The sequence below is a fragment of the Dreissena polymorpha genome, chromosome 4 (assembly GCF_020536995.1).
Source record: "Dreissena polymorpha isolate Duluth1 chromosome 4, UMN_Dpol_1.0, whole genome shotgun sequence".
NCBI classification, from domain to species: domain Eukaryota; kingdom Metazoa; phylum Mollusca; class Bivalvia; order Myida; family Dreissenidae; genus Dreissena; species Dreissena polymorpha.
The window spans coordinates 50,956,892-51,028,980 of NC_068358.1; the positions used below are offsets into that span (position 1 = coordinate 50,956,892).

Genomic DNA, 72,089 nt, shown 5'->3' on the forward strand with positions numbered 1-72,089 from the left:
TTTATTATAACGCCTGATAAGCCATGTGGCTTTCGCGTTCGGAGCTTTGATTTATAACGGGCGTTCAGGCGTAAAACGATTACCCTAAATAATTACAATCGGTCAAAATACTGGAATATTGTTACAAGCTATGTAGAAAAAGAAGAAAACAACTATTAAAACGTGTTCATGAGCTCTTTCCGCACAAATTGTTGCGCTTTGAGATGCTCAAGATGAGTTTTTGTACATTTTTTTTCTTATTTTCATCTGAAAACGTATTTTTTTTCTTAAAAACTCACGATGCTCCTTAAATTCGTGAAACAAACGCATTTATTCCGTGAAATTTGCCAAAACGCATCATATCTCACTAAAACAAATGATGATTTTCTGTAAATACAGCTTCTTTGTGACAATGCCTGGTTTTGCGTTTAGGTCATAATACACCAAATAGTTTCCCTATATAATTCAATGTAAAAGCGACAACTTTGAGCGAAAATAAATGCAACATTTTGCACATAGAGACCCCCATAACCATACCTTTTCTTAAAGGCCATTCTAAGCGAAATCGATTTATGCAATAAAAAAGATATGTCATGTACAATGCAAGAAAGAACTTGACACAAATCAAAATCGACTGTTTTTGCAACTTTTTTTTCGGCCGTTTCTTAGTGGAATGTAACCTTTTCTAGTGCAATGGTTTACTATAGTCTTCAAGTGTATCATATTTCAGGGATTCAGTAGTGAACACCTATTCATGCCCTACCATTATCTCCGCAAGATAACACCTGCATAATGGTAAAAAGTGTAAAACATGCCTTCCTGTCAACTATGATATTTTTGTAGAGAGTACAGCCCTACATGAAGCGATCATTTAGTGTATTGTAACCTTAAAGAAAACCATCTCATACCATGATATCTTATATCAGTCTTAATTCATTACTATAAAATTGATATGGTTTTTTTATGTTAAGAAACCAACATACATACACACGTCGAAGCAATTCCTAACGTCACTCAAAAAAAATATGTTCAATTGTTAACATTTGTGAAGTGCGTGGAATGATTCCATTTGAGTAAATGGACAATAAATTAGTTCCCAAGAGTTGCATTAAAACTCGCAAGTTTTTGCACGGTTTATCGTACATTTAAAAGTCATATTTCTTAAATTAATGCATGCGATCTTAAATATCCAATCAAATATACGTTGAATGCGTTTGTTAGGTTTTATCTATTTTATAGACAAAATGGAGGGCTGAGCCTTTCGCAGAGTTGTATGTGAGAGCAAGGAACAACAACTCTGCGTGGAGATTGGTAAAATGCATTTAGGATGTTTTGTCCGAATTTCTCCCTTTGTCCGAATTTATACGGATTGACCCTAGCGGTTGAGTGCAGAAGCTCAGAGTCTGTAAGAAAAGACAACAGTTGTTTATATACTACAGTGTACATAGACGGTGGAGGACAACACGATACTGGTTGTGGGAACGATAACCTGTTGTTCAACTCTATAGATCTGGTAGAGGTTCGTCTACATTGTCGGTGAAGATATACAACAACAACAACATGGCCGCAAAAAACTGTTGGCGTCAAATGAATCACTCTCAATAGCCTAAATAGCCTTTTTATTACATAATTAACAGATCAGGAAAACACTCGTATTTCCTTTGTAATGTGTATACCAAAGAAAATCCACTTAAGCCCAAGTCTCACTTTTGCCGGGAGAGCCCCGGTCCATCCCGGTTTGCTAACGCCGGTCGACCGGTGAGGACGAGGATGATTCGTAGAATTTTTTTTGACGCAGTCCCCGGTTGAAGCCGGTCATCAGCACAGCAGAGTCCCGATCAACCCGGACTGGCTACGGTTTATCCCGGTGAAGCCCCGGCAGAGCCCCGGTTGTCGCCGGTAGTGCCCCGGTGAAAGCCGGCAGCGTCCCGGCATAGCCCCGGTTGTCGCCGGTAGTGCCCCGGTTGAGCCCCGGTGAAAGCCGACAGCGTCCCGGCAGAGCCTCGGCACTAACCGTGTCAATACCGGCATCAGACCCCGGCAGAGCTACGGCAACGCCCCGGTTACACCCCGGTCGTCGCCGGTAATGCCACGGCGGAGCCCCGGTGAATGCCGGTGGCGTTCCGGCAGAGCGCCGGTTTTCTTATATACCGTAGCTATACCGGGACTCTAACGGCATTCAGCGGGGCGTTGCCGTAGCTCGGTCGGTGTCTGTATGGGCCCCGGTGGAGCTACGGTGCCGTCCCGGTTGTTCCCGGTGCTGCGCCGGTCGTTGCCGGTCCTTCCCGGTGACTCCCGGTTCATCCCGGAGGTATTAAACATTTTAAAGCTCTCCCGGTAGAGCCCAGGTTTTCAAATGACAATTGGGCATAAATTACCCAGGTCTGCCTGATACTGTACGACAATATTTTTAATAAATCTGGAAAAAGCTTTATGGAATGCCCATGACATAACAACAATCCAATACATCAAAATACATGAGAAGGCCATTGCTGCATTTACAGCAAAATACACAGTGATTTGTTCATGTAAATTATTTTTTGGTGTGTTATTATATGTGTTTTTATTAAACGAATAAATAAAAGGCTTGAACAATTTAATGCACCAAAGACGTTTTATAGCATTAACATATATCACACGACAGAACTCATATTGTATCACCCATTACTTACGTTAACAGAAAAGTTAACGACAAAAAGCATCCGCAGTGTCGCTGCAGAGAAAATTTTCTTTTAATACTTTCGGGCCATAGTAGCTCGATGTCAATGTTTTATTTTATTTTTTTTTATTTTTTTATTTTGTTGTTTTTAGTTACCCGTTGTTTATTATAATTCATACATAAAAAGCTGCAGTTTTAGCGGGAAATATTCTGACTTTTGTCGTTTGATGTTTTAATAATGACGCCATGAGCACGCGCGCTTAATATTTGTAAAAAATGTTTTTTGCTGTTTGTGTTGCATTTTGTGTTTAAAATATATGGCATCTTATATAACTGCCTGATAAAACGTTATATGATATATAAAGAGAATAACAGGTTACTGCCTGATCTTTTTGTAATATATCAGGAAAGGGTTAGAATAATGTAACGGCGAGGCTTGCCGAGCCATTATTTTATTTCTGCCGAGCCTGATATGTTACAAAAAGATCAGGAAGTAACCGGTTTTTCTGTTTATCATACCTCTACGTCCCCGATTTTAAAGAAATTATGAAGAAATCGCTAAAAAGCAGCAGTTTTAGCGGGAAAGAATATGACTTTTGTCGTTTGACGTGTTAACAATGACGTCATGAGCACGCGCGCTTAATATTTGTAAACAATGTTTTTTGCTGTTTGTGTTTAAAATATATTACATTTTGGTATCAAACTGTTTGTTTTGTTGAATATGATTCGATTTTACTAAAAATGATTACTTTATAGTTGATTCCGAGTAGTATGACCATCCTCCACACATGACTGATATAAGAACTTCTTGTTGACCATGATATAAAAAATATATATCAGGCAACGTTATATCTGGCAGATATCAATGCGGTGGTATGATACAATTGTTATATCAGTTCAACAGGAAGTTCTTATATCAGTCGATGATAGGAGGTAAGTCATATTACTCGGAATCAATTATAAAGTTATCATGTTTGTCAAACGACAAAAGTCATATCATTTCCCGCTAAATATGCACCTTAACGAGTTTTTCATTTTTCTTTAAAATTCTTTAAAATTTGGGGACGTAGAGGTATGATAAACAGAAAAATAGGTTACTAAAAGCCTCGCCGTTATATTATTCTAAGCCTTACTTGATATATTACACACATATCAAGCCGTAAACAGTTTTTCTTTATATATTTGGAATTAAACCTTCATTCACGAGAAACACAAATAATCCAATCAAAAGCGCTATCAAATTGAATGTGTACGCGATGAAGTTGAACAGAAATCCGCCTGTTAACATTCCATTCCATTCATCTTACCATGCAGCCTTTGTTCGGTCTGAAAAAAAACGAACCTTGGATTTTAGTTATACTGAATGAGATGCAGAATGAACTTTATTGAAGAAGTTCATTCCTGTTGATACGTTTTTTTTTAATTTGTCTTCAGTGACACTAATGGGTGATTAGCTGAAGTCATTTTACACCTTTTCAATTAATTATCGATACATTAAGTGATTTATAGTTCTCTACCTCTATTATCGCCCAATATGGCATACGCAAGCACCAGTTTTTTTATCGGTATTCTTTTCTTTATAGGAAGAAAACTTTTCTTCTTCTCCATTAAGAATTCTTATTGTCATTTTTTTTTATATCAAATATCTTTTAGGACGATGAATAGGGAACTTGCCTCATTGTGTAGATCACATGCATAGGAGTTATGTAATTGTGGCTTCTTTTTTATTCGTATGTTTTTGATTTAAAGGGTGATTGTGAACATTTATTATTGTGTGTTGTATAGAACCTATTTTTCCATAGGATTTACATTTTGTGTGCACTCGTCGAATAGAATGCGCCATAAAATAGAAGATTTGTCAGATCCATTTATAAATCTATACTTGGTCAATAGTTACAATAGTCTAAAAATCTTAACAACCATAACCAGGTATAGGTGAGCTTAATTAGCATATGTTATACCTAGGCATTGTTTCCTTAATTTGCGTTTAATTGTGTTAGTGTTTATTTTGCACGAGTTTATCGAGGCCGTAACGGTATACGCATTAGTTACGCTTCAATCGAATTTAATTGCTTCCATTCTGGAATTTAATATATACAGCGCAACGTTTATTATTAATACATTTATGCGAAACGGTCAATACCTGGTTATTATTAATTAACTTTATAATATTAGACTAGAATGTGTTCAATTTGTTCGCCCCATACAAATTGAGCCTCGCCAATAAAGCTCGAAACTCGCCTTATACGAGAAAATGGCGGCCAATATGGAAAAAACACGGCCAATACGGGAAAAGGTCGGCCAATACGAGATTCAGCCAATCAGAAACCAGGAAAAAAAAACTCGGCGTTATATGAGAATCTATTTGGACGCCATTTTGAAGTTGTATGCTTAGTTTTGGTGCAAAAGTTTAAATCTTTACTCAAAGCACTCAGCCCCTAATATATTCAGCTCCCTTTTTCGATAATAACAATAGTGCAGTGTAACCACAACAGTAAGACTCAATATTTAAGCATATGTACATAAATAACAACTTTGAATAGTTTCAAGCTACAATTAGCGCCGAAAGCAAAACTAATTCGAAATCATAGAGGATTTACACATTACAAATGCAATTACTAATGGCAATAAGTAAGTTTTCAACTCTTATTGTCTTTCTAAGTTTTATTAAAAACCACGTTATTGGATCCAGTGTGGCTGGAATGTTATTCAGGAAAATTTTGCATAATTTTGCGACCTGTCGAATTGTGTATCGAAAATAAAATTCAAGCTTTTCTTGCTGAATAATAGTATAAAGTTAATTAATAAAATTGTCATTAATTAGTTGAATTCATATTGAATTCAGACAGCTATATTGTCCTTCGGCCTGCGGCCTCAGGCCAATACGGCTGTCTTCAGCTCAATGACAAAGACCATACGAATTAAACTAATTAATAACATTATAATATTGGTGAGCAATCCATACACAGTTTGAACAAAACTCTGGTGAATGCAACATGAACATACTGAATAAATGTTTTCTTCGATGCAGAGGGTAACTTTGATTGGAGTTTGGTTATGCCGGTTTATGATATATTTTCGTTCTCCTAACAAATGCGAATAAAAATAACATAACATTTATAATCAAGCGTAACTGATATGTTTATGTATACGCATTTATTCCGCATAATTCATAATTTTACATGAAACTAAAGCAGAACAATATAACATATTTTCTCTAAGCCACGTAGCTCTTAAAAGTAATGTTAGCGCGAAATAGCTTCTAAAGAAAAATAAACATGTTTTTGTCTTTCATTTACCAGCATATCCCTTTTTTTAATTTGCTTGTTATAACAGTGATAAAACACATACCTCCGTATGACTTTTTGATTGAGAAAATCGACAGCGCCATCATTCAAAAATTGATATAGATGCCGTAACTTTTTTACACTTACATTAAATAATGCAAGGCGCATTTACTATATGTGTTTATATTTTATGTATATATAACTTAAGTCCTGTGAGTATATAATCATAGTGTCAATACCGCAGTGCAAACAATTTCAACACTAACAGTGTCGTGAAAAATTAAGCAACATTATCAGAAAATATGCTATGGCCATTAAGAACAAAACCAGCCCACTACTCAACTACCGCAGTGAAGAAATATGAGTCGCGTTCTGAGAAAACTGGGCTTAATGCATGTGCGTAAAGTGTTGTCCCAGATTAGCCTGTGCAGTCCGCTTTAAGGGTATTTTTAGTTGCAAGGTAGTACCTCTTCGCCGAAAATCAAGTTTAGGCGGACTGCACAGGCTAATCTGGGACGACACTTTACGCACATGCATTAAGCCCAGTTTTCTCAGAATAAGGCTTATATATGCACGGAACATTCTCTCTTCAGTAACGCAATAATGTTAAAGCATTTCGCAGATTGACTGTAAAAACATACTTTAAAATAAAATCATTTAAATATAACATGTTTGCATCAACGAAATTATTGGTACATAAGCATTGCTCACAGCTCTGACTTTTTTATATAATTTTTATTATGTATTGTCACACGTTATGCAGCAAAAGTTGAAAAATAATTTAGCTTATATTTTAGTTATTAACGATAATGACATCATAATACCGACATCACAATAAAACAACAATTATCAGCTAATCATGATAACGTATAATAATTGTGAGTTTCACAATTTATAAAAACCGCCATAAAATACTACAGAAAATTCAATATAATGATAATTTTATCGCTGTTGTCAGAACCACCAGTACAGTTTTATTGATATAAACCATTTCGGCTTAGGTTCATACTCTTGTATAGTACTGTAAGTGCTATAATTACAGTTTCTAAATTCAATAACTTAGGCACCGAGTGACACATTTCTGTCATTTATACGAACAGTTCTCATATTCATTTACTTCACCGTATCGTGCAAAAATCCTTGTCAAATAACAAATATATAGTGTGCATTGGAGCCACTTTTCTCTTTCAACAGTGCTATTTATAAGGCTTCAAGTTCATTTAATAGAGTATGTGTATAAAAATAGAAGCAATAAACATTAACACAGTAATTATCTATTTAACATGCAAGGTTGAGCTATGTTCTCGAGATCAATTAAATGTATTTTTGAAATGTACTTATTGAGCTATACATTTCGATGCATCATACAAAACGTACATACCAAAAATACATGCTTTCTCTTATAGTGAGGTCTTGTTTGATCTTTTAGGTTGTGTTTTCAGTCTTTTGTTTGCTACATTCGGCCATTTTCTAAACTAAAGTTCTTTAAAGAAATAATGTTAAACATATATTTGCAATATATTTCCCCGATTAAAACTCCTTATTTATGTGGGAAATAAATAAATCATGTATTGTATAAAACGCGGAAAGAAAAAGTTTGGCCAATCTTCCTGTCTTTTTTTAGGCAATATTAATGGAAATAATTAATATCATTACGAATGATTTACAACAGCTGTGACACTTACATTATCGGAAAAGTAATAAAGATAGTCCTTACTGTAAAGGTTACACATTCAAAAGTATATTCCTTCTTTGTTCTATATAAAATATGCATGTTTGATGTCGAATGGTCAAGCTACATGACCAAACTATAATAGAATATGTTACTACAGGTACACATTATTATAACGATAATGCCTTTATTTTTGAAAGAACACCATTAAAATAAATCAAATATTATGTAACTGAAACAAATATTTACCTTAGAAATATCACACCTGTTCTTTACGCCATTTTCGTATTTTGGTTTAGGATGAATACATACGGTAAAATATATTAGGTTCTACATTTCTAAAGAAAAGTAGTTCAGAATGTGCTGTTTTTCTTATAGCGTTCATATATAGTTTTCATGGGATAACAAATAAATTACATGCAACCCAAATTACTGATTATTATCAAAGGGACAGCATGTTACCTAACTCTCGAGACTTCTGGTTTGCGTATCTGTAACCTCTAACTTTATTGCTAGAGCAAGGGATATAAACTGCCAAAGAAAGACCTTTATGGTTGTAAAAAAAAAACACATTTGATAGTTGAATGAGTCATTAATTCCTCATCTTATCAGGCATCCAAACGTTGCATACAACAATAATGATGATTTTGTTTTTTCGGAATAAGTTGACGTGTTTATTGTTTTTTAGTCTCCAGTTCTTTATTTAATTTAATTATTAACAACGATCTTAAACGAATCTTAAATAACTGATTAAACCCTGTGTAAATTCGCTATAGGGTGATGTGGCTCCAGCAAATGGCGTTGTCTTATCTTTCAGTTCATAATATTTTTATCAAGTTCAAGAACCAATGTTGTGGCGCAGGTGGATAATCTCGAAAACATGACAGCTTTTAATCGGAATGCTTTTATTTTTGTAGTAATATGGAATCTGTGTTTAACAAACGACTGTTAAATAAAATTGGTTTTAGTCTAATATATACATGTATTACGATTCATCGTTTGAGATTTGGTCGCGTAGCGACCAGCTTATGTTGTGACTCAAAATTTCAAGTCGGTTCAGCTTATCTACGGAGAACCTACTACCCGCCACATCCGCGCGAGAAAGAGTTGTATAATTTATGCAACAGGTTTGAGTTCTTCAACTATATTCATTCACAAATGGAAACACATTATATGAATATCGTGTTAAATGTAATAGTTTCGAACGCAGCTTATATAGAAAAGAATCAATAAACAATGATTGTATTATACATTTCGCGGAAGAGATTGTTTATGAATGATTTAGATTATTTATGAATGATTAAAATAGTCCACTTTCTGCTACGTCTTCATGACGTAGTATTTTTGCTCAGCCCATTCATAATCTGATGCTATTAATAGATGCGGCTGCTGATAAACAAGGGGGAGTCCAATTGCACGGATGATAACAACGCAATAGTATAAGGTCAGGTTTGTTAATCTGAGGCTATTAATAAATTCAGGAAAACAATGCAATTGTATAAGGTTACGCTTGTTTATATTCTCAATTTATAAAACGTTGAACATGAGTTCAACAATAACATCAGGGATACGATAGACAACAACAAAAATGCTTCATTATCGCTAAAACCGAATATAACAAACAATTAAATATAACACGAATTATCTGTTTCGTAACTTCGTTCATGCTTCTACAGCTGGGATTTCTGGTAAACGTTCTAAAGACTTTTGTTCTCAGCAGATAGCGGCGATCTTTTGTATTTACGGGTAGATAGATAGATTAATTTCGGTATCATGGTGCAAACACAATTAACAAACATGTTGCATTCATTAAATAATACATAAAAATACAAACATGAGTATTAACCATGTCACGCAACACAGTACCAAGGATAGCACAAAAAAGAGAGCGAACTCTTATTTCCATTGTGGTTCTTGTGGATGGTGGCATAAAATAGAGAGACATAAATTGTTGCTTAATAATATATCACAGATTTAAACTGAGCATTAATAATATTTGAATCGGTGGACATTATTGTAGGAATATCACAGTTAAAAATGAGCACATACAACATGAAGGTAATAAATGACTTAAGTAATTATTTTTTTATATCAAATACAAATTTATCACATATAATTACTAAATTTAACATCACAAACTGACTAGTGAAATGTAATTAAAAAGCGGAATGTATTAACAATTTTTTTTTACACATGATACCGATTACTTAGTAAAAGAATATTATAAAATCTGACTTAACTAGTGTTTTTTGACAGCAACCTTGAACCTATGGGACTCAGATATACTAGTAATAGAAGGAGGTAACCCATTCCATAGTTTACAACCCACAAACGCAAAGGATTTGTTACCGAAACCTTTAACCTTCGGAATAGTGAAAGAACCTTTTTCACGGAACCGTGTATTGTGACCATGTGTTTCCTTAACCGGAATGAAACGCTCACCCATATAATCCGGGGCTGTACCAGCAACAATCTTAAATACTTGAGTCAGAATAATATGATCGACTCGTTTGGATACTGGGAGCCAATTTAATAATTTAAATTGCCCATGACCAATGTGTGACCGTGGGTCTAGATTCAAAACAAACCTTACCAACTAATTAACTAAGTTACCTGCAACTTGTTCATCCATGATTTTTTCAAACCATAGTACCAAAAGGAGCAGGCATAGTCAAAATTACATTAAATAAGTGATATAACCAAAAGTTTCTTAGTATGTTGAGTGAGATATTCACGTTTCCTAAATAAAATTTTTACCTAGAGTTTGCCTTTTTAATGACTGAAGAAGCCACTGAATCATAAACTTTGATCCAATGGTACACCAAGATAATTAACAGAAGAGGTTGGCTCAATAACCTGGCCATTACATGATACATTTAGATAAGGATTTAATCGCAGTTTGGGCTTAGAGCCAAAATGAACGGAATCAGTTTTACCTTAAGTGTAATGACAATTTATTGTCAATGAGCCCTTTACTAACGACCTCAATTTCCTCATTCAGGGCATTTCAACAACATATTTATTTTTACCGGTAACCAAAATGCCAGAATCATCAGCATACAATAAAATTTTGTTTTTTTTACAACTGCTGACATGTCATTTACATAGAGTAAAAACAAAAGGGGTCCTAAAATACGGGTGCTTACAACGCAATAGTAGAAGGTTAAGCTTGTTTATATTCACAGTTCTCAATTTATAAAACGTTGGACATGAGTTCACCAATTACTACAGGTATACTATAGACAACCTCAAAAATGCTTAATAATCGCTAAAACCGAAAACGACTAAATAGAACAAAAAATATCTTTTTAAGATGTAGTCGGCATAAACGCTGACTTTGAAATAAAGTTTGCAATTTTCTTTTCTAAATAAATAAATCAAATGAAAACAAAAGTTTAACTATTGTGTGGGTTTTTTTTTCACTTATAAGTTGCATATTCACCGCATGAAATTTGTGTTGTCAGTGTCAAACCACACATTAGTGTAAAAAGATGAAAAATATGCTACGGGAATGCACATCATATGTTTCTTTACATGCCTTTTTATGAGTATATTTCTTCACTATCGAAATATATCGTATGTTAATGTTTTATTTAAACGCAGTTTTCTTTCGACACATTAAAATCACACGTTCAGAGCCGCGTCATGCGAAAATGGGTCTTATGCGTTTCGACCAGCGTTTCTTAAACTCATCATGTGCATTTGCGCAGTCTGGTCAGAGGCTATGCTGTTCGCTATAATCACTCAATATGTTATGGTCTCATTATGTATCTCCTGACCAGACTGAGAGATGAGCAGGCTGAGTGGGCTATATATATATGTGTAGAAATATAACAAGATATATACATTTCCAGAAAGGAAATTCATTTCTGCGTTGAATAAGACAGGGTTCATGAAATTCGCTGCAAAATTGATTAAGTAATGGCTGTTCAAAACGATACACCCCGTTTTCGGGTGATTTTGAGTTGCATACCTTGTAATATATATTTGATAGTGAAATATTTTTTTTTTCAGAAAACTTGATATTTCATTATAATATGATAATTTATCATTCAAAATGATGTTTTCACTAATAAATATCATAGCCACACGCTAACCACCTGTGTGTTTGCCATAGTCTGCTGTGTGTCTGTCATGGTATGTTGTGTGTTTGTCATGGCATGCTGTGTGTTTGACATGATGTGCTGTGTGTTTGTGATGATAAGCTGTGTGTTTGTGAAGGTATGCTGTGAGTTTTATTGAAAGGATGTGTGTTTAAATAATTTAATATGTGCTTATAATAGCTTGCCATAGTATGGTGTGTGTGTATGTGATGGCATGCTGTGTGTTTGTGATGGTATGCTGTGTGTTTGTGATGGTATGCGGTGTTTTGTTATGGTATGCTAGGTTTTTTTCATGGTATGCTGCGTTTTCGTCGAGGTATGCTGTGTGTTTATCATGGCATGCTGTGTGTTTGTTGTACTAGCCTGCGGGTTTATCTAACATGATGTCTTTTTTATTCGCTATGATGTAAGTTGGCGTTATTTTCATTTGGAACACTCGGTTCTTGTCGAAGAACTAATGATTACCATAACAAACACTCATCAAACCATCACAAACACACAGCATACTATGGCAAGCACACAGCATACTATAAACACATGTCATATGATTTAAACCCACATCATTTCAATGAAACCTTCGATTTATCAATAGTCAACAGGAGACAGACGAGTCGTTCCATACCGATCTATCTTTTTTCCTAATCTTATGTTGAAAAAATGCGTATCACGATAAAACGAGTAAGAACATGTATTTGTTCTTCATTACAAATTCATCGTTATGACAATAATATGTGATAACATGCAAAATTATAGGTATTTGCTTATTTAGAAAATTAGTATACAACACTGTAGATTAGAACTAGTAACAAGAGCACCGCATAACGGGTACCAACGCTCGGCGGCGAAAGCTTGTCAGAAAAAAATATAATTTTATTTTTTAGAGGTCACAGTGACCTTGACCTTTGACCTCGTGACTCAAAATTGGGTGTGGCGTGTAGAACTCATCAAGGTGCATCTACATATGAAGTTTCAACGTTGTAGCTGGAAGCACTTTGATTTTAGAGCCTATGTTAAAGTTTTATATTAGAGGTCACAGTGACCTTGACCTTTGACCTAGTGACCCAAAAATGGGTGTGGCATGTAGAACTCATCAAGGTGCATGTACATTTGAAGTTTCAAAGTTGTAGGTGGAAGCACTTTGATTTTAGAGCGAATGTTAAGGTTTATGTTAAAGTTTTATATTAGAGGTCACAGTGACCTTGAACTTTGACCTAGTGACCCAAAAATGGGTGTGGCATGTAGAAATCATCAAGGTGCATGTACATATGAAGTTTCAAAGTTGTAGGTGGAAGCACTTTGATTTTAGAGCCTATGTTAAAAGTTTTATATTAGAGGTCACAATGACCTTGACCTTTGACCTAGTGACCCAAAAATGGGTGTGACGTGTAGAACTCATAAAGGTGCATCTACATATGAAGTTTCAAAGTTGTAGGTGGAAGCACTTTGATTTTAGAGCCAATGCTTAGGTTTATGTTAAAGTTTTATATTAGAGGTCACAGTGACCTTGACCTAGTGACACAAAAATGGGTGTGGCGTGTAGAACGCATCAAGGTGCATCTACATATGAAGTTTCAAAGTTGTAGGTGGAAGCACGTTGATTTTAGAGCCTATGTTAAAGTTTTATATTAGAGGTCACAGTGACCTTGACCTTTGACCTAGTGACCCCAAAATGGGTGTGGCGTGTAGATCTCATCAAGGTTCATCTACATATGAAGTTTCAAAGTTGTAGGTGGAAGCACTGCGATTTTAGAGCCAATGCTAAGGTTTATTATAAAGTTTTATATTAGAGGTCACAGTGACCTTGACCTTTGACCTAGTGACACAAAAATGAGTGTGGCGTGTAGACTTCATCAAGGTGCATCTACATATGAAGTTTCAAATTTGTAGGTGGAAGCACTTTGATTTTAGAGCGTATGTTAAAGTTTTATATTCGAGGTCACAGTGACCTTGACCTTTGATCTAGTGACCCAAAAATGGGTGTGGCGTGTAGATCTCATCAAGGTTCATCTACATATGAAATTTCAAAGTTGTAGGTGGAAGCACTTTGATTTTAGAGCCAATGTTAAGGTTTTAGCACGTGAATTGTGAGTAATTATCTTTTAATTAAATGTAAGATTCATCATTTTGTTTTGTGTACTAGTTGGTAAGATATGTCTTAATAAAGGCGTATTTTTATATTGTATTCCTTACATTGATATGCATCATAACATCTATGAATACACTTTAGTTATCATAGTCCCTTTAAATGAATGTGGAAACAATATTTGTCTCCAGGAAATCATGGAAAAGCTTCGTCAGCTAATGTGAATAAGAGACAAATAACCACTGTCAACGAGGTAGCGACTTTTATATTTAAGTGGTCTCATGGAATTAACCAGTATGAGATTAAAATTAAGTAACTAATACTTGTGTGGCACTGTAAAAGTTGTTTTACCCGTTTTGCGGCTTAAATCTGCGAGACTTCTGCAACGACCTATAAATTTTGAAGCTTTTCTGCTTGAGTTGAATTGCTGCGTAAAACGTTCACGTTTGTGTTTTACATGAATGTAAGAATTTGTATAATATACTAAACATTAGCTTTCCCATACTCAAAGACATAATAAATTGCACCAGATTTATTGTTATATTTAAAAACAATTAATAATTATTCAAAATAAATTCATATGAATGTAAATTGACTAGAAACATGTATACACACACGGTGTTACTGTGTTAAAATGTTAAACAATAATGAAACATAAAAAAACATTACTATTTGTAATGAGTATCAAAACGCTTTTGAAGTATATTTATCACAATCACATGTAAGCACACTCACACTTATGGAACGCCATCATGTTACCATCATATATATGCATAATTTCAATATATAAATACATCATTTGAATATATACAGATACAGCATTTATATATAAATATATAATTTTCTTAATATAATATTCGCTATCATTATGACATAACGATTTATGTTCATATAAATCTATTTTGCCTTCATATAAAGAAGTAATGCCTTTATATAATGGAATATTATCTGTTTATAATACATTCGTATCTGTATATTTTTACATTTGATCTATAAATAAGAAAATTGTATATTTATTTATTAATGCTACATAAGTATATATTTGAATTATGTATTTATATATTGTGATTATGCATATATATAATGGTTACAGGCATTCATGCACAGTCAGATTGACGTACTATCACAAGTTTTAGTATTATAAGACAGTCAAGGCGTTCCATACACACTCCATGCAAACTTTAAACGACATGAAAAGTAGATTACTTAATTTACTTAAGGTTCATGTCACTTAACTAAATAAAAATTAACTAACACTGTTAATGCCATCAAAATATGCTTTGTCAACGAAAAAAATACTATATAAAACCATTGCATAAATTTAAAAAACTTTTTTTTCCAAATATATTTAAAATGAATATGTGTGCCGAAATCCAAATATATGTATACCTACTTTTTCGATTATAAATGTGACTTTGGGTTATTATCAAAGACACATGACAAAATCACATAATAGTTATTATTGGTAAGTTCATACTGGAAAATTAAAACAAACAACTACAACTATACAAAAACAAACTCTAATTTCCAGAATGTCGACTCCTAGTATAGAACACTATGTTAGATGACACACACTAAAAAAGTAAACTATTATAACTAAATTATTAACATTGTGACCTAAAAATGTAATCCAATACAAGCCTATACGTTTTAGATCATTCAATTAAAATAACTTCAAAGTGACTGTGTTGATTTTCTGATTACCGAAATTTACGTTTATTCAATAATCAAAAATGTTGTCCTTGTTTACTTTTGTGAAACAGATTGTAATACCATTGATGATTTTAGGGACATGCTGAAATTCCGATTTTTAGATAAAACCTTTGTGCCATTAAACGTTCAAGATAGCTTGTGCCTCATTAAGGATATTTGGTCAAACACATTGTCGTGAACGCAAATGATACCGACATGTCAACAGCCATAGAACAACGATAAAGCTCACATTAATTAAAGGAAACATCGTGATTTTTGGTTGAATAGGAATTTCGTAAATTAAACAAAAACTGACACTCGACATTAATACAAACAATTCAAACAATACAATTATAAGAGTTTAAGAGTGGCAAAAGTTGTTGTTTAACAACAAAGGGTGTAAGAATTGCTCTTGGTTTATTCCCACACCACATGCCTTAATATGACTGTTCATGCAATGCTTCCATTTAAACCTTGTTCCACAGACGCGGCAAGCACACTTCGGAGCATCATGTTTATTAATGTCTTGTCTTAAACGATTTGATGCATGTTATACATGCATGCTTTCTTCCCTCATGGTCCGGAATGCTGCGTTTGTGCATTCGAAGACTTGGTTGGGTTTTGTCGACTTAAAACATATTTCACAGGTTATATTTTTCACCAGAATGGGTACTTTTATGTTGTTGAAGAGCGTATCTTGACGGAAAAGGTTTCGCCCACAGTTTACACGAAAACGTCGATGCCTTGCCCAGGTGAAGCTCATTCTCATGCTTGGTTTGCCAATATGTTGTAGTGAACACCTTCCTACACTGACTACAAACTTTTAGACCATCAGTGTGGAAACGGTCGTATTTATTCTTTATTATAGTCTCAATTACATACAATCAACAGTACAAATATTTATATATATACAATAGACCATTGTATGTTACCTTTCTAAATTAGAAAGATCAGAGACTTTTGCATTTCTAATCATATAAACCCATATGTATACATTTATAAAATGACAAGTTCCAATTCTGTACAAATCAGCACTATATTACAGTATAAACCTAAGAGGCTGTTGCTAATCCTTTTTTAAAACATCGTTACAATAATTGAATTAAAATATTGAGTTCAAATACGAGCACTATTACGCAATTAAGAAATTGTTTAGAAAATCGAGTATCACACCGATCAGATCGTAGATGACCTGATGAGCAACAACTTCTTAGAAGCCTCTAAAATACATTATTGTTACTTAAAAACAACGAAAAGACATTATTTACAAGTATATTAATGACGACGCTTTAAAATATCATAACAGGTTTTGGCACAACTTCTAATCATTAAAGAGGTTGTGAAGAGCAAAACTAATTGATCGTTTTTAGACATAGAAAGAAAGTTAGAATTTACACTTACAGCTTTGTCAAATAATATATGTCTTAAGTCATGATACAAATAACAATCATGAATAACATGGCTCCGATCCTCAACATTATCACAAAAGGGGCACTTCCGGTCTAGTACGTCCAGCCGCTCGTATCGCCCGGTTCCTATTCGCTGAGGTGCGTCACCACAACGGAATTTACTAAATGCAGCCCGATGATACGGGGACATTATAAGCTTACAATAAGATTCCGTACTAAAATCGTCCTTAAATAGGCGATAAGTACGCAACTTATTTCTGCCTCGACCGGAGGGACCCGTGGCACTATTTAGAGATTGATACCAGTCTATCTTAATTTTATCAAATAAAACATTCATTATTCCATTCAATAAGACATGATTCGATAAGGCCGACTCGATATTAATATGCGTCGCACTGAAGTGCAGCGACTACTATGTAATACGTTTTTTTTTCGCTTATGGGAGGAGAAGTTATTTTACGGATCAATGTATATATTTTTGTTGTCAGAATATCTTGCATAGTGGTGATTTTTGTGTGTAAATAAGTGTAAATAAGTACTGCATTTGTGCCTATTACATTTACTACAACATTGATTGCCAATAATGCAAAGCTAATTGTTTTAATTAATAACTGATTACAGGGACTGGGCAATAATAAAAGATCACAGGGACTGGGCAAAAACGCGAACCGGTGAAACTTACTGGTTTTGTATAAAAACAAAACTTCTCTGTTCCACTATCCTAGCAACCACCTAGTTACTAATAAAGGCGCTATAGAGCGCGAAGCGCGACACGTATTATTAATTGTAATAATGAGTCTTGATAAAGGAAGCAGCCGCTTATTAATGAGGAGCACAATCACAGCACCCCAGTCTCATTACTATCAAGTCCTCCTACAGGTGTTTTTTTAAGAACCACATATAGAAGGCCGCAGGTCTGACCCGTATCTTGCCAGTGGTATGGACCCTTTGGTATGGACCTTTAACCCCGCTCACTATCCAGCGCTTAAACTTCCGGGTTTACATTTAAACCGACTATTAAAAGCTTATTAATATCATAGTTAGAAGGTGATTTTTCAAGCGGATTTGTAGTGTAGTGGTTACACGCTCGCTTCAAATGTGAGAGGCCCAAGGTTCGAGTCCCAGTAGAATCAAATTATTTTATTCGTGTTCTATGTTAACTTTTTGTTTTGATGTAGACATATAAGTTTAAATAAATATCCTGTTTTATTGTTACCATTTTGTGTTTTTATTATGCCCATGAAATATGTGTGTGAGAGGGTGTAAACACATGAAAACTTTTACAGTGTTTTTATATAAATGAGTACTCAACCCCTATCGTAAATGAGCAACGTAAGAATAAGCTCAGAATCATCTCCCCTTGAAGTTTAGAAAAATATGAAATTACGCTTACAAGATAAATCAGATTTTTTAAAACTTACACAGTTCTGTTCCATTAATGAAAACTGCACACGGATGCCAGTAAAAAAAGGAAACCAATGTAAATAAAATGAACTATAAACTATTTGGGGGTTTCAACACAAAATCATAGATAATGATTATTTGGGGGTTATAACACAACATCGTAAATAATGGTTATTTTGGGGTTATAACACAAAATCATAGATAATGGTTATACCAGTATCTTTTTCTATTTTGTTTAAAATAATCGGCCAATATATTAATATTTACAGTAGAAAAAAATCGTTCCATGTAACTTCATTGAGTGCCTTTACACTGAAATTCCCGACGCCCTTTGATGCTTTGCATCAATACTTATCTTGTGTATTGTTGTAATCCATTTGTATTAAACATATCATTGACAATATAATACCAATTTCTACAAGACCTTTCAGCTAAAGACTTAGCCCAGAGTGAAACACGCTTATTCATTCTAAAATCATGCATTGTTGATAGACGTGCCCAATATAAAGAAATGGATTTCCATTGCCTAACTTCCGGAGGCACCCATCCCATTTCACCCGAGACTGCAATGTTGGGAGTATATTTTTCGACGCCCAAAAAGAACCTCATCGCTCGATATTGAACGGCATTGATGCACGTATAAGAACGGTAGCCCCAAATGGCAGCTCCATAACTAATAATAGGCTAAACAGAACTTCGTATAGGCGTGTAAAACATTTAAGGGAAGTCCACCAACTGATTTGCAATTTGCAATCAACAGACCAAGTGAACGGCTTGCACTCTGTGCTATAACTTTTGCCGTTATACTTTAATCCAAATGTTCATGAAGAACTAAACCAAGATACAAATATCAATCAACAGTCATAAGCATATCATTGCCACATGTAAACTGTATATAAGTTTTCCAAACCGATTTAGGTCGAAAATGCACAATTGTACTATTGTTACAATTTAAGTGCATATCATTAATATTACACCAGTCATTCAATGCATTTAACAAAAGCTGTAAATCATGTTCATTCTCTGCTATCAACACAATATCACCCCATACAGTAGAATGCACAGTTTTTCATTTCCATACTCTACGGGTGTGACACTGCAGTAAATAAATTATATAAAGCAACACTGCACACTCCGCATTCAAAGTGATATCCGTTGGACGATGACATCTGTAATCAACACGAAATAATTCACATAATATTCTTAAAGGCAGCCCGATTTCAAAAACGACTTTTTTAGACAGGTGTGATAACATATTTAATGACTTCCACTATATTCGTCCATGAACTATAAGTACAAAGAATGTGTCTAAACTGTGTGAAGTATTATAGTGTTGAAAACTTTGCACGATATGGATTCATATTGCAAGGTTTAACCCATTTCACGGAAGCATAGAGGGGACATGGGCATATTTTTCAAATATGTGCGCAAGTATTACGTATTTGTTCACGTGCGCATGTAATAGTGAATACGTGCGCACGCAGATGTGTATAAATGCGCAGGTATTTTCTAATGAATAAATGCGCACGTGAAATCAATATGTGAGCATGTGAAAGCAACACGTGCGTACACGAAAGCAATACGTGCGCATGTGATAAATGGATCAATGAAATAGAAACACGTGCGCACGCAGTACGTAAATCATGCGCACATTAACATTGATACGTGCGCACGTAAACGTTAATGCGTGTGCACGTATACGGTAAGTGAATACGTGTACCCGTATTCACTATTATGTGTGCCTGTGAAAGCAATTCGTGCGCATGTGAAAGAAATTCGTGCGCACGTGAAAGCAATACGTCCGCACTTGTATTGAAAAAAATATTTCCCATGTCTCGTCTACGCCATCGTACATTTTAGTGTGACTCCACAAATTATGGTAACACATCACTAATTAACGAAGCAAAGTTAAACATGCATATTTTATTCGGTTTTCATTTCTTTTTATTTTTGTACTCTGACTTTTGCATAAACACAAGTTACGGGAAGTGGGGTTTCTTTGCTCACCAGTTATGAAAATGGGGTTTAATTTTCGAATTTTGATGCACATACAGCGATTGCCTATTGGAAGTATCCTGGTGTTCATGCAAGGTAAACTATGAGAAAACCTTATATATGGCTTAGAAATGCGCAAAGAATGGACCATGTCAATCGTAAACAATCAGGCACTTGCGTATAAAGTCTCCAATAACTTTATTACTTTATAACTTTATTAAAATTGATAATACATCTACAGTATTTATACCGAGTTTAAATGTATATCAGTAGATCATCCTGCGCGTAAGGATAATGTCGAATAAGTATGGTAAATGTACAAACCTTTCAAACGTTCGGACGAAAGCATCGAAAAATCAGCTCACATACGCCACATCAGTTACTTGCGTACGATCTTCACCCCGCTATATGAAGCTAGCACCATTTCAGCATTACTTCATACCAAAGAGAACAAATAAAATGTCTAAGCACATTGTTAATAAAATTAATTACACGGTCAACCCACTGTGTTTGAACTATTGTTAAGAAGTTGTTTAACCACTAAATGCACAATTCCAATAGTTAGTATTATGCATTTCTGATTGAAATTAAACATTTCATTAGGAGTCATAGTAGAGTATTACAATATAAGGTATAAGAGATTTAATGAAGTTTATGTGTTACAGGCCTTTTATTTACAGAGGCAGACACAGCTGGTTATCAGTTTGACATATTCCGGATAAACAGCGATTGAGAAATTATGTGGAGAAGACAAGAGGTGAAACAATATGACAAAACCTGTGTTGCAATACGTATCAAATACACCCAATACAGTTTGAAAAGAACTGGAACACTTATAGTTCACATATCAAAAATGTTTTAGTTGTAAGCCATCTTAAATGCACAAAGCAGTCCAGAGCTACATGTGTATCCATACAAGCTGGTCATTGAAATGATAACATGTCAAGTTGCTAATTTGAAAAGTAATTTTAAAAATTACATGCATGGCATGTCATTCACCTCTCCTACCGTGCAGGAATAACTGTTTCTGAAAAGTAGGTTCTAGATGGAATAGAATATGGCATAAAAATATCAATTAAAATGGCTTCAATGAACTTAGAACATTTTAAATATCTATTCAAATATAAGTACCACTATATTGTTTTTAAAGTACATGTACTTCTAGCATCTTTACACACACAAAATCTACCAAAGAGATGGTTCAATTGGTAATTCTAAAACAAAATTTATTTTAAGTAAATTCTTATGTTGTTCTATGCTTTTGTGTTTTCTGTTTCCCTTCTTACACGTTCTGGCAAAAATAAGAAATGTTTATTTTTCTTGTTGTAATAATAATGGTCTCAAATAGTATTGTAGCATCAAACGAAACATTGTTGTTTTCTATTTCTCAACAATAAACAATTACAAAAAAAGCAAACTATTAACGAACTTTACTGATCATCACGATGCCCACCATTTTGTTGTAGACCGTCAAAAACATTAAAATTCGAAATGTACCAATACTGTTGTACAATAAATCCAGTAAATAATGTGCATACTATTTTCTTGGTAGGCATATATTCGACATATATGACAATATAGACAATGTAATAGAAAACTTCAGATATGGACAGAGGACGTAGATACAAGACATCCAGTAGATACTATGTAAGACCTTTTTTTAAGATTTTTGTCCTGCTAATTAAATGTTGTTTTTTTCCTGCACAGTTACATCATGTCCCAGTGTATTCTATGCTTTCTGAGCATTGTGATGTATTTACCTATAATAATCTATGTTTTTGTATTTCACCGTTTTCGTATAATCTTGAAGAATAATGGAATTACGTATATGAGAACGCTAATAAAAACAACATTAATCCTACATTTGTGATGATGTAAACTCTCACTATATATATATATATATATATATATATATATATATATATATATATATATATATATATATATATATATATATTTAGCATTTAACTGCTTTTGTTTAATCTTTAAAGAGTAACTTAATTACATAATTGCGAGAAACTTGTCTTCACAATCAAGATAGAAAACTCACACGTTTTGTACATCTTTAAAATTGCAAGATAAATGTATAGTAGTCTAGATACTAGATACTAATCTTGATTATGTCAGGAAAAATATGTTTTTACAACGACACGATTGTTATCTACCTACCTAACAACACTAGGCGAATTTGTCAATACAGTGTGATTATGTCTGATTGCTGTCTCAAATCTTTAACGTGGTCAGATTATATCCAATATGTAGGTTGATTTGTTTGTATATTGGTATATAAAATTGTAAATAATCGGTATTTGAAAATGATATTATGTTAAATTTTCGAACCAGAATAAAATTAATTTTTTTAGACCTCAATATTTATTCTAATATTAATACAGCTGCACACAGGAAAGATATATGCCAACACTTTTCATAAAAACATAAGTTCTTTTAGCATACATTCCCCACCATCCATAATGTTATTATGTTATAGATATTTTGTTTTCCTTTTCATAAAAACATAATTTATACTAAATACTGTATGTCCTTTTTGTTTTTTGCAGCAGAGAGGGTTTGTGTGTATATTTTTTGGTGTTGCAGACATGTTCGTCTGTGTTCTTTTCTTTTCGTTCCTTGTTTTCAATTCCTATTAACATGTTTTTATATCTTTCATAAGTGTATTGTTAAAGTTTTGTCTGTTTTATATGCCACTGACAATTTACCATATTCTATATTATGATCGAATACTGATACTATGTTTTGTAATCCTTTGTTATGACTGAACTATGCATTATTTCCTTTAACTGTCGGGGTTTGAATGATAGTAGAAAGAGATTTGATGTAATGAATTATTTAGAAAAGCTTAATGCTGATATCTATTGTTTACAAGATGTTCACTGGAATGCACAAATGGAGAAAAACATGTACTCACAATGGGGTGGGGATTGCTTCATTAGTTTTTGGGTCAACTAATTCGAGGGGTGTTGCCATATTATTCAAAAATAAATAACAAATTACAGTAAATTCAGTCGAAAAAGATGATTATGGAAATATGATAGCCCTTAATCTTAGTTTCTGTTCCAAACAGTTCACATTACTAAACTTATATGGCACAAATACAGACAACCCGTCCTTTTATAAACAAGTGTTTGATACAATTGATAAATTTGGCAATACAATGTATATTATATGTGGAGCCTTTAATTTAGTGCTTGACCCACTGTTGGGACTATATTAACTACAAACATTTAAATAGTAATAGGAAAGCTAGAGACTTGTTATTGGGGGAATTAGTTAAAAGGGAATTGAAGGACACATTTAGATATATAAACGGTAAGAAAAAAGGTTACACATGGAGACGTACTTACCCATTGCAACAGGGCCGTCTGGACCTTTTCCTTATTACAAATAATATGATTGAATATTTATTAAATGCTCAAATACAATGAAGCTACAGATCTGATCATTCTTTTATTGACATGGTTATAAGTTTCGAAAAAAATATTCACGGTAAAGGTTTATGGAAATTAATAACTCGTTACTATCCGATATTGAATTTTTGCCAGTAATTAATACTGTGATAGACGATATTAAACGGCAATATTGCATTCCTATATATAATTTAGACACATTAAACGAGATTGAAGACAGCCAAATACAGTTTGTCATAAATGATCAACTTTTCTTAGAAACACTTTTAATGGAGATTAGAGGCAAGAACATCTCTTATTCAAGTCGCCGAGCAAAATTAAGAAGAACACACGAAAGTATATTAATATCAAAAATTGAAATATTAGAGCAATCACTGACTGAAGAAAATAAGGAATTATTAATAACACTAAAAATGAACTAGAATCTATTAGACAAGAAACTATGAAGGGTTGCTTTATACGTTCCCGTTTAGACTGGATAGATAATGGAGAAAAACCTACTAAAATGTTTTGTAACTTGGAAAAACGTAATTTTCTTTCCAAAAATATATCTTGTATTCAGAAAGAAGATGGAACATTTATATACGAACCTGAAAATATTCTTAAGGAAGCAAACTGCTTATACAAAATTTTATATTCAGAACAACCCACAACCAGCCCTGATCTCAAAAATGAATTTAAAAAATGATGAATTGCACAAATTAACAAATTTAGAGGCGGACAAGTTAGAGGGTATTCTTTCCTCACAAGAGGTGTCAGTTACGCTTAAACACATGAAAAATGACAAAGGTCCAGGCTCCAATGGATTGTCTGCAAATTTCTTTAAAGTTTTTTGGAAAAAATTGGGGGTATTTGTGGTAAGAAGCATTAATTATTCATATAATATAGGGTCACGTTCAATAACTCAAAAGCAGGGAATTATAACTTGTATTTCAAAGGAGGGTAAGCCTAAACAATTTTTAAAAAATTGGAGACCAATTTGCTTGTTGAACACAGTTTATAAACTAGCATCAGGAACGATAGCTAACAGACTTAAGTCAACCTTAAACAAATTAGTAAACAATGACCAAACTGGTTTCATTAAAGGCAGGTACATGGGAGATAACACACGATTATCATATGATATTATGAGCTATACTGAGTGCAACCAAATCCCTAGCCTATTGTTGCTTATTGATTTCGAAAAAGCGTTAGATATTATATCATTCAGTTTTATAAAACAAGTGTTTGATTTTTTTAACTTTGGGCCAATGTTTAAGAATTGGATAGCGCTTTTTTAATAATATGGAAAATGCAGTCCAGTTGAATGGGTTTTTGTCAGACTTCTTTACAATAGGACGAGGTTGTCGTCAGGGAGACCCTATTTCAGCATATATATTTATCCTTTGTGCATAAATACTAGCTATTAAAATAAGAAAATGTAAGCAAATGAAGGGAATAACTATTGACAATGAAGAATATAAGATATCACAATTTGCTGATGTTACCTATTTATTAATGGACGGGTCGGAAGAAACCTTGAATATTGCATTACAATTGTTGCACTCCTCACAATATTCAGGCCTGAATGTTAATTTTGAAAAAACTCATGTTGTCTGGATAGGAGCCTTAAAATACAGCACACAATCCATAAAAACAAGATGAAAACTAGTGTGGGGATGTACCCAATTTAAATTATTAGGTTTAACTTTCTATGTTAATCTACCTAAAATGATTGAGCTAAATTATAATGAAACATTAGTTAAATTAGAAAATATCATTGCACATTGGAACAAAAGAGAGCTAACTCCCTTAGGTAGGATAACTGTTGTTAAGACCTTAATACCTCCAATATTTATTCACCTTTTTGTCTCTTTGCCACAACCCGGAGAGGCTATTTGTAAAGTTTAAAATGATAAAGTACTCAAATTTGTGTGGCAAGGGCCTTCAAAAATCAAAGCAAAAGTCATAACAAAAGATTTTGATGAAGGGGAACTCAAAATGGTGGACATAAATGAATTTATGAAAAGTTTAAAATTATCATGGATAAGAAAGGTTATTCAAGGCCAGAACAAATTTACATCCTTGGCTTGAAAGTTAATAGATTTTAATATACTATGTAATACAGGCAGTTTATACGCAATTTCAGCTGTTAAAAATATAACCAACGCTTTTTGGATAGATGTTTTAACAATATATTCTGACTTTGTTAAGAGTATTAATATTGACTCTGTTGATAAACTTGTAGATATGCCTTTGTTTTTAAAAACTGTTAATTTTCAACAATTAATACATTTTTTGGAAATATTGGTATATGAGTGCATTCGGTTTGTTAAAGATATAATTAAAGACAGTGGACAGATTTTGTCACTGCAAGAGCTACAACCAAAATGAATAAACCGGTAAACTTTTTACATTATGAAGGTACAAAAAAGGTTCTTTCCACATACATTGTCTCGGTGCAAAATGTAAAATTAAAAGATTATAAAGTACATTCATATCCCATTTTGTCGACCTATATAAAACCTATCATTTTGAATTCTTGTAATAAGTTACTATACAATATGTTAAAAGAGAACTCTGAAATCCCAACATGCCAAACAAAATGGAATGAATACTTTGCAGATGATTCCATACAATGGAAAACTGTCCATGGACAAGTGTTTATAAAAACGAATAATACATATATTCAATGGTTACAAACTAGAATTATCCACAGAATATTGGGAACAAACTCACTCCTTTTTAAAATGGGCTTGTCCGATAGTAAAACATGCATTTTTTGCAAAATGTCAGAAGAATCAATTACCCATTTATTCTGGGATTGTAACACAGTAAAATACTTATTAAAGATATCTCGGATAGCTTAAAAAAACGCAAATATACATATAGTAATAAACAGCTTAATGTTCCTTCTTGGTAATACAAACGTAAATGACAACTGCTTTATTCTTTTCATGGAAGTTAAAAAGTACATTTTTGAATGCAAAAGGAAAGAAGTATTTCCAAATTTTCAGGGATTTAAGGCTAGCCTAAAATTATCTTTAAATATATATGCAAACACACCAAATGAATCAAATAAAGAAATTTGTTGGATAGTTATAAGATTAATATGTAATTTATAAATGCATGAATAACAAAAATAACTGTTATTTACTCGCATTATATATGAAACTTGCAAAATGTGTTTTCTTAATCAAGTGTCATTATGTTGTTTGCATATTGATCATACAGTTTATATTGATTGTGTTGTAAACTGCACGCTAAGTGTAAAATCAAACATTGTTAAAAAGGTCCATTTTTAATGACGCTAGCAAATGTACTAGGTTGTTATCGTTTTGAACACTGTAACCATAGTAGTTGTAAATCTGACTCTTTTCTTGTGTTACTACGTTGTTTGCATATTGATCATAACGTTTATATCGATTGTGTTGTAAACTGCACTATAAGTGTAAAATCAAACTTTGTTAAAAAGGTCCATTTTTAATGACACTAGCAAATGTACTAGGTTTTATCTCTTTGAACACTGTAGCCATAGTTGTTGTAAATCTGATCCTTTTCTTGTTTAAGAATCACTTAATATTATTGTGCTATACATAAATAATTATTTAAGTAAAGTAAAAAAGGTAAAAAGGTTGAAGGAAGTATGATCCTAATTCAGCTTGAGTAATGATTGTATTAATATAGCGAAAACACATCACATATGTAATTTAAGTATATGAACGAACATGCCTTTGTAAATTGTGTGTATATGTATATATTATGAATTAATAAAAGCATTTAAACAGTAAAAAAAAAATCTTGGTAGGCAATGCAATCAATTTCGTACCATATTCAAATATTCCAGCACCATATGCAAATATTGATGCACCATGAACTTTTTCCCCACATTTTTCGCGAGTCAATACGACACATGCATATCAATTTAGGGGCGTTAAATTCTAATCAAACACCTTTTTAGTGCATTACAACCCAAAGCGCTGGACCAAATTAATTATTCAAATATGCTAATTTCTGACATTTGCAATTTGTATGCAAATTTCTGGCAATATACGAATAATGGGAATTCTCAGAAGTGACCATTTTTTATAGCAATTAGCAGAAGTAAGATTTATACCTTTTAGCAGAAGTAAGATTTATAGCAATTTGCAGAAATTAAGAGCTATGTGAGTCACCCCTCACCAAAGAGATGGCCTACACCTAGTATTTATCAGAAGCGTGTGACCAGCAATAAGATTACAGAAGTATCCATTACTCCCAACTTGAACATAATTAAATGGCAAAAATAGGCTTGTTAAAAAAATGCAACAGTAGTAAGATCGAATCGTTTTTAAGAATGTCAAGGCTTATTATCAAAGCAAGTGGCAGAGGTAAGGGATTAATCCCTGATTAACGACACACTTTCGGTATTCAATCAACTGAGTTATCTATCCCTGTCCAGTTTAGTAAAGGAATTTGTATTCAAGTGAAAAGGCAAAATTCCTTACTCATTTTAAGGAGAGCAAATCACAATTCATTTAAATATAACAAATATTGCGCTTCAGCTTATTTCAACACAGATCACGAGCACATTTAAGAACTGAACTGTTCAATTCAATTAACGATTTCCAATAACTTAAATGACTAAAACACAAAAGTATGCACTCCATTAAAAATACTTATCAGTGAGTCTTTGTTAAGCTTATTAAAAACTGTAAGCCATTTGTGCTTGGTACACGAGTTGACATAGACAGAATACTTACAAAAATAAGAGTTAAGCCTTTTAAATAAACAATTTTGAAAAATGGTTGTTTGAAGAAGGTACCTTCATATACTGTTTATGTTAAATAAACAAGTTTGAAACTTTTTTACAGAGTATTACAAGAACTTCTTTTCTAACAGGAAAAATACTTCATTATTAAATAAACGAGTAAGAATATGTATTTGTTCTACATTACAATGTCATCGTTATGACAATAGGATGTCATTACATGCAAAAGTATATGTATTTGGAAAGTTAATATACATTACTGTAGATTAAAACTAGTAGAAATGACTAAATATCATTCTGGAATATGACCCCTAATTTGTTCTCCAAAAAACTAATCTCCGCAAATATTTGATGCAGAATAACCCGCACTTGATTGTGTTCGAAGACTTAATGGGGTTTTGTACGACTTCGAACATATTTCACATGTTATATTTTTTCATCAGAATGTGTACTTTAAAGTTGTTGAAAAGCGTATCTTGACGGAAAAGGTTTCGCCCACAGTTTACACGAAAACTTCGATGCCTTGCCCAGGTGAAGCTCATTCTCATGCTTGGTTTGCCAATATGTTGTAGTGAACACCTTCCCTCACGGACAACAAACTTTTGGACTATCGGTGTGGAAACGGTTGTGACACCGCAGTGAGTGTTTATAATTGAATATTTCTCCGCACCCTGGACAATCGCACACGTAGGTGGATCCACTATGAAGCTTCATGTGCCGCTTTAAAGAATATGCGCTCGATAAAGCAACACTGCACACTTCGCATTCAATGTGATCTCCGTTGGACGATGACATCTGTAATAAAACATGAAATAGTTTACATAATATGCTTAAAGGCACACCAATTTCGAAAATGACTTTGTAAGACTGCTTTGATTATACAATGACTTCCACTATATTTGTCCATGATCAATAAGTACTAAGAATGTGTCTTAACTGTGTGAAGCATTATAGTTTTGAAAACTTTGCACGATATGGATTTATATTGTTTTATTGTAAGGTTTAACCCATTTCACGGCAACATAGAGGGGACATGGGCATTTTGTTCGTACCCACATTTTTTTCGGTCCCATTTTTTTTGTTCCCAAATATTTTTTCGTACCCAAATTTGTTTTCATACCCAAATTTTTTTCGCAAAATTTTTGTACCAAATTTTTTTCCCTACCAACATACACAATTGTGGTGATTGTGGTGATGTAGATAAACTTAACTTGATGCTTTTATATCCATCCTCTCAAAAGCATCGTCACACCAGTACTGTCAGAACTTTGATTTAATTACTCGTTCGTTGGGTGAACCATGACCCCAAAGACAGGGCCTGCTTATTTGATACGGTAATCCACGAGTTTGATCTATTGAGACTTGATGCAAATTGTAAAAAGAACCGGATGATGACATGCCAGTATGTTAAAGGGCGGGATACTGTGTTACATTCATTGAACATAGTACTCCTTACTTAAAACGTTTACGGTTACCCACTAAGATGGCAGAAATGACGTTATAGTTGTAATGTGACAAAACAAAGCATTGATCGCGCTGCGTGTTTGCATACATCACGAAAGAGAATCGATGGACCCGATGGACTGAACTTGTAGTAACGGTTTTAACGTATTTCGGCCTCACACGTGTTTTTATCCGAACGATAAATGGGGGCGTAGTCTATAGCGATTACACAAACTTCGTTGGGTACAATCTTGTTACCAACGTGTTGGGGTACCTTATTCCCATATGCAAAGAACGTACCCGAAGATTTGATTATTAAAGACGTCTGTGCAATGTTATCTGAACCAAAAATAGGAAAGATTTGTTATGTGGCTTCTGTAAACGCAATAAAGATAATAATTGTTTTTAATGAACATTCAATACTGCTCCAGAAGCTGGAGTTTCACTTCTTTATATTATAGTGACTTTTCCCTTCAGGTAGTACATTATATCTGACAAGTGCTCGGAAAACCGTTCGTGTCTGCATTGCCGATGGCAGGTACCTTTGCATCGTGATAAGAAGCACGAATAGTAAGCAACCTATTTTAAAACTTTATTTGATCTATATCGCGGTAGAAACATGGAACGTTATCGAATGACGACTTCATGACATTCGATTTGAATACCCGCACCTGAACCATGATGAAATCGATGTAATTTTTAGTAACAAAGTTATTACACTACATTTTAGAAAGAAAATACGCTGTTCATGTATGAAGGGAAAAACGAGGCCGCGTATTTCACAAAGATTGCCTATGTTCTTGACTTTGACAGTGGGAGTTGTGTCCCACTTCCACCAATGCCTATCCGACTGTCTCACAACCAAGCAGTTCGCGTTCTTATCCTCCCTGGTATTTATCCCTGAATTATGTGCGGGTCATTATGTAACAAGTGTATAAAATAAAAAATTATTATGTACGATAAAAAGACTTTACAGAATGTCGGCATCGATTACTGTACGTTTTATTTTAGCAAATGCTCTCGAGAATACAAGATTAATGTTGAATGCAGCTAAGTTTATTTCGTGAGGCTTAGAAAACCTAAACCACGAGCCTTTGCTATAGGTGCGTGGTTTTGTGATAAGCAAATAAAATTAACAGTGTTTAATCCTTACCTGGTTGTTTATTGATCCTAGTATTCCTACATAATGTAGGCCATTATCTTATTCACAAAATGAAAGAAAATTTCTGAAGTTTCTAGAAAGACACCAGGAACATTAACCGACGTTTTTCAAATAAACAAAATGACGTTAATGCATTTGATTGCTTTATTTTAGCAAGGCTAAAATTTATCTAAGTTTACTCATGAGTTGGATGGGGGATTTTGACAATTCATTCCTGATGATGGGCTGAAACGGTGTTCACTCATGTGATTTCAAATGTGGTACAACTGCATACATTTGGCTCACCTTGATTTTGTAGTAAGAATTTCATTCAAACTGTTACTAAATGCATGTGTTTAATAAAGGCGTTGCCTATTTGAGTTTCCTAGTGCTTACAAGTGACTTGTAAAAATTTACACGACGAGAGGCAACGTTGAAATTTCATGTAATATCTGTCATTGCTTTAACTGGTAAAATAATGACAGTTCATTGTTGTCCCATTCTTTAAATATTGACATTAAAGTATACGTTACGCAAACTATCATTATCCAATTTTTACCATTTTAAAGACTGTAATTTAACATTCAGTGCTCTACGACAACCGTGTTTTCCGTAATATTCATAGAATTAGTATTCATATTATCAGATTATAAAAAGGCAACGGGAATAGTAGCTATCTCGTCCATTGACAATATTCGCGTCCTTCTTCGTACGTCTTTCATTAATTATAGATGATAAGATAAAACATCAACAATGTAATTTATTTTGTAGTCCTTATTATTAAGAATGCACACAGCTATAAGCAGGTATCACAGAACGATAAGTAATATGTAATCAAAGAAGCCCTAAAACATTTGACATAACAAATGGTAAACAAACCAAAAGAAAACAATGTAAATAAACAATAAAATACAAACCACAAAGCTCAAGTGAGTAAATATAAAGCAATGAAATGAGTAACAAACAACAACGAAAGAGTATCGCGTCTTTGTTATGAGATGCATGTATACAGTATTCTGCAGTGTTTTGAATGGGAGCATTTAATAAATAGGTGCGGACCAATCGGGCTGCAAGTAGAAGGACGAGGCGATTTTCACGTACAGTTTAGCACCACCATTATCGTCTTCTGTTTCTTTATCATAACCAAAAACTATTTTTTTATAATGAAATGTGGTGTATATGTTCAAAAGCTGGTTGATGAGTTTATATATATCATTCGTGTGAATATTTGCCATGCTTATACACACTGAAATATGCTTAAATCGTTCTAGTTTTGGCGTCACTCGTGACAAAGTACAATTAAGTGCAGGAATGATCCGAGTTAAAAAAAAAGGAAAAAGTTCATGAGAGGCTATGATAAGCCCGATTATAATATATAATTAAAAAAAGTGTTTATATATATTATCAATGATTCTTTTAAGAAAAATAAATACATACATGATGTGAACATTTTTATGTCAGATAAGATGTTGTTGTTTTAATGCACAAATGGCCATTTCAAGCTAAAACAAGCATATACTCTGGTATAAAAGAATGTCCGCCACATGCTCAACTAAGATATTGCAAATATATTATATATATTATAACATTTTTGTATATTATGTCCGTACAGTTTGAAAGTGTAGCATTTGTTCATAGTTTACTTAAGAATGTTGTCACTCTTGTTTTTACACTAACATTCAAGCTTATTTCCTTACATTATTTGTGCGAATTTATCATTCGTCATTCTAAATAATATATGCCGATATTTGAAAGCCTAAATATACTTGTTTAAAGATTGACAACAAAGACAAAACCAGATGCAATCGAGAATAATAGCATTAAGGACATGTCCTAAAAATACGTGTTTCTTTGCGATGAAATATTGTTATAAAGTGAAAATCAAATTATATTTCGAAGTTGAACGAAAACCGTTGAAGTCCATCCAGATTTATACTTTATTCACGTGCATTTATTTACGACTAGTGTTTCCAAATATGTATTGAGTTTTGATAATTAACTATAACTATTTATTAAGTGATACTATAATATAAACATGTCAGATGATAATTGTTTTGAAAACAAACAAATGACTAAAAACATACGTCCTTTGCACGAAAACATACGACTGATATCTACTGGAGTTTAAGTGATCAAACTCATATTTTTGTTGTTTTATTATACATGAATATTAGCACTGGAGTTACCACAGAAAGCAACGTTGACTGCACATTTGAAATGATTGATTTGATACAACATATTGATCAATTTTATTTAATTATATAGGAACTAGTTGCTTGGCAAACGAAGGATGTGAGTTTTAAGCCGTTTGATGTGGCGTGTAAAATGCAATACATTAACGTAGGCCCATATAAGAAACCTACTATTCATTCATTATACACACATACTCTGTACAACTGTTTACCTATTCGCATCATTCAATCAGCACCATGCAACAATTCAATATTTTACGCTATTGGACTCTCGTACATCAAATATATTCCGAACTGGACTGTCCAAATTTACAAGATCTTTAAAGACCACACACGTTATGGAAGTAATTAAATATGCCAGCAAAATAAATATAAATAAAAAGGAACAGAAAGAAACAATTGTATCACGAATTACATAATTAGGGCAATAACTAACAATACATAGCAATGATTTAGAAAAATGCAAACAACAGAGCGACTCAAAAAGTGTATTAAATAGTCTACAGACAATAATATAAAAGTTAAACTGCTACTTGCTTAGGCACAGTAGAAAGCCCCGAAAAGACAACCAACTGTTTTGAGAATCAGGAAAAAGGCGAACATTAGCTAAAACTATGCAACAACTTAAAAATAATAATCATACCGCGATACAAGATCAAAAAGACATACTAAATGATAATTTACACTTTAATAAAAATCTTTATAAAAAAGAAACACATATAGATTTAAACAATTTTGAACGTTTCCTTTTTTTACATATGCATTAAAATAAATCCAGAGCCAACGCAAAAAAAAACAAAATTATCTATCAGAGCATTAACGCGCTCAAGCAATGCTAGACATAAACATGTTCAGAATCAGTTGGTCTCTCTGCAGAATATAAACAATTGTGAACGTTTCCTTTTTTACATTTGCAATAAAATAAGTCCAGAGGCAAAAAAATAACAAAAGTATCTGTCAGAGCATTAAAGCGCTTAAGCATTGCTAGACATAAAAAACAACAATAAATGTTCAGGATCAGTTGGTATCTCTGAAGAATTGTTTAACATATTTTCGACATATATTAAGCAACATGTTGTTAGCTCTTAATTAGTCATCATACACCAATAACCTTACAGACCTGCAATAACAAAACATAGTACCATTAGTACCAAAAACCCGGAAAAGACACCGTTTTTATCGATAACTGGAGGCCTGTTTCACTTTTAAATGTTGATTATAAAAAAGCTACAAAAGTAATTGCAAACGCATACAACCTTTCCAAAAGCTACATTTATACTAAAAATTAACGAATATTTCGTAAAATATTTCGTAAAATAAAGTTAACCCATAAGCAATCAGTTTTTCCTATAGCAATAGCAAATATGTAAACGCTATATGTAGTGTGGTAACATAGATTTAACGAGATACACACACTTCTTTTAATTTTTGTCTTCATATATTATATTCGAATTTACTGCGACGATATCCGAACATCTATATACAAATATAAATCCATGTCATTTATATAGCGCAAAAAATATTATAAAAATATTCTATTGCGCTTCACAAACACTGCACATGGGTTATCCGTGAAAAAGATTGAACAAATGAGTTTTAAGTCTTGATCTAAAACATCCCTCATTGTCAATGATTTTTAAGTGGCTTGGTAGATTGTTCCACCACTTCGGGACAACAGCTAAAGATTTATCCGCCATCTTAGTTCGTCTCCAGGGAATAACAAGATTACAGTCACTTTGTGATCGAAGTCTATACCGACTGCTTGCTGGGACAAACATTTCTTGCGAGTAACCAGGAGCATAACCATGGACAACACGAAAGACCATAACCAGGACTTTGAACATGATTATAGCTTTTACTGGTAGCCAGTGGAGTTGTTTCAAGAGTTCAGCACTTGGTTGACCAAATGACGCAAAAGGACCACTCTTGCGGCATGATTTTGAGTCCGCTGAAGCTTTTGAATTTGGTAAGCTGGTAGATCGGTGAATAAACCATTGCAAAAGTCAATATGGGAGTGTACAAGACCATGCACTAACACCTCCGCTGACTTCTGTGTCAAATGCCTGCGTATAGCTTTTAAATTACGCAATTGCATTTGGGCAATTTGGCACTTCTTCGTGATGTGAAGGTCAAGGGTAAGAGTGTTGGTTATTGAAACACCAAGATCTCTCACACGGTCTACTAACTTAACCATGCATTCTCCAACACTCACACTTTCTGTTTTTGATTGGTTCATTTTAAGCTTGGAAGTTGTCATCCAGTTTATAATATCATTGAGACACTTATCAAGTTGTTGTAAAACGTATGCTTCATTTTCATGATTTTCTGCCTGAATCTTGAATGCAATCTTGTGGTCGTCTGCATAGCCATACAGATAAGCTGGATACTTCTGAACCACCTTGTTGAGGGCCGATATATACAGAGTTAAAATCACTGGTCCAGCACAGGAGCCTTGGGGGACGCCGAATCTCAAAGGCTGTGTTAGATGAAGATTGTTTAATCCAAACTTTCATTGTTTTGTTAGTCAGGTATGACTCAATCCATTTCAATGGGGTACTTTGGATTCCAAACTCATTTTGGAGAATTTGAATAAAAATAGGAATATCAATAGTGTCAAACGCAACACTTTGGTCTATCATTATTACAATTGTTATGAGGTTTTTGTCTATGGTTTCCAAAAGGTCATTGTACATTTTTACCATGGCTGTCTCTACTCCATGATGTTAATTTATGAACAGACGCGAGATTGGCTTCGGGCAGCGACGGACGCACGACGTAGTTTGCATGTTATATTCATTGATTTTGATTATTTATGTGGCTGTAAATCATAAACTCATTACAAATCAAACCGGATTTATCAAAAGAATATTCATTGGCGAAAAAGTTAGACTTTTACAAGAAATTACTAAACAAATGGATGAAACTGACAATGCGTTGGATGTGTTTACTATACAAAGAGGGGCCATACCAGGATGCCTTTTATCACATAACCTTTATATTATTTGCTTGAATTGATGTCTATATACATTAAAATTAACATATAAGTCAAATAAATACAAAATTAATAATGGAAAACTTTAACAGTCACTTTTTTGATGACGCCTAATTCATATAACATGTTCAGCGTACATCGTTTGAAACATTTGACAAAAAAACAACATAGAATAATTTGCAGCAGTTTCCGGACTCACATTCACAAGCATACATTTAAAATCCATATAATAGGGGAACTTAAAATTAGCCCAATAGAGTTTCGTAAACACACACTTTATGGAAAGAATTTAGCAACGAATCAACAGAAATAATGTCATTAAATATTCATGAAACAATTTTGCTTTTGTAACGTGTTTAAATTAATGAAAACGCTGGAAACTATCGTTCATTTGAAAAAGTACATTTTTTTAATTTTTGCAATACCAAAGCTTGTATATCCATTAACAGTTTTACCAAGTCCATCTTAAGACATCATTTCAAAACTAAAATCTCTACGTTTGTAATTGTTGTGGAATGAAAAACCAGATAAAATTGCAAAAACAGCGCATCATTCACGAGTATGCCGATGGTGGTCTATAAATTCTGATATAGACATATTCTTACAATCCATCAAAGCCAGTGGCATTAAAAGATTTTTATTTCAACAAGACTAAAACCTGATGAAAATATAAACCAATAAGTAATTATGTCGGAATGTTGATTTTTAAATCACCTCATCACGAAAAGAAGTCAAGTAACTAAATATTACATCCAAGTGCTTAAAAAACATTCTTATGGATTAGATAGTGTCTCTTTGAAACAGATGACATACAAATACAGAAAAAATATCTGAAATAATTCATTTATAAAACATCTTTACTAAAACATATTTTAAAGCAATATATTTAACATGTATATGATTTTAGGAAATGAGAGTTTTACAGTTTACCAAATATAATAAATCTTTATGAAACAGATAAAACATGCTTGATAAAATATCCTTAAATCGCCAAAGCACTCACGTTAAATGCAAAAATAAGCTAAAAGATAACGATATCATTTATACAAAACCGCACTACGTGCTCAACAAAATAACACAGCATAAAAAAGCTTGCAACAAGTTTGTAAATCACTTATAATAAAACACAGATCCGGAGAGTTCTAACAATTTTATAAATGGGAAGTCATGCTTATTAATCCACATATTTACCGAAGAACCATCTTAACCCAACCAGTCAAATCACCTATTAACACCAAACTTAAAAACGTCCAATTTAAATGCCTCGTGCACATTTTACCAAACAATTCATACATCTATAAATCCCATCTCGTTCGTTCAACATTTTGCGATTTATATTATATGCACTTAAAAACGAATACTCACATAGTCTGGGATTGTTATTTCATTCGAAGGTGTTGAATGGATATCAAAAACTTAATTTACAAAAAGTAAGAAAGGTTTGAAAACATTTAATTAAATTTTGCAATTATAGCATTACTCAATATGACTATAGCTGATTCCAACAATGCGCACGTTATAAACTCCGAAGTATAGTTGGCTAAATATTGTATCCTTAAATGCAAACAGGAAAAAGCAACACCAAAAAATATACGTTTGTGTCCTTTTTAAATAATATACTTAAACTTGAGGAATTAAGCGACAACATAAAATACATTGCATACATATTATATACGCGCTTTTTTTGCTCAACGAATGCAACTAACCTAAAAAAACACACACTTTTATATACATGTACTTTGTAACGTAAGTCGACATTCCTTAAAGCAACATACTCTTTTTCTTTTTTATGATTTTACCAATATTTTTATGTACTTTTGTAAAGCTATTTCATATTGGTTAACCTTTAAATCATGTTTGAAATTGTTTTAAACACAATATATTCACACGAACCACGGTCTTAGCTGCTGTAAACCATAATTTATGGCTAAGAATGTGTGAAACAAATGTTATAATTTTGTGTAGTTAAACCATAATATGCTATATGCAAAATAAAATATTTTACGGTGGAAATACAAAATGGAAACAAATCGTTAAAATCCTTCACGACAAATGTAATAGTTATTTTATATTTGACCTTTTGCAGATTCGTAAAAATGTTTAATCAGATTTTAAAACACGATATAGATTCTATTTATTTTCTTCAAAAGTTGTGTATCATATTTTTATTAAATAATATGACCGCTCGCGCTCAAGCCCGGACTCGACTTTTGTTTACTTTGGATCAAGTGTTTGACATATGGGCTTGTACAGTATAGCTTAACTGCTCCAAGGTCCTTTTGATTGAATGTATATCTTTCGCCAAATCTGCAATGTTCGGAATGAACGTTTTCAACTGTGAAATACCAAACTCCTGTAGAATCCTCGTTACAGGTGTTACATATACCATACCGTCGGTTGTTCCCCCCACAATAATTCCTACGCATGCCAGTTGTCCATCACCATCTTTGACGAAAACGGGTGCACCTGAATCACCATTTGTAGCAAACAATTGTCCAGATGGCTGCACTTTAATTTGATTCCAAAGTACGCAATGATATCCTTGAAAATCGAGGACGTCTTTAATTACACTTAATTGTTCTGTGATGATCAAAGTACCATTGGTAAAGCCCGAAGCCTTTCCGAATTTGTAACAACGATCATTGCGTATGCTGGGTTTTAATGTCTTTCCAGACTCAAAATCAATATCTGAAATCACAAAACAGAATGTGAGACCGTTCATGGTGTTTAGTTACAAATACTTGTGGTATAGTAATATCAATGACGGCGAGAAAAAAACACATACAAAATGGGTACCTATCTCTGTTTCGGGAAATTTTCCATCAACAGGATGTCTTTCGTTTATTTGTATAAGTGCCAGGTCGATTCCTTCTTCACGCTCACTGCCTTCTTTCTGTATTGCCTCAACAAGTTTACCCAATAAGTGGGGATGTTCTGGCTGGAAAACGTCAATATCATTTAAAAATGAATCTGAATGAATGAATCCATTGTTTGCCTTACATCGTGCATGTTCTTCCTTTGACAGCATAACGTGAGCACATGTCAGTCCACAGAGACCGTAGGTACTGTGCTCAACAAAAAGACCAAGGGTACCATTCACAGCAAGTTGAGCGCGTTGAATTTGACATCCCATGCGAACATGCGGATGCTTCATATTGGCGGTATTGACAAATGGAATATACACGCCTTCTTTTACTACTACTGGTATACCGTCATACGATTTTTCAAATGGTTCTTCATTGATTGGAATGTAGCCCTTTGCATGTACATATAGAGCCAATCTAGCTTCGTATTGTAGTGCATTGGTAGCACATTCAGTTTCTTTATTCAGTGTGTAATTACAACTTTCTATTATACTAAGATAACGATGTTTGTTCATTAAAGCATGTGCATGTCTCCCAAAACATACCCGAAGCATTTGAATTTCGTGTTCTTTCATTTTTATTCCAATGTTTCCTGATATTTTATAACGACTAATATCAATTGACTTAATTACCCAATCGATACGTATATCATCTAGATGTATGGGAAGATTATCCGACTGTCTTGACACCGTCACGATAAAAAATACGCTCGTAACATCGTTTTCTTTGTATGCCGGATAAACGTCCACCACGTGTTCAAAATTATGTATAATGTTACACAATTTTTCACATTCATATTTTAATTGGTCAGACTTGATGCCGTGTGATGCACATAACGATTTGAGATAATCTTTATCAGGCATCGTGTCATGCATCGGTTCACTGAAGTTTGTAATGGCAACTGAAATTGAGAACCAAACATTAATTATGATAACGACAACAGCTGCGGAATAATATGTTACTATGAAAAGCCTGAACACTATAATTCAAGGGAAGGTATGATTTGAACAAACTTGGAAGAGCGCCGCAATATGATGCTACATGCAATATATATCACCTCTGAGACTTGTCGTTATAGAGAGGATTTGGAAGTCATTTTGCTATACAACTCTATAGTTATTCCTGATGCTTGGGCATTTTCATCCCAGAGAAATGACTTAACAAATGTATTAGTAGACCAATAGACTATGTTATACACCAATAATAAACACCCTGGCCCTCATTTGCCTAGGGAAGAAGATTTTTGAATTTGTCATTTTAAAGCATATTTTTCGTTCATTGGACCTACGTATTAAAGAGACCAAACCGATTGAAATTCGAAAGTAGGTCATGCAACAATCAATCCTATAAAGTATAATTTAAATTATCCTAGCTGTACAGGTGGAGAAGTCGTGAGAAGATAAATTAAAAGGCCGCGCGGACTGAAGGAAGACGGAAAACTTCCCTTGGTAACCATAGATCAAGCCAATCACCAAATATGAAAGCCTTGATCTTCGCGGTTTCAGACAATATATTGGAGATATGTTAAGTTATTTCCCATATAATCAAAGCCCCAGTGTTTTATCAAACGCTCCAGACATATACATATCCTCTGACGAAGTGCAATGAAGTGCGAACTAAGTTTTTGATGAAACTTGGGTTCGATGAAAGTCTGTCATAACAGTTTTAGTGATAGTATCTAGGACGAGTTGAAATCAGGTTAAAAAACAGGAAACAACGTCAAATCTTAGAAAGACACTTATAAAAAATAAAGAGACCATATTTATGCATCAATTATGATGGAACCAGATTAACGTTTTAATCTTGACATTATTCACGCCAAGGTCGAAACTGGGCACTTAATTATCAAAACTCAAAAGTAACATTTAAAATCTTAGAATAAATTTGTGTCCACTCTGCAAAAAAACAACAACTCTTTTTGAAATTTGGTCTGAATGTTATACTCCCGTTTATAGCTTCTGGGTAATTGCGTCCAAAAACTATTTCAACAGATAACAACTTACATAAACCGAATTATTATTGTGTAGGAAAGATGTATTACTCAATCTCTTAGATACTTGGTCAGAATGTTTAACTTCACATGAATAGCTTCTGTGTCATTTACGTCTAAAAACTATGTCACCAGATAGAAACGTACATTAACCTCGTTAGTATTCTTAAGTCAAGATTTATGACTCGATTTCGATGTTGAGGCCATATTTGTTGTTTTTTTTGGTCAGGTAAGTTCTAAAGTTAGATAACAAGGTCAAGTTTTCAACAATCGGTGTCCGTGAAAGCAGGCGAATGCTTAAAGGCCTGTTGTTCAAATAATGTGAACACAAAATGTACTTATACTTTCCTTCAATAAACCCCAAAAATTGGATTAAAACGCTATTATCACTGTAATCGATAGAATCAAACATACGTGGACAGAATGTTCCTTTAATGCTGTATTCAAAAACACATGGATTGGCCGTGAAGATCTATTGATTGTTATTGATGAAACAGTCATATATCTGTGTATGTCAATAGCCACAACCGTAGTTTGGCGTGTTTAACATAAACCTATTTGGAAACGAGGAAACCTGAATTCGTTGAATAGTTTATAAATACCAGAGCCGTCGAACGGTGAATCACTTGACGGATGGTCAGTCTCTTCATTGGAGGCGATATCGTCTGCTGACAATATTTCGTCATCGGGGCTATGACGATCCCTGATCACGGACAATCCCGTTACAAGCATGTCACTATGAAATACAAACACATCGGCAATAATGGCTTTATTACTTAACACAACAACAACAAAAAATACACGCAAATAATTAGGCCAGTTTTAATGCAAGGTCAAGGTTTCAATTATATATCAGTTATGTACGTCATTAAAATTCTTTCTTTGAGATTTTTTTTAAAATTTAGAATCATACATATTATTTGTTGTTTTGAAGACACTGCCCATACTTTTCTTTGCTGAGAGCATGTATGCCAGAGTACATCACTCTCTCTTGTTCCTCTAGGCTCTCTGAGACCAGTGGTTGTGACTCCATGTCCTTCTTTGGATCTGTCTTATGAACAACCATTTTTCCTAATTCTATTTGCCGAGAGAATTGATCATCCGAGCTCTCTGGTTCCTCCTCTAGTGTTTGTAACTTCGTGTTCTTATCAGACTTTGCCGTCTGTAAAAAAAAGACCAATATTTTACCAGCTTGTTTTAATTATTTGATTATCTGGTTCTTATAATCATTTTTCATACTCACAGGTTTCATTTGATGCCAGAAATGTGCGCACATACATTTGAAAGAAAATGACAACTGCCCCACTTGAATCAGAATTTTCGAAAATGTTCGTTTAAATAATGTCCTGACAAGCACATTTGGCGTTTCCGGGAACGAAGGCCAATATTTTATTATTTGTAGTCAACCACTATTTTACTGAGCTATTTGACCAGGCTCAACAGAGCTCTTATAAGGATAGTTTATTTATTCGTATGAAAACATTTTACATTTTTTCCTTCATGCAGACCCAAAAACAAGTTGCATTTCTGAAGTGTATGGTGGTGATAAATGTCAAACGAAATGTATAGACAGTCAATCTTACATACTCAATGGATCTTATACTCTGGCTATCTTCTTCAGATATCTTGTCTGTTTCGAGGAAACAGTAATACTGAACATTTAAAATGGTCCAATATAGCCATTATATGCATCTTTTGACGATTTAAAAACCTGAAAATTATAAAGTGTTGCAACGCGAAACGATTGTATAATTTTGAGAGTTCTGTTGGTGTCGTTTAATTTTATGAAACTACGAAGATTGCTTATATAAAGTATAAAATACGTCTCCATTGTATACTTGGCAGGATGGTCGAGCGGTATAATTGGTTTTTACTCCAGGACTCCGGGGGTCACTGGTTCGAGTCCTGCTGCGGGCTATTTTTTTTCTCTCTTTTATAATTTAAGTTTTGACTTTTTACTGGAGCGTTTTAGATCCAATGTTTACATTTATCAATATAAAGCATTTAATAACAAACTTCAAAACATTCCAAAATCTGTGAAAAGGCCCGTTTAAGAAAGAAATCTGCATGTTGAAGCGCGACTACAGGAAGTGTTTTGCTTTATTAAAATTTACGTGGGGCCATCAAGGCCCATGACCAATGGCCTAAATTCACTTTTAGATACTTGAGTGGTCTGAGCTGGGAGCTTATGTTTCACATGTATAATATGTACAAGGCGAAAACGTGTTTTTATAGATAAAAGTCAGCATGGATGATTTTGATGTTTTCTTTATCTGTTTTAAACAAAAACTTTAGATTTATCCTTTGTGTGCATTTAAGGGAACTTATGTTGTATTATTATGTATTAAGCAATACTAATATTACATTAATAAGTAGGTTCAGATTGAATTATGCACTAACAATTATAGCACTCAATATATAGAAATATTTAAATAAAACAAAGCAATCAACTTAAAGCGACAAGTATAAGAACTTAACTCAAGCACAAATTATACTAGAGATGCGTGATTATAGAGCCAAGACTTAAACAAATATGACATGATTACCTGTATATTGCCTGATATTTATATGTTCTTTTATTAATCATATGTCTGATACCTCTATATGAGAACATGTATGACATCAGTTAATTGTAGTCTAAACCCTCTCTACTGTTTCAATACTATGCAGTGTATGTTAAATGTATGCTTGTGGACAAATATTATTATCATGTTTGACACTAATTATTTGATTATTATTACAAATTTAAAGCTAAGATTCATCGCAATTTTTGTAACGGTTCATGGTTTAAAGACATGAGTAAATTATTTCGTTGTGAATTTACAAAGAATCCTTTGAAATACAAATATGTAAAATAATTGTTAACGTTGAAACATATTGTTTAAATAAATGTGTTTACAACTTTAAACAAAAGAAAGCTGTACTGCGTGTTCAAACCATTATTGAATGGAAAACTATTGCAATTTACTAATTAGCTGTTGGAACGTAACACATTTTAAACACTTACCGTCATATTCACCTTATGACCGCCCAACAGCATTTTAAGATCTTTTTGAGTCTGATCATATTCTTGTTCCAAATGCGCTTGTTTTTCAATCAACAGCTTAAGTTGGTGGCTGAAAAAACAACGAAAACTTTTCGATAGTTGTCAATACTTATCAAGCATAAACATTAAAATATGTCCATGTATGGAAAAGTGTCATAGATTTGTATGTATTTGAGTGTGCTGCGAGTTCACTCTGTTTATAAATATATACGTTTATTATATAAAATTGGCTATTCGCTCATAAATGTTGTTCATTGTTTCTGTCGTTCTACATCTTATTGTTCGAAATAGGATATGCAGACCTATGCTAAACGTTTGAACGTTTAAAAGGTTTAAAACATTTGTAAAGTTTCTAACTCACTAACTGTAACGAATCCCGCTAAAAATTCCAAATTACATATGTTTGGCAAAAACTCAATATGTGGTGTGTGAATCCCTTTATACGTAGATACGTTTTGGTTTCTCACTTATGATCACATATAAGCAGTTTAATAAATTAATTTACTGGCTGCGCTTCACTGCACAGGTAACTTAAGCTTTTATTTTTTTATTGCATCCACTTTAGCATGACTATCAATAGTTAATACATACTGATTGCGGAAAAATGTACACCCATGTGGTAAATCGACATATTGCTGACACCATAATATCCATATTTTGTACCATAATTGTGTTTACCCTAACCTTGCTAATCAGCTGAGTCAAGCGATCGCTTTGTATGTTTTAGCTGTTTCCCGAACATCATACAGTATTTATGGTTAAACATATTTTTAATTATTGTGTAATACAAACATTCTCAAGTAAGTTTGTTTCAGTAAACATTATAACTGAGTTAATGTCGAATTGATAAAAACTATACTTTATAAATATACATGTTATTATATAAGTAAGGTTTTAATGTTCAAATTTAAACTTTGATAAGAATCTCTTTTTTTTAATGCAACAGCGATTCCAATAGTGAACGCTTGATAAAAACAAAGGACCAAACCTGGGTTTACATCTAACGCCTAAGGTCAAAGCAGACTCTCGTCTCAGTACATCGACAGTTTCGATCAATGTGCTGCAATGATACAACAGTTTGGAAGTATTCATATGTTTTCGTGTATTTCAGGTTTAAACGTTGTATATTTTAAGAAAAGTTGGGTTGAATAGAACTCAGGCTCATCAGTTCGTTGTAAATAGAGACGATACTACGAAATCTTACTTCAGTCTGTGTCGCAGTAATTTCGTCATCTTCTTTAGGATGATACTGTGTTCTGCTAGTGTATCAGTTCTGTAGTTGTGTAATAAAAGGCATGCAATACGTGCAGATAAAATACTTTAAAATATACATTTTATCGCAAATGGTTCCAATATGGTAATGTTCATAAGACCATTATTTATTTTAAATGTCTAATATGATAATGCAATGAAGAGCTAAACCATCACATCTCGCGATTTTAAAATATGAGACATTTAATGATAAAGCAATTGCTTATTATAATGATCATGACAACATTTTACAACGTTATGATATTAATACAGTATTTTAATGCGATATTTACTTTCGCTGCCATTTATTTCTGTCCTCGTTACTGCGAGACTTCACAGACCTAGAAATGTAAAGAATATATAACACGAAAACTAGTAATTATTATGGATATTATTAAAATTCGTTATTAGGATAATACTAATATTAATTATTATTATTATCCTTCTTCCTCTTCTTCTGTTACTTCTTCGGCAGTTTCTTCTTCTCCCCCTTCTCCTCCTTTTTTCCTTCTCCTCCTCCTCATCACCATCATAATCATCATCATCATCATCATCAAATATACCATAAAATTGAAGACATAACTCTTTTAAAACAGTTCAAACTGTTTCAAAATGTTGATTAACGAGACAAATACTGTAAGTCTATGTAAAAAGACAAGACATAACACTTTATAATTAGTTTTTACTCAACGTACTGTAACGAAAAATTTAGTTTTTTAATTTCTTCTTCTCTGTTTGTTATATTTTGCTGTAGGAAGTCCATTTCCTTCACTAAAGTTTTCTCGTTTTTGTCAAAGATCTTTCTCATATCTTCTATTGATTTAGCTATCGGCAGTTGTTCACTGAAATCGATAACAACCACCATAAACCAAGAACAAGTTTTTTATCATTCGCAGATACGTTTCGGTTTCTGACTTATAATCACATAGAAGCAGTTTATTTAATTAATTCACTGGCTGCGCTTCACTGCACAGCCAACTTAAGCTTCTCTAATTTTTTTTTATTGTATCCACTTTAGCATGACTATTAATAGTTAATACATACTGATGGCGGAAAAATGCACACCCATGTTGTTAATCGACATATTGCTGACACCATAATATCCATATGTTGTACCATAATTGTGTTTACCCTTACCGTGCTAATCAGCTGAGTCAAGCGAGAGGGTATCATATGTTTAAACTATTTTCCGTATATCATAAAGTATTTATTTTTAAACATATTTTGAATTATTGTGTAATATAAACATTCAAGTGATTTTTTCAGTAAACATTATAACTGAGTAAATGTTGAAATCTATGAAAGCTATACTTTATAAATATACATGTTAGTATATAAGTTAGGTTTTATTGTTCAAATTCAAATTTTGGTGAGAATCTCTTTTATGTAATGCAACAGCGATTCCAATAGTGTACCATTGATAAAAATGAAGGACCAAACCTCGGTTCACTTCTAACGCCTGTAGTCAAAGCAGACTCTCGTTTCAGTACCTCGACAGTTTCGTTCACTGTGCTGCAATGATACAACAGTTGGGGAGTATTGTATTTATATGTTTTCGTGTGTTGCAGGTTTAAACGTTGTATATTAATTTTTGGAAAAATTGGGTTCGATAAAACTCAGGCGCATCAGTTCGTTGTAAATAGAATTTTCGAACGAGTCGGTACTACGAAATCTTACTTCAGTCTGTTTTGCAGATGAAATACTTTACAATATTAATTTTACCGTAAATGGTTCCACTTTGGTTATGTTCATAAGAATATTATTTGTTTAAAATGTCTAATATAATAATGCAATATAGAGCTAAACCATCATATTTCGCGATTTTAACATATGTTACAATAAATATTAAAGCAAGCGTTTAATTATAATGATTATGCCAAAAATTTTACAGCGTTATGCTATTAATACAGTAAGTAATGCGAAATTCACTGTCGTTGCCATTTGTTTCTGTCCTCGTTACTGCAAGACTCGAGTTGTTTAATTTCTTCTTCTCTTTGTTTTATATCTTGTTGTCGAAGGTCCATTTCCTTCACTAAAGTTTCCTCGGTTTTCATGATCTTTTGCATATCTTCTAATGATTGTTGTAGGAGTTCCTTGTCCTTTAATAAAATTACCTTGTTTTTCACACAGATCTTTCGCATATCTTCAAATGATTTTTCTATCGGCAGAAGTTCACTGAAATCGATATTAACCATTATGAACAACGAACAAGTTTTTGATCATACGCTGATGCCGCACCAATGTTCAATCAGACTCTTATGCAAATGGTGTTGCTTATTTGAGCAACTCGATAGGATACTTTAAACTTATAAATGTTTTCGTCTGTACTTACATTAGACAAACTCACATTTTTCGTTAAATGAAAACTTTTTATATTGAAAATAAACCGTGTATGATAAGAAATACATGTATTGCATACTTCTACTTTTATTTGTTTAAGATCATTTTCCTGTTTAAATAATTGAAACTAAAACATGAGAAAGTTGAGTTTGTTGAGCCTTGACCAAACGCTTGGTCGCAAAACACAATGGGAAAAGGTTTTGATTCTTAGAAAGACGTCGTTTATTTACAAGCGCAATCTGTTTTCATCTATGTTGCACATTTGATTTATAAGCATCAAATTAAGTTTGTTTAACTGGGTATGTATTTTTTTTTAATTTATGGTAAGTTTTTGTTTATGAATTTAAATTTAAACTAATTATGCAATATGTAAATGTTCAAAGCCACAATATATTTCAAGTAAAGATACCAAGTATCAAAACTATAGTATAATTAAAAACTTAAGTTATTTCAGAAGTTATCAATGAGTCATTTAGCTAATTACTGATGTATAAATTATTCACATAAACAAGAAATTAAAAAAAATCTACTCGAGCATCTATTTTTTTTAACACAGGAAACTATCGATTTCCCGCCATCACATGATCTAACGAACCTATCATGTTTTAAATCCACTGGCCAGAGGCCAGCGGGGCTAATGTCATGGTCTTGTGTCTGTCGTGCGTGCGTGCGTCCTTGCGTGCGTGCGATAACTGTTTCTTTAAACATCTTCTTCTCCTAAACTGCAAGTCCAATTCTGATAAAACTTCTCACAAATCGTTCTGGGGTGAACCTCTTTCAAATTTGTTTACATTATGCCCCTGGGGTCAAATTTGACCCAGCCCCGGGGGTCAATAAATTGAACATATGCATATATAAAGCCTATTTTGTGCAAAGTTTAAAAATCTACTTGTCCTTAGCCATTGGGCCTAATGCTACCACATTTGGTATGTTGTGACATTTAAAAGTTCTCTACTTTGTTCAAATTATGCCCCTGGGGTCAAATTTGACCCTGCCCCGGGTATCACACAAATGACGTTTGCTTATATAAAGCCTATTTTGTGCAAACTTTAAAAACCTTCTTGTCCATAACCGTAGGGCCAAGGGCTACCAAATTCGGTATGTAGTGACATCTAATAGTTCTCTACTAAGTTTGTTCAAATTATGCCCCTGGGATCAAATTTGACCCTGCCCCGGGGTTCACACAAATGACGTTTGCTTAAATAAAGCCTCTTTTGTGCAAACTTTAAAAACCGTCTTGTCCATAACCGTAGGGCCTAGGGCCACCAAATTCGGTATGTCGTGACATCTAATAGTTCTCTACTAAGTTTGTTCAAATTATGCCCCTGTGGTCAAATTTGACCCTGCCCCGGGGGTCACAAAAATGAACAAACGCTTAAATAAGGCCTATTTTGTGCAAACTTTAAAAATCTTCTTGCCCATAACCCTATGACATAGGGCTACCAAATTTGGTATGTAGTGACATCTAATAGTCCTCTACCAAGTTTGTTCAAATTAAGTTCTGGGATCAAATTTGACCGTTCCCCAGAGTCACAAAATTGAACATATGCTTATATTGGGCCTATTTTGTGCAAACTTTAAAAATCTACTTGTCCATAACCTTTTCCTACCAAATTTGGTATGTATTAAAATCTTAAAGTTCTCTATCAAGTTTTTTTTCAAATTATGCCCCTGGGGTCAAATTTGATCCTGCCGCGGGGGTCACAAAAATGAACATACGTGTGTATGCTTAAATAAGGCCTATTTTGTTTAAACTTTAAAACTCTTCTTGTTCATAATTATAGAGCCTAGGGCTACCGAATTCGGTATGTAGTGACATATAATAGTCCTCTACCAAATTTGTTCGAATTATTCCCCTGGGCTCAAATTTGACCCTGCCCCGGGGTCACAAAACTGAACATATGCTTTTATAAAGCCTCTTTTGTGCAAACTTAAAAAATCTTCCTGACCATAACCATTGGACCCAGGGCTACCAAATTTGGTATGTAGTGACATCTTATAGTTCTCTACCAAGTTTGTTCAAATTATGCGCCTGGGGCAAAATTTATCCATTGAAGGCTCCCATTAAAAAGTTGTTCAAGAAAATTTGATTCGTCAAAAAACATGACCACAGGAAGTCGTTGAACTTTGCATTTTTATGCGTTTTTGCTATTTATTCATTATGGGATGAATAAACTATTTTCTTCTCAAACTAAAAGTTTATCAAAATACACTTGGAATAACTTTTTAATTATAAAAGATAAATGCATACATGTCGAGCGTGAAAGGTAGACCATGTTTACTATTCATAAATGTTAATCCTTTACCAAACGACACATTTTGGACTGTCCCAAATTGAAAATGATTGCAGACGAGAAATAATATTGTAACGGACTATTTATAAATTGGCTGGGTGGGGTAGAAATCATTGTGATAAAAGGAGAAATTGCTCATCACGAGCAATTTCTCCTTTTTGAAACCGGAAATCATGTTTTCAAAACGAAAACAAACTCTTCAGAGTCTATTGGAACGTCAGATGGAAAAAGTAAAGGAACGTAAGGTCAAGCTAATTGTTTTTCATGATATCTTTATAAACCTCACGCCATATGCAAGTAGTGTTGCCATGATCGCAACATCTTGATGAATTATAATTCTTTTTTTTTATCTCATAAACATTTACTTTGTTTACCAAACAATCTCTACAAAGTTATCATTCCTACTGCCTTTCGGCACCTCATGAACCTGAAAAACTCGTAACTTTATGTTTCCTCAGGCAAATATCTTCTTTGTACAATAAACAATTTCTTCACGTTAACAATCCTGCTACACTCAATAATGCCTCAAGAATGAAGTAAAGTTCAGGTGATCTACGTCATTAGGTATTTTGCATATGTCATGAACTATATAAGTAACAGAAACTTTGAAACCTACAAACACTTTTTGGAATTTGGGAAAAAGATTCACGATTGAATGAAGGAACTTTCATTAATCTTGTAGAACATGCGTATATTTGATCTTCAGCATATAAAAATATGTGAAATAGAAAAAACGACAATATATTTTGGAGAGATAAATGTACCTACGTTATAAGCAAAGGACCTGTGCGTCAATTCCCGGGCTTTTTAGTCTGTTTAGTTAACACCGTAGTAGGGTTTTTCATATATAAAAATGCTCACCCTTCCAACTTTAAGCGCACAGTGGAACGAGGGATAAAAAGAGAAAGTCACATGCTTGAGTACATTTCAACCCATGCGCATTGCACGTTTTTTTCGCATAAAAAACAGTGGAGCGATACAGGGCCATCATAGCCCTCTTGTTTATGTATAACAGTCGATAATGATTGGAGAACTTACCTAAAATGGTCTGTGGATATTTTAGATTTTAATATTTCACATTCCTTCATAAGCTGTTCGTTTACGCCCCAGTCCATTTTAATTGTTTTTTCCTGAAACAAGTGCCACACACACACACACATATATATATATATATATATATATATATATATATATATATATATATATATATATATATATATATATCCATTATTTGCTGTCGATAGAAGAAAAGGGATAAAATAAAGGAGACGCCAATGTTCTCGCACATGCATCCTCGAATAAACGGAAGAAAACGTGCATCTCATGTGTTTTCTATATTAATGCATTTCAAAATTTCATTCTAAAAGTCGTCTTAATTGATATGACAAGCATAAGACTGCTTAGTGTTGTGTATGCGGTTTCCGCCTAGAGACCGGGAGGTCCCAGGTTCGATCCTTACTCACGTAATCTCCCCCTGAATATCGCAAGTTGCGGTTGTGCTCAGAAAACGGAATCGAGAGTGCCTCAACAAGCCTTGTAAGGCGTAAGATTGATAGAACATAAGTAGTATTTCACGAGAATGAAGACAGGCTGTATTGTATGACGATGGTTAACAGATTTATAAGTAGCATTTCAAATGATAAAGCCTTACCGTTAATGTTGCGTCCGCGCTTTGTTCGCGGAGAGCAGACATCTTCTGTCGAATCGCGTTGTGACTATCCCCGATTAACTCACTGAAATTGTCGCATTTATAAGTGGTGAACGCAAAAAGTTGAAACTTTATATCACGGTAGCAGATAGTTCCTTTTATGATGTTCAATATTTCCCAGTGGGCTAATATTGGCTGAGTCAATCAATACACAGGCCTAATAATAAAGGCAGATTCATGTTAGTGCGAGTTCCCGTCGCTTTCCGATATTTTATTCAAGAGATAAACCTCTGATTTTTGTTTAGCAGTCGTTGAATGACTTTTAAAATACATACAACTAATATAAAATAATACGAAATAAACTTATAATTATCTGATCACAGTTCGTTTTTGAAGTTTTCTACAAGTTTCATATATTTTGCTTTTAGAGGAATAAATTCAGTATTAATTATGTCCTATTTTTCCATTTTACATGTTTTTACAAAGATTGATAGATCTTTCGTTTGAGGGGTCGACACATGTCATCAGAGCTAGATTATCGTATCAACAGAGTGCAGACAAAAGTTTTCATAGGCATACCAATTAACGCTTTCAATCACTAGGGACATCGTCTTCATTGGAGAGAATGCATTCGTGCCTCTATAGCTAACATTTAGACAATATCTTTCATGCTTAATTAAAAACCCGTTATTTTTCAAGTTGAAATCAATATGTTTGTCTTATGTTGTAAATTTTGTTCTTCACATGTGTACTTTATAAAGAAAACTTATTGAAGTCAATGGTAGGAAGATAACAAATTACAGACCCTTATTCAGGTCATCAATGTTTGAAAGATATCGTTATAGGAAATTGTAAAGAATTACAATTTCGGGTCATAGGAAAATATGTAATTTGCAAAATAAAAAGTCTTCTTCGGCCTTGTCCTTTTTTAAAGATTGTATGTACCATATACGAGCACATGTATTGTTAAACAAATTTATGTATTAGAATTACACGATTCTGTTGCATGTAATAAATAATTTGTAAATAAAACAACAGTAAGTCGTACAATAGTTTTTTTGTTATAAGCAATACAAAATGAACACATTTATTCTAAATGAACATACATGTATTTGAAATAAATAAAATCAGTCGTTTTGGGCAGTAATCTAATGTTCCACATGCAGTAGAACGTGCGAGTTATTCGTTTATAGCACGATTAATTGAAATTGTACACTACGATAGATTTAACGTTGATCTCATAAATATACAATTGAAATACGTGTTCGATTTAGGTAACGAATATTGTGAATTATTAAAACGGATATTCGAAGACATGTAAAGACCAGCTTAAATTTGACTTATACTGATTGTCTAAAGGTAATTTAACAAAGTCTGCGAGTGGTGAAGCTGATAATCGTCGTCATAGGTTTTTTCATAAAGTGCATGATGTTTGTGTACAATTGTATGTTAAATATCCGCAGTGACAAATTGTGCAGCATTAAATGAACCGAGTGTGTAACAATTTAACTTGAAACACTGAGGAAAGAGTTAATGTGAATACTACGTTAACTGCTATTGTATATACAATAAGGTAGGAAAAAATATGTAAATACATATTAAAGAATTAAGAAATTATTCATGAAGAATGTATTGTTAAACAGTTCAAAAATGAAGCAAGAATTACGGTGTGAAAAAAACTAAACTCAAACTCGTGACGTTCTGTTTACATTGATACACCACAACAACACAGTGATGGGCTAATGTTATGCAGCTGTTTTAATGTATCGCTTTGACGGCATCAAATGTTTTATTGATTCCCTCGCATTTTTATAATTTCCTTACAGACGATGTTGAATGATGCGCAAACATGATCGAGGGCCAGATTAAATCTATAAAAGACAACATGTACCGCAGTTGTTTGTTTATTTGTTTTCCTTTTTTTTAATTTACATGTATAACATCGTTGCTCCATTATCTGTTCGGCTTAAAAATGACTCAGCTGACGAACCACATGTGTTAATGAGTTCCGGTGCACATAAGATCTCATTGGCCACAGCGCTTTGTTCGTCTTGCCAAATCATTTCTTTGGCGAAAATATACTCTCATATACCCCGGGAACAGAGAAACCCGGCCATGCTCCGGTGTACTTTTGGTATATTTTCCTTCCCACGGTTCGTTGTATTATACTTAAGAGTACCTGATGTACTTTTCAGTAATTCTTGCGCCGACAATTACCAATGGAGCCTTAATAATATAACTAAAGAAATAACCCCATATGTATAAAAACAAATATATATTCATATATATGGCTAGATATGAATGGAGATGCTATTTATGATACAACTAAACAACTTAACAAAAATTGTTAAGCGATTGTATGAAGAGAAACATATATCATCTATGCTTATATAAAAGCAGATTATCAATTCAAATGAAAATTATCTGTGTTCCTTGTAAAAAAGCAAACAACGTTCAGAGTTCAGTATTTCCGGTTCCGAATAGGGTCATAAAATACTGAGGTTGTTTGTCACAGTACCAAAATATTGATCCATTAGACAGTGTCAACACATGATTGTAAACATATATTTGCATACCTTACGTTTTGGTTTGTATAAGATCGTATAGTTATAGACATATTTAAAAAAAAACACTTTTTCTTCATGTTTTCTTTAAACTATTTTAAATGATCTTTTAAATGATTTATATCATATGCGAAAAACAAACAAATTTGAAATCCTCCTTTCTGCAAACGATTTAAATCATATCGCCCTTACATACGCATTTTGTTTGCTAATTTTGAGTATTGTAACTTGTATCATACGCCTGGGTATGATTTACATGCTGTTGCTAGGCGAAAACCCCAACTAAACAAACGAACAAACACATATCCTACCTGGTGAGGTAATATCCAACTTACTGCCAGATAAACCGATGAAGCCTGGGTTATAAATACTGCACTCTGATAAGCGAGTTTTATCTTCTACCTGAAATGCATTAATGTATATTTTGGATATTCTTACCAAACATTTTGAAGTACGAATCAATGTGCATAGTTAAGCGCGACACACTGGGAATCTATGCACAACTTAATTACAAACACACGTGAAATATAACCAATGGCGTTGTTCGTTGAATATCATTAATATTTATTTGTTCTATTAATATTATAATTGCATTTAAAAAATAAGATTAGCATTTTCTATTGACGAAAAATATATCAAGTGACGACCGGAAAATTGTTCTACATAATTGTAGAATTAAACGAGACTTAACTGTAAGTTGAAGTTCAATTGTCATTCTATGAGTAGAAGAATTAAGGAGGGATGAGCTGAGATAGTGTTTAGGATTTATGAACCATTATCCATTTATGAAAGAAAATGCATCGCATTTATATACATGTAGTGTTGTTTTTGTACTTATTCTTCATTGTAGATGGGTGGGTGGCATTTCATCCCACCTTAAATCTTCTATTCATAGAATTACAATTGAACTTCAACTTACAGGTAAGTCTCGTTTAATTCTACAATTCTATTTCGTACGAATTAACTACGGGACGAAATAAGATTTCAAAGCTTATAATGGTTATAAATCACTACCTGAACAGTGCCTCAATCTTCGGTTGCCAGCACAACTGAGCTGAAATCCTTTTAACTCTCCACGGCAGTGTCCTTTTTATAGAATTTGGCGAATGTACAACTGTTAGACCATCCCGCAGTTTTCAATAAAACATTAATTGGAACTAGTGCACGACTAGGTCTGAAGTCCTGTTTGCAAAATTGGGTTGGAAGATTTTCTCACTGTATGTGAGTTAATTATTCCTTATATATGATAAATCACCGAGGTGCTTGTCCGTCACACCGCCAGGAGCCTCAAAATACCGAATTTCAATATGGTCGCCGATTACCAACGGCACAACATGATCCGAAGCACACAGTCGACATGGTAATGCACATTATTTTGATATAATTTAAATCACGACTAGGCCAAAGGAAACGATCAAAATCGAAAATCCATATATAAGACGACAGTTGAGAGTCGATAACCTAATGTCGTCGGTCTCAATAAAAATTACGCATCTTCATCTTGTGACAATCCCTTATACGTTCTTTTGGATAGAGACCGACGATAGGTTTTTAGCATACGGTATTCTTTATCAAAAAACATTTGATCCTCGTTATCTTAAACTCGCTTATCTAGAAACTCTGCTTATGTCAAAGTAAATCCCATGTCTTAACTTCGATCCTTCTTTATCTCACAAGGATTTTGATTGTTACATTGTATATATCAAAAGGATTATCTTGAAAATCGGTTATTGCAAACTTATTTTGAGATGAATTTCATGTTCGTGTACATGATTTTACCTGTACAATCCACACCTGTAACAGCCGTAAGGTGTGGAAAGTAGGACTCTGATGGCACAAATCCGCAATTGCCTAATCAATGTATTGTTGTGAGGGTGTGGCAGTGGGTTTCTGTCACAGGTTATTGTTTACTGCCTGCGTACATGACGGCCGGTAAATGTACCACGTGTTACAATGCGGTTAAGGCCCAGTCTCACTATGATGCCGGCGAAGCCTCGGTGCGTGATCAGGCATCTACCGGGATGAACCGGGGCTCTACCGGGATGAACCGGTGCTCCAACGGAATGAAGCGTGCACGACCGGGGACAACCAGGTCTCCAACGGGTAATTATAAAAATGTTAAATACCTCCGGGACGAACCGGGAGTCACCGGAAAGGACCGGAAACGACCGGCGTGGCATCGGAAATTACCGTGACTGCACCGGGAACAACCGGGACGGCACCGTAGCTCCATCGGGACCCAAACAGACCACAGCAAGCCCGGTGAATGCCGACGGAGTCCCGGTATAGCTACGGTACATAAGTAAACCGGCGCTCTGATGGTGCCGTCCCGGTTGCTCCCGGTGCAGTCCCGGTTGTTCCCAGTGCCAAGCCGGTCGTTGCCGGTCCTTTCCGGTGACTCCCGGAGGTATTAAACATTTTAATACTTTCCCGGTTGAACCCCGGTTGAACCCGGTTAAACCGGGGTGTTGGCGCAGCTCTGCCAGGGTCTGATGCCGGTATAGCCCCGGTGAGTGCCGGCGAAGTGACGATATACCAGGGTTCTGCCGGGACGCTGCAGGCTTTCACCGGGTATCATTCGGGGCATTACCGACGACAACCGGGGCTCTGTCTGTGCTTCACCAGGATAAACAATTCCGAGGTTGACCAGGACTCTGCTGTTGACCGGCTTCAACCGGGGCGGCACCGGGAAATAGTATGACCGCGTTAAAAAAATGCTAAGAATCATCCCTGTTCTTGCCGGTCGACCTGCGTTCGCAAACCGGGATGGACCGGGGCTCTACCGGCAATAGTGAGATTTGGGCTTTACTTTCGGTTTTCCTTTTCCTGATTTCGTCTGCGGGTTTCGTCGAATGTTCATCTCCAACTCCAGATATTTCCAACTATTGTTTATGTCATTACAACTTCGAGATAATGACAGTCTACTGTAAATCAAAATACATTGCATTCGTGCAATTATATAAGCATCATACTTGTAAAATAGGCTCCACATTCACATGATTTGCAGGATGCGACTTTAAAATTGGCGTTAAATCATAGAATGGATAATTTCTTGTTTTGTTACAAGGTTTCTCTACTCCTTTCAATGAAGGGTCGTTTAAATTTATGATTAACACCTTCGCACCTGTTACAATTTCAACAGACTGATTTAATCACTTCAATTATATTGCAGATAGCAATTTGAATGTGAAGTTTTATACATCATTAGACAATGAAAGCCATTGACAACTTACGAATTTTCTGAGTAATTCCACCTTTGTCACTAGGTTTTCAAATGTCGTCTGCTGTAATACGCAAAGATGTTTTTGCAGGAACCTATATATACATGTATAACGGCCACCGGAAAAACTTTGCGAAACCGAAATTTCGCAAACTTAAGTACCCTTTTTCTTAAAGATTTGCTACTTTGAGACATAGTATGCGATAAAAGTCTTATCTTTGATTAATAATTGGTTATTTTCACTCAAAAAATGCGTTTTCTTCACTATCAAATTTATAAGCAAAGTTGGGGTTTCCATGGGATTTTGCATTTTCCCCATGGGATTTTCGATTTTCCCATGGGATTTTTTTTCCAATGGGATTCTTTTTCTCCCATAATTTGCAAACGGGAGAAAAATCCAATGGGATTTTGAACATTAAAAAAACGTGTTTTATTTGCGTTTGCAAGTATTTTAATGTTATTTAAGGACTGTATATTGGTTTTATACGAATTATATAAATAAATATTCAGTAATAAAAAAATCCCATTTTAAAATAGGAGAAAAAAATCCCATGGGATGTTTTCTTATTTTGAGAGATTTTTTCATTAAACTTCCAGAAACAACATCATATGTTATGAAATGATCAACAACATACAATATTTTAATGCGTTTAGTCGTGTTTGAAAAAAATAATTCCATGGGATTTTTTGTCCCATGGGATTTTTTTCTTCCATGGGATTTTTTGTCCCATAATTTTTCCAATGGGATTTTTCAGTTTTGTAAGCCGAATATGTTTCTAAATACGAAAAACAACAATAAAAATAGTAATAATAATTAAAATAATATGAATATGAATAATAAATTGAATAATATAAATAACATGAATATTCTTAAACTAAGTTACGATTTCAGGTTTATGCTAGTAGAACTTATCATTTCTTGCTCGAGTCCGATTGGTGAGTATGCCAGCTAAGAACCAGTATAAATGCATCGCAGACAGACAACTCTGTCATACTGTACACACCGCTGAGTAACACTTTTTATTACATTTCATTTTGCAACAGAAAATGAACTGCGTAGTATTATTGATCTTATATATGCCCTCATTAGGGCTATTGAAAGCGTGCAACACATTAACAATAAGTCCATGCAAAAACTTTGTGCAAATACCATTCAAAGCTATATACACATTATAAAGGTCAGATGACCCGCGTCATGCGAAAATGGGTCTTATGTCATATGCGGCCAAAGTTGGTCCATCCTAGCTTGTCCAACCGCGCAGTCTGGTCAGGTTCTACGCTGACTGATATATAAAGTCAAGCCATGTTTCGTGGTTTCATATCCGAACTCGGAAGCTCTTGACACGACTGTGCGACACATTCACCGGAACGACGGCACTCGAACTTGGCGTATGCGTGTTATATGTTATATATAATAGCGCAATGTGTTTTCTTGCCTCAAATTAGTAAGCCCGATCAGCGTTTTATTGTGTTCTTTGTTTCTACTATTAACAAGAACTTCAACCGATACAAACATGAAACTTGTTTAATATGTTTATTTAAAGCTTGGAAATGGATATTAAGACTGCTATTAATAAAAAAATGTCGGGTTTTCAACATCTGTTTTAGACAAATAAATTGTGATTCCAAACCAGATTTTACGCACTGTACAGAATACCGTTAGGGCCATCGTAGTTACACACAAAACTCCAGAGGGCAGCTATGCGAGAACGTGATAGTACGATGACGACAGTGCGACAATACGATGGCGACAATGCGTTAGAACGATAGCGAGAACGCGATAGTACGATGACTAAATGCTACAGTGCAACAATACGATGGCGACAGTGCGATAGTACGATGGCGACAATGAGTTCCCTTTTTATATCAATTGTTGATTAATTGTCCCTATCTCTCAAAAATAAATAATGCATTGCAAATATATCAGTTCTGATGAAAGATGATGACGTTGATTTAGCAATTAGGTATTTCATTTGTAAGAAATGCATTTTAGCATATATTTGTTCGAAAGCGCTCAGTGCAAACGAATGTATGCCTGTTCGCTTGGTACGAAAGTAATATACTCACTTAAGTAAATCACGACGCATCACACTCTATTCCGTTTAAAGATGCAATACTTTTTTCAGGTGTTTTTGTACGGATTTAAATTCTGCCTTTTGAATGTTTAATCCATCAGCGGACCATTAGAAATATTTATTAGTTATTGTGAGCTGGTGTTGATACATATTCGTTTAGAATGGCTCTCTTTTGTGAACGCAAAATAATCGATAACAAGAAAGCCGTTGGACTGTCCCGATTTGGTCTATAATTCCGTAGTCTTTAATATTTTACGAATCGCAAAAACATGATTTGCACTGTTACATTTATTTAAGCTTTTCCTTACATGACCATTTTTACGTAGTTATTTATAGGGTTCAAAACGACCTCTCTATTTCCGTCTAGTGAGTCGACTAGTGAGTCACACTGTGTGAAAACACATGTGTTGTTCAACGTATTTGACTGCTTTTAACAATTGCGGAAATATCATCACATTTTGCATGGTAAGTATTACGGTGAACTTTATGAGTAGCGTCCGTAATCAGTAAATAAATATGGGGAAAAAAAGAAGAGAGTTTGAATGCTGGATGCACTTCATGTATGCGCGTAGACGGTAATTAGACTGGTAATGTTCGGTTTAATGCAAATACTTGGCGTTTTTCCTGTTTAATTTAATTTTAGGCCGTTAATGAAGCAAAAAAAGAGATGGTAGCTTGTTTGTGTTGGTTTGCAAGCCCCGATTAAAATTGGTCTTTGCACATTCGGTAGAATGTTGATACGGACGATGACGGCGAATAGCAGCTCCCACATAATAATAAATTATAATTTTACTGTGCGAAAGTTAGCTTTAAAATAGTGGCTACTTTATCACATACAACTGGAGTTTCCAAAATGTTATTATAAATGATTGTTTGATATGCACACATTTGAGTTGTAATTATCATAGTGTATTCAAATTAGGCATGATGGTACTGTTAACATTTGTGTTTAACTTGTATAAATAAACCATTCTAGGCCAAACCACGGCAGGTACACAGTGATGTTATAAAAGGTTGATGTTGTGTGGCTGTGTTGCTGCATATGTATTGTAGAATTTCCATGACTAAATGTTCCGGAACTGAAATTGCGATGCAATCATATTCTTTCAGAACTGTTATTGTTCCATTCGATTCGGATTTTCTCTATATATCGTTATAACGAATATGTATCTCCATCACACGAGTTACTATTTCGTTCCAACGAGATGGATATCTCGTGCCCACGAGTTACTAAGTGTTTCCCACGAATTACTAAGTCGTTCCAGCAATGAAGTTATGTCATCAACACGACTTTAATATGTCGTAGGAACAACATTCATAACAACATCCATATGTATTGGATAATTGATAATTTGGGGACACATGTATTACTAACATACATCGCCATTACCAGCGCGTTACATTTTGCTTCGTAAGGTTCCGGACCTTTTAATTCAATAACTGTTTGTGTCTACTTAAAAGGACTTAAGATTATTCCAAATATCATAGAAGTTTTGTAACTTCTTATAAGTTCACTTAAGAAAATATGAAAATCTGCTACGAAGTCCCTTATCTAAAACCGAAGCTGTTGGTTTTAATTATTCAATGAGTTTTGTTTTGTTTAACATTAATATATGTTGGTAACTAAATGTAAGGATAAAGAAAGGTTGCATTTTATTTGAAATAAAAACTCAATGGCAACCAAAATGCTTGAGGTGCGTCACTTTATTAACGAGTGTTAAAGGTGCCAGTCTTGAAGGGCTAATCATTTACAGTCGCAGTCAAACTCCGTCATTGTATGAGTATCTAACTTGTAAATGATTTGTTATGCTTTCTTTCTAAGCTGTTGGGCATGCAACGGTCGTTTGTGTGTTTTTATGAATTGCGGTTCTATTGAATACTAGCACCAAAAGTGTGTATCTCAGTGTTTGAATTAGCATTTGGGGCTAAAAATGACCATCATAAGCAAAAGTTCTAACATATCGCTCACAGTGAATTTTGTTATCCCGCAAATGCAATAAATAGACATTGAGTGAATAAAATAAATACACTTAAAACTTGTACCAAACGCGAACACATATTCAAAATATTTATTAAAGTATTTGTAATAGACGAAAATGTTACGTTGTACATAAGTTCAAAACAATATCTACGTCATCGTGAATTAAATCAAAGGCGTTTGACACATTGTGTCCGAACTTATCGTGTTTCGTGTCGATGTGATTGACTGGTTTCATTGATTGAGGACACATCATAATATTTTGTATAGATGGGTATGATAGTAAACTTTTGTATTAAGCGTCCAGAATAAGTCGATCAATATGGACGAATGAAGACAGTCTGAATGCTGGATGCACTTCCTGTATTCGCGAGGAGGGAACATAGACCGGTAATGTTTGGTTTGAGCTGAAAACTGGACGCATTCCCTGTTTCGTATAATCGAAGCCTGTTGATAAAGTTGAAAGAGGGCTGGCAGATATGGTGTTGGTTTGCAAGCCCTGCGTTGAAACGGGTCCGCGAAACGACGGGTAGAATGCTGGTACAGATGGTGACTCTGAGTAGCAGCTCCCGGATATATTTAGACATGCCAAGTTGTTTGTCGAGAAGGACGATTGGCTGGCAGATATTGAAACGTGATTGTCTGTTGACTTTGCATCTGAAAAAAGGTATATTGTTTAGACAAATCGCATGTAGAAGACCAATGACCATAGTATGTGCTGACAATACATCGTGACCAAACATACTACTCGATAAGAAATCATGTTATACGTTGCATTTACACAATGGCTGATATTGAATGCACTTGTATTTCAAATAATGAAAAACTAGTATAAGTAACAAGTGGTTATGTTTTTATTCTCTTTATGCATAAGTCACTCGATACAATCAAGCTACAACAGCATATTTTTCTTTGTCGGTTCTTTGTATTAATCATTCATATTCTTGTGTGCCCAAATTGAGCACAGGTTTGTCATAGCGTTTAAGGTCAAGACATGGCAATACCTGTGCATTCCTCGTCCATCTCGGACAGTTTCCTCTTGAGCGGAGGTGTTCTGTTCTTTCTGTCGTCAAGCACAACTCGAAAGCGTGCCATCATGGCTTCCAGAGAACTTCTGTAATCATCAGATATATAAAATACATGATATGTATGTCGCTGAAGACAGTTTGTACCGAAATGGGGTATATTAGTAGTAACTACAGCTCATTGGTTTACCGTTTGATTTACCGATTTAGTTAAAAACCACTTAGTACATTAAACAAATCGCGAGTCTATTACTAGGTATGTTATAATGAAATATGCGAACATTACTGGAGGCCAATCTATCGCCGTTTGGAATTGGAATGTATGATATCAGCCTCTTTCTGGGAAAACTAGGTTTGATGCATGTGCGCAAAATGTCGTCCCAGATTGGCCTGTGCAGTCTACACTGGCTAATCAAGGACGGCACTTTCCGCCTAAATTGGATTTACGTTTAGACAACGGAACATTTCCTAAAAGCGGAATATTTATTCCCTGATTAGCCCGTGTACACCGCACAGATCTCTAGAAATCATTTTCCCAACGAAGGCCCGACCCTTGATTGCCTATAACACAGAATTTTGAGTTCAGCACTATTCAGGACACAGGAACAATAAAACACCACTACTGTATAGACATCAAAGCCGCGAATAAGGTAGGAAAAAAATGAACGCAACACTGTGGTCGATAGATTGTTCAATTATGAATGTTAGAAGCATGTGCTCGAAAAGCAAGCCACATGGAATCACTGATGACAATGAAAATGTGGTAAAATCGTCAGTCGATGTTTAATGAAGGCAATATTTATTTTACGTGCCCAAAGGATATAAAAACAGAATCATGACATAAATCGGGTAAAATACGCATTTACTGGTGTTATCAAATTCGGCAGGCTTTTGAACATTGAAGTGTTGTTATAATGACGCTTTTTCCTTAAAACATGATCACTTATCTGCTTGCACCTTGCTTAAACAAATCCCAGCCTGCTGAAACACTTGGTTCGCGACACAAACAGCTCATTCTGATTGTTCGCGCCGAAAACGCTTGCTGCTTTCGGAAAACGACAATTTTATCAACTTCTTTAGTGGTTTTATCAAACGCTGGAACAATCGGTATTAGTAATTATTTGAGACATATAGTGGCAAAACACTTCAGACAGACGACAACAATTTCTTTTTGAAACTGTTCTTCAAGAAATCGTAGATATCGTTAATCGATTAAGGCATTGTCGCTAATCCTGGTAGCGCTCGATTAACGCAAACATCCGCCATTTTTATCGGAGTTGACGTTGACATAAACAATGCGTTATACAATTAAACAAGCATTAACTGATTCAAGTGCCCAATATGAATGGGATTCACCTAAAGGTATCTCTCTGTCAAGTCAATGTTTGTTTTCGATTCGATTACGTTTGTTACTATGAGCAGAGATGGGGCAAAGGTGTCATTTCAATGATTGACTTATTGCTGTAATTTTATTGTTATCGTCAATTGGAACGCTATCTACCGGTCAATGCAATCATTTTATCGCATTATATTTTGAAGACAAAACGACACATCTTTTTACATTTCAGCTTAGTCAACACTTACTACAATTAAGTTGCTCGTTGAAAGATCTCCTTAAAACCATGGAGGGGAATTTTCGCAACGGTTTGGTATAATTGATTTAAGTTGACTTTTTGTATGATACGATTACATGGACCTATCATCCAACTATATTTCAGACATTCCCATGTTTAACTCACTGGCATTTTATAAGGGAATATCCCTCAATATCCCCTTTTAACGTTGCAAAATGAAAAAACATGTGATTTATTTCTAATTTTAATGCCCATAAATTTAATTCTGACAAACTTTTCAAAATACAGTTGTCGATTTTTGCAAGCACTGCGTAAATTTACGCACTAAAATCTTCATATTTTTAAATAGAAATCGAAGAACTATGCAAAAGCTGTCCCAAGAACTGCGTAAATTAACGAACTAATTTATAATAAAAAAAGTCATGCGGTAGTTCGAATTTCACAAATACAATATTTTTTCGAAGTATCTTTTAACATAAGCCAAGCCTTGCGTAAATTTAAACATGAAAATACCAGATAAATTTACAAACGATTCAAAGTAATAAACAAAAATTTCCAAAGCACTGCGTAAATTTACGAACTAATTTATGACAAAAGATAGCAAAATTATTGTTTGAAATTCAAATATACACCACTTTTAACAGAAATATATGATCTTTCTGCATAAGTCAAGCTCTTCGTAAATTTACGCACTTAAATCCAAATAAAAACCCTGGAAATTTCTCAAGTGGCAGTGCGTAAATTTACGAACTAATTTATGGCAAAAGATAGCAATATTATAGTTTGAAATTCAAATTTACAACACTTTTAACAGAAATATATGATCTTTCTGCATAAGTCAAGCTCTTCGTAAATTTACGCACTTTAATCCAAATAAAAACCCTGGAAATTTCTCAAGTGGCAGTGCGTAAATTTACGAACTAATTTATGGCAAAAGATAGCAATATTAAAGTTTTGAATTTCAAATATACAACACGTTTAACTAAAATATATGATCTTTCTGCTTAAGTCAAGCTCTTCGTAAATTTACGCACTTAAATCCAAATAAAAACCCTTGAAATTTCTCAAGTGAAAGTGCGTAAATTTACGAACTAATTTATGGCAAAAGATAGCAATATTAAAGTACACTTTTAACTAAATATATGATCTTTCTGCATAAGTCAAGCTCTTCGTAAATTTACGCACTTTAATCCAAATAAAAACCATGGAAATTTCTCAAGTGGCAGTGCGTAAAGTTACGAACTCATTTATGGCAAAAGATAGCAATATTATAGTTTGAAATTCAAATATACAACACTTTTAACTAAAATATATGATCTTTCTACACAAGTCAAGCTCTTCGGAAATTTAAGCACTTAAATCCAAATAAAAACCCTCACAATTTTTCCACTAGCAGTGCGTAATTTTACAGACATATTAATTGTCAAGAGGTCAGCTATATTGTACTTTGAATTTCAGAAATACAACAGATTTCTGACTAGCTTTCTATATAAGGCAAGCCTTGCGTAAATTTACACACTTTAATCAAAATCTAAATACCAGATTTTTTAACAAACTTCTCGAAATAATGAACAAAAATTGTCCCTACACTGCGTAAATTTACAAACAAATTCATGGTAAAACAAAACAGTAGTTATACTTTGCATTTTACAAATACAACATTTGTTAAACTATCTTTCTACATAAGCCAAGCTCTGCGTAAATTTACGCACTTAAAATCTACATCATACTAGATATTTTTACCAACTTTTCAAACAAACAAAATTGTGCAAAGCACTTTTCTAGTAAAGCAAAGCTATGGATAAATGTACGCACTTAAATCAATATAAAACTCTGGCAAATTTACAGACTATTTGAAGTTGTAATCAAAAATTGTCTCAAGCACTGCGTAAATATACGAACTAATTTATGGCAAAAGATAGCAATATTATAGTTTGAAATTCAAATATACAACACATTTTACTAAAATATAAGACCTTTCTGCGTAAGCCAAGCTCTTCGTAAATTTACGCACTTAAATCCAAATAAAAACCCTGGAAATTTCTCAAGTGGCAGTGCGTAAATTTACGAACTAATTTATGGCAAAAGCAGTGTGTAATTTTACTTAAACTTATTTATTGTAAAGAGGTTAGTAATATTGTACTTTGAATTTCAGAAATACAACAGATTTATGACTAGCTTTCTACAAAAGCCAAGCTCTGCATACATTTATGCACTTAAATCAATATACAACCCTGGCAATTTTACAGACTATTTGAGTTGTAAACAAAAGTTGTCCCTTGCACTGCATACATTTACAAGCTAATTATTTGGTAAAAAGACCAGTTATTATCCCCACGCTTTTCGGAGAAAAAGTTGGGATTATGTAGTTATCTCCGCCGTCCGTTCTGGCCACTATCTCTTCCTACACTATTAGCACTTTTAAAATTACACACTATGAGCATATGTGCGATGGTGACAGCGACGGAATTTTGATCTGACCCCTGGGTCAAAAGTTATGGGGGTTGGGGTGGGGCCGGGTCAGAGATTTTCCTGCGACTATCATTTCTAATACTCATAACATTAAACCTTAATTTCCCCGAAGTGAATATCTGGCTTTACTTATTTCCAATAATTTATAATTTACTAAAGTTGAACATACACTGTTATTTCAGCAAAACAGATTTCAGACATTTCAACACAAAAATGACTCGCATTACAAGTTTCGTTTAATTGGCAGAAGTCTGACACGCACTGTTATGCCAGCATAACAAATTTAAGACATTTCAACTCATAGTTAAACACTCGCCTCACAAATTTCCTAATATTTCTAATACACAGACGTGAAACTAAAAAGGTTACACTAGCAGATCATAATTACAAATGAATATTACTATAATTTCTTATTAACAGATTCAAACTCAAAAGGTTATGCCAGCATAACAGACAAATCGCCTTATCGTATATTACAAATTTCCTATTATTTCAAATGTTCACAAGCAAGCCTCAAAATACCATGCAATGTGTGAGTAACACAATGCCCAACATTTCAACTGAAAGTGAATCCTTGCTTAACAAAATTCCTTGTTTTTTACATCTCAGACGCCATACTAAAAAAGTTTTCCCAGAGCGTAAAGTGAATCGCAGTCTTTACAAATTGTCCATATTGTTTAATGTACACAAATAATACTCAAACTATTATGTGGGCAGAACTTGACAGAGTAAATCATTACAATTTGCTATCACATTAAATACACAGAATCAACACTCAGAATGTTCAAAACTAAATTACAAACGTTTCACCAAACATTGCACATTTCTTAGCAGTCATACAAATATTCAATCATATCTATTATTTCTAATTTACAGATGCTCAGATAAAAACTAAAACCAATCAAATACAAAATGTGTAAAATTAAACTTTAAATATACTAGGAAAAAAGAGATCAAGCTGGTAAAAATCGCAGATTGAAATATTAAACCACTATTTATAACAAGAATACCCTAGCGGGTGCAGACCGCTCATTTATTTTTATTTTTAAAGGTGAAGGGGCCTATCTCAATACTTCAATCAAAAATGGGGGAGGAGTCGGGGTGGAGAGGGGTGTATAGTGAGGGGGTGTGGTCTTTTATTACATTATCTTTATAAACAGAATCCATTTCTTGTATGGAGGGGGGATTATTGGGTGGGATGGCTGAACAGTCTTTCACAAATAAAATAATAAAAATAAATATTTGTGTTTTTTAACCATGTTTAAAAAAATAATTGGGGGGGGGGGGGGTCGAGGGGGGTATAGTGTGGGGTGGGGTCATTTATTACATGATCTTTCGAAAAAACGATAAAAAAGGGAAAAAACCTTATTTGGGGGAGGGGGATTCCGGGGTGGGGGATGGTTTGGGTGGAGTCTATTGTGGTATGTCAGGTAAGTGTAACTGTGTTGTTTTGTCAAAGTATGAATCAGATCTGATCATAAATAAAGAAGTTATGGCAATTTTAGCCAAATTTAATACTTTCACCTTGAGAGTCAATGTCATTCAAAGGTCAAGGTCAAATTCAACCTGCCAGGTACAATACCCTCATAATAGTATGAAAGTATTTGAAGTTTGAAAGCAATAGCCTTTATACTTCAGATGTAAAGTGGATCTAAACACAAAATTTAACAAAATATTCAAAGTTACTCAGTCAAACAAAAAATGCGTTTGTCAGAAACACAATACCCCCTACTGTACCGCTTTGATTAAAAAAAAAAATGTTTTATATCCTTTAAAAAATATTACTTCCCTTGTGAAAATGATCTGTACCTTCCAAATGATAAATAGAAATTATCTCCCTTTAAAGCTTGTTACTTCACTTGGATGTTTTATGTTTACCTTTGACCTTAAAGGATGACCTTGACCTATCACCACTCAAAATGTGCAGCTCTATGAGATACACATGCATGCCAAATATCAAATTGCTATCTTCAATAATGCAAAAGTTATGGGCAATGTTAAAGTTTTCGGACGGACGGACTGACGAACAGTTCAACTGCTATATGCCACTCTACCGAGGGCATAAAAAGGGCCATAATTCCATCAAAATTCCAAGCAGAGTAATGCAACTTGTCATTTACAGTCCGCTTATGATAGTTAGCGAATGTTCCAAGTATGAAGTAGCTATGATACTTTAGGAGTAAAGTGGACCAAAACACAAAACTTAACCAAATTTTCAATTTTCTAAGTAAAAAAGGGGCCATAATTCTGTCAAAATGCCTACAGAGCTACATAACTTTGTCTGCACAGTCCCCTTATGATAGTTAGCAAGTGTTATAATAATAATAATAATAATATTAATAACATCTTTTTTTTAAAGAAGATAGACTTGTTAAGAAATACATCAGATGAAATTACATAATATGCAATTTATATAAAACATTTCTTATTTTCAACAAGGTCTTCTAACAATATACAATTTACAACAAATACATCATATTTCATCTTGAGCAATAAGAACAAAACATAAAGAATCATATATGCATGCACACTTATAATGATATATTTTATAATTAAAAGCAAATGACAGACATACAACTACAATAACCATTTATGCAAGAACAGTATTCAAACATTAAACTAATGTTATTTACTAAAACAACATGAAGCATGTTCAGTTTATTTCATAAAGTGTGGAAGAAAGATAAGCTTTTATTTTTTTCTTAAATGTAATTAAATTGTGTGTTTGACGTATAGATTGGGGAAACGAATTCCAAATTTTTTTGCTAGAAAATTCAAACGATTGTTTGAAATAGTTTGTTTTGGGTATTCGCACTAGCTTTAAATCCCCCTTTTCGCAAGATTGCAATTTAGAATGATTATTTTGTGAAGGTGTCAAAAGGTCACGTTTGTATGTTGGGGTTTGATTGTGAAATGCTTTAAATACAATAACTGACGTAAAATAGTGATTACGCTGTTCGAAAGTCAACCATTTTAGATCTTTAAATAGTGTTTTTGAATTAGTATTGTACTTTTTATTTAAAATATGTGCACCACAACGCTTTTGCATTTTGACTATTCTATTAATTTCCGTTTTGGCCGCTGAACTCCAGGTAACGCATGCGTAGTCGGATATAGGTGAGATATAACCATTATAGAAGAGCTTACGCATTTCAAGGGTTAAATATGGTTTTATTTTTTGCAAAATAAACATTCGTGATGACATTTTTAAACAAACGCTGTAAATGTGTTGTTTCCAAGATAGAGTATTGTCAATATAAAGGCCAAGAAGTTTTTGACAATTTACTGTTTTGATCATCGTATCTGAAATTTTAAGTTTTAGATTTGTTAAGTTTTGAGCTTTCCGTTTCGACCCTAATACCATACAAGTAGTTTTAGTGGATTAATAATCATGTTATAAGTTTGGCACCAATCATTTACAATTGAAAGATTTGTTTGTAGCTTATTTTGAAGTGTTTGAATATTTGTTCCCACAGTGTGCAATGTTGTATCATCAGCATACATTGCAGAATCACATGTAAGATCTAGCGAAAGATCATTAACGTAAATAAGAAACAGAAGAGGTCCTAAAATAGATCCTTGGGGAACACCAGCAATTATGCTTTTACAAGTAGAGGTAATTTTTTCTGCTTTGATATACTGAAATCGATTGCGCGGATATGAAGAAAATAGGTCGCATGACCTATCATTAAAATGATAGTTTGTGTTTTAGTATGCAGTATGGCTGTCCGTTCCCGTCCATGCCGTCCTCACGGGGCACAGACCAAGGGGCCCCATGTCGCTCGCCGCTGTGGCCCGTCGGCTATGTCCTGTGATGGGATAACTATAGGTCGGTTGTCATATTAGTGCTATGCACGGGTCGTGATAATACCGTTAGGTTCAGTCCGAGCAGGGCCAGCCCCATGACGCTCGTCGGTGAGACCCGTTATCCGTGGCCCGCCCGGGGAACCTCTTATGGCTATAGTCCATGGATCGGGTTCGGCAGGCAGGGAACATGTATATTATTATATGTATGTTTTTTTACCTTAATTACCTAAATGTATATTTATCCTGGTTTCTTATATACTGAGGTTTGAGTTAGTCGCAATGATTGTAGATACGTTGTACGATATTTAGTAAGTATTTGGAGGACGAGTGGCACGGGCACGCGCTTTATTATCACTTATGCAAGAAACGCGTTTTGTTTATATACGTATTTTTGATATTCCGATAGGCTTAAGGGAGGTAACTTATTCATGTAAAACGCGAGATATTTTGGGATGCCCTTTATAACTCTTATTTAATTAATAACATGCCGATATACAGCTAAATTTAAGATGAATTCCACCAGAAAAAAAAAATTACGGAAAAAGATATATGAGATTTTGATGTTTCATAGAATGCGAGTTCCCTTATATATTTTCAATGGCAGGGGAGGTAATTTATAAAATGTTAAAGTCTCCAAATTTGGCTTTATTTGTATATAACTACGTTTATTTTCAAGCTAATGGTGATTAAAAAATAAATTAGTATTAGTATGTATTCACATGGATATTGGTACGGATATATGGTGTTCATATAATTTCTTAGAAGTGTGTGTGTGCATACACTATGCTACTAGATCTAATTCACTCATCGTGGCGCTCTCGCATCTCTGAGGCGTTGTGTAGGACCGATGTTTTACTTAATCCTGTGATCGCACGCATTTTCGTTTTTTTGTTTGTTAGATTGCTTAGGACACTATATATATATATATATATATATATATATATATATATATATATATATATATATATATCTCACCTCCTACAAAAATGAACTTATCCGATTGGCTTAGAGCGGTCACGTGCCCACGGTGTATTTTCCATACACCCCGACTAATTTTCATACACCCCGAGTAATTTCCATACTTCTATCAACGTAAAAAATGGCGTCTGTTCGATAAACTGCTAGATAAGTATTGTTATTAATATATAATACATTCTATATAATGTATAATGTATAAAATATATATATTCTATATGATATATGATATATTATACATGATACATGATATATCATATATTATATATTATACATGAGATATGATATATGATAGATGATATATCATATATTATATACTAAATGTTATATATTATATATTATATATTATATAATATTATATTATATATATATTATATTATATTATATATATTATAGTATATTATTAATTCTAGTAGTATATTATGCATTAGTGAGTATAATTATATGTGAGGGTATAAAGTATTATATAATTATTATATAATTATGATTATAATTATACTTATATATATATTATATTATTAGAGTTATTATATCTATATATTATTTATAGATTATATATTATACTACTATATTATATTATACATTATATTATATATCTATTATTTATTATATATATATTCTATTATATATTATATTATATATTATCTTTTTATAAGTTTTAAAGGCTGAAAAGCAGCCATCGTGATAGAGAAGTTTGAGAATCGCTCATTTTCATTTTCTGAGCTGAGTTTCAGCAAAGATACAGTTTGCCCAAAGACGCT

At 33.8% G+C, this 72,089-nt stretch overlaps 1 protein-coding gene across 3 annotated transcripts; it reads right to left on the reverse strand.

Annotated features, from left to right (window-relative positions):
• Nucleotides 1-31,780: 31,780 nt before the first annotated feature.
• Nucleotides 31,781-55,738, reverse strand: LOC127879571 (uncharacterized). Of its 3 annotated transcripts, XM_052426514.1 has the most exons (16): nucleotides 55,217-55,738; nucleotides 54,514-54,604; nucleotides 51,642-51,723; nucleotides 51,029-51,120; nucleotides 47,286-47,531; nucleotides 46,797-46,868; nucleotides 46,052-46,198; nucleotides 45,650-45,697; nucleotides 45,310-45,378; nucleotides 45,094-45,165; nucleotides 44,067-44,175; nucleotides 42,007-42,221; nucleotides 41,662-41,795; nucleotides 39,702-39,970; nucleotides 39,002-39,143; nucleotides 31,781-38,893 (listed from the first exon to the last, which is right to left on the reverse strand). In XM_052426514.1, the coding sequence occupies exons 3-16, from the start codon at nucleotides 51,681-51,683 to the stop codon at nucleotides 38,430-38,432; spliced, it is 2,121 nt and encodes a 706-aa protein (XP_052282474.1). In that variant the 5' UTR covers nucleotides 51,684-51,723; nucleotides 54,514-54,604; nucleotides 55,217-55,738; the 3' UTR covers nucleotides 31,781-38,429. The 3 variants fall into 3 exon arrangements, with proteins under 3 accessions (XP_052282474.1, XP_052282472.1, XP_052282473.1); XM_052426512.1 differs by having other exon boundaries at nucleotides 39,002-39,970; XM_052426513.1 differs by lacking the exons at nucleotides 51,642-51,723; nucleotides 54,514-54,604; nucleotides 55,217-55,738 and having other exon boundaries at nucleotides 39,002-39,970; nucleotides 47,471-47,531; nucleotides 51,029-51,094.
• Nucleotides 55,739-72,089: the final 16,351 nt, after the last annotated feature.

What these genes read in the sequence shown, in the direction of transcription:
- LOC127879571 (XM_052426512.1), bottom strand. Translation starts at nt 51,683, where the DNA reads ATGTCTGCTCTCCGCGAACAAAGCGCGGACGCAACATTAACG. An exon ending in GGCGTTAGATGTAAACCCAG is followed by an intron (nt 44,176 to 45,093) that starts GTTTGGTCCTTT and finishes TTGTTTTTTCAG; the next exon opens with CCACCAACTTAAGCTGTTGA. An exon ending in ATTTCCCGAAACAGAGATAG is followed by an intron (nt 38,894 to 39,001) that starts GTACCCATTTTG and finishes TTGTGATTTCAG; the next exon opens with ATATTGATTTTGAGTCTGGA.